The sequence below is a fragment of the Mycetomoellerius zeteki genome, unplaced genomic scaffold (assembly GCF_001594055.1).
Source record: "Mycetomoellerius zeteki isolate Tzet28-1 unplaced genomic scaffold, Tzet1.0 scaffold113, whole genome shotgun sequence".
NCBI lineage: Eukaryota > Metazoa > Arthropoda > Insecta > Hymenoptera > Formicidae > Mycetomoellerius > Mycetomoellerius zeteki.
Window position 1 is genome coordinate 1,529,308 of NW_017256051.1, and position 54,924 is coordinate 1,584,231.

The 54,924-nt window shown below is 38.2% G+C and overlaps 1 protein-coding gene and 1 long non-coding RNA gene across 8 annotated transcripts in view; both read right to left on the bottom strand.

The window, feature by feature from the left end:
- Positions 1–2,825: 2,825 nt before the first annotated feature.
- On the bottom strand, positions 2,826–27,920 carry LOC108728081 (uncharacterized). 2 transcript variants are annotated; one of them, XR_001936875.1, is made up of 3 exons: positions 27,908–27,920; positions 12,185–12,453; positions 2,826–3,485 (listed from the first exon to the last, which is right to left on the bottom strand). It is a non-coding gene; the product is annotated as an uncharacterized lncRNA (long non-coding RNA). The 2 variants fall into 2 exon arrangements; XR_001936874.1 differs by lacking the exon at positions 27,908–27,920 and having other exon boundaries at positions 12,185–13,100.
- Positions 27,921–47,502: 19,582 nt separating this feature from the next.
- Positions 47,503–54,924, bottom strand: part of LOC108727799 (putative aminopeptidase W07G4.4) — a 28,687-nt gene continuing 21,265 nt past the window's right edge. For 5 of the 6 annotated variants that reach the window (XM_018456054.1, XM_018456070.1, XM_018456048.1 and 2 more), the window contains exons 5-9: positions 53,453–53,594; positions 51,643–51,989; positions 50,252–50,530; positions 49,517–49,756; positions 47,503–48,126 (exon numbers count right to left, since the gene is read on the bottom strand). In XM_018456054.1, coding sequence (XP_018311556.1) covers positions 47,692–48,126; positions 49,517–49,756; positions 50,252–50,530; positions 51,643–51,989; positions 53,453–53,594 — 1,443 coding nt within the window. In that variant the 3' untranslated portion in view covers positions 47,503–47,691. Of the gene's footprint in view, positions 48,127–49,174; positions 49,414–49,516; positions 49,757–50,251; positions 50,531–51,642; positions 51,990–53,452; positions 53,595–54,924 lie in introns of those variants that run through there. The other variant, XM_018456081.1, reaches the window with a different exon arrangement.

Sequence of the window (54,924 nt, forward strand, 5' to 3'; positions counted from 1 at the left end):
AGCAACCCGAGAAGAGAATCCAGTAACCTAGTGCCTAGTCGCCTGGTGGTCTGTAAAAACAAAAGAGATGTACGTGCCACGTGCCTTAGGCGCCACCGATATCTCGCATCGGTACTCGCAACGATAATGCAAGTTTCTTCAAGTAGAGCTTCGAAGAGAAGGTGGGACTGTAAATTGCAACGCAAAGTTATTAATAATTGCCTACAATGAAATACAAAAATAATGAAACAATGAATCAAAAGATGCGAGAACATCAACAGTAAAAACATTATCTTTTAGGTTTATTACTTTTTGCTAAAAGGTCAAGACAACCGTGAATTAATAATTGCCTGAAACTAATAATTACGGATAAATCAAATCCTATAAATATATTCCCTTGACCTATGAAAATATCTTAGATTCCATAGATAGATGATTTGGTGCATCTTCGATGAAATAGAGTTATGACATAATCGTGACATATCTACGTACAGGAAATACGTATCTTATGTTTGACTCGATTTTGCTCTTCGTACATACATTTTTCATGTAAATATCAAAATCTCTTTATTAAATTACTTGTAAGTATAACCTATAATACATCAGATTTTAGAATAAAGGAATCGATAGTCTCTCGCTCTTAAAATGATCAAAAAGGCAGCAGAGCAAAAGAAAGAGGGCGGAAAAAGAGCATCGCATTTAGAAATGACTCAATCATAGAAAGTCAAGAAGTCGTTCACGGACAGCGAAATAATTCTATTGCATTGTCCTTGAAAGCAGACACAAAGGAAGTGAAGGAGGTGACGGAACAAAAAGGGCTACCGCCAACGCTTGACAGCTTATTTCATATTTTTTATTTTTCTCGCACTTATCTTTGTTGTACAAAGAAAAAAAAAGAAAAACAAACAGCTACGATCTACCTACGATTCGCACGGGAGCGGAAGGAAAAATTAATTTAAGAGACAGTTTTTGAAATTAAAATCTCGTTACTAATGCCGTGGATCTTAGTCGAGGTAACGTTCAGACATACGGCGACAATTGCGGCGATTCATGATTAATAATAGAAACTATTGACGCGCTCTAAAGTAACGAACTCTTATCGGCCTTACGGATCGTTGCGTTCCAATAGGGAAAGGTCACGGGGATCATGACGAGGAGAGAGAGATATATGATACGGTAAGCCCGCCGTCGGACGCTACGCGCGGCATCGATCGCAGTCGATCACGAGCGTCTCGGTTATCGAGGTGCCGATTTTCCTCGAGATAAAAGGAGGGTACAAAAATATATATATATATATTTATTTATATACTGTATGTATATATATCTCTTATCCCTTTCTTCGCTTCTCCTTCAGTCCCGCTTGTCTCTCGCACATGCATTTGTACTTAAAAAAAAAAAAAAAAGAAAAAGAAACACTCGCATCCTTCCCCGCGTGTGCACGCACGCATTCGCCTCTTTACTCGCTAAAGAAAACGCATCTCCGTCTACCTCCTCCCGCTCATCATTCTCGCTTTCATACTCGCCATCCCCATAGCGGAACTCGGCGTTTTAACGAAAAAGAATCGCGAGAGAAAGAGTTTCGAAATATTTAACAATGAAAAACAAGAATAATATTAATAATAATAATTGAATAAAGATGATGATAATAATAATAATAATAATAATACAATAGAATAATGATAAAAATAATAATGGTAAAAGATGATAATAAGAGTTAAAATAATAATTAAGGAATAAGAAATAAAGACAGAACGCGAACGTTTACCTATGTGCTACTCGATCGTTGTGGTAATTAAGAGAAATACGGTAACTCGTACACATATATGTTGGTGAAGAACAAGCACTCCAGCTCGTGCAGAAGCGCGGCTGAACGCTTCGGTCTATGTATCTGCGTGTGCGCTCGTACACGCTCGTACACGCTCGTACACGCTCGTACACGCTCGTACGTGCTCGTGTGCGAGAGCGAGTTGCAATGAGCTCGCGCACCAACCGAGTCGATGTATGCGAGGAATGCAAAGTACGTGGTCGTCGTGGTTCGAAACGCGTGAATCGTGCATTACGACATAGCCGATGGAAAGAAGTTATGTGTAACAATGCGCGACCGATGTGTATGCATCGCTTCCTGATAATAATTGTAAAGGTGCCTGATCGATTTCGCACGAAATCCCGAAGGACATATGTCGCATGAGCGCGAACGATCAGTTTATTAGACTTTCATCTCTCTTTTGTATAAACGGCGATTTCCGTACGTGGACGTTACTTTTTGGAATCTTCGATCTCAAAGAAAACCATCGCTTCCAAATTTATTATAAAACCACAAACAACGATGAGCTTTGTTAGAAAAATACATTAAAATTTTGAAAATTGATCCAGAAATGAATTTTTTGATAAAAGTGACACACTACATTTATCGCAGTTTTTTAATTTTTAGTTCTAAGTATGTTAATGGGATCTAATACTTGGGTGAAAGCCAAGTTAAAAATTTAATTGGAAATTCTCAGTGACTGTTATCGATCTTGTTTAAGTATTAAATCGATAAAATAATATACTTAAAAAGAGCAAATCTCAACATTTATTTGTTAATTTTTCTGAAATTTGCTAAAACTTGCTGTGTTTAATTTTTTATTTTTTAAGCGCAGTACATATAATATTAAAAATCACTGAACATAAAACTTTATATAAATAAAATCAAGATTGAGTTTATTTACAATAATAAAATGATTTTTAATACCTCGTCTAAATTTATCTGCACATTAACTGTATTATTCTCGGTAGTTTATGTAACGTGAATACTAAAGAGCCACGCCAAGAGAAGAAACTGGATTTTCCTAAACAGTCCGCTCTGTTTACTGTTTCTCTAATCCATATGTGCGACGCTCGACGATATCATCGACATTCGAAGCGACAGAAAAAAGATATAGTAACGGTGATCATATTAGTTGTGACAACGTTGATAGTGTAGCGATAACGGTAACAGCGCAATGTTGCGCGCGCAAGTGTCTCGATCAGTGGTAGACAGTTCAAGTAGCGATTAATAATAGCAACAGCAATGATAATGAAGATAAATCAGTATCGGACACTAACAAAAATTTTTTCGGCGATAATCGAAGTGTCGTTCTTCTCGTGACAGTCGCGTTTTACTGCGTTCCCGCGTAACTACCATGTTTTAACGTGCGATGTAAATTTAAAAAAAATAGCATCTTATCGGGGTCATTATATCGGCAGTGTACAGCGGATCACGGAACATTCGTGATATCACGAATATCAAAAGAAACGAACACAATCCCTTCCGGGTGTCCGCATTTTTCGCCCTCGAAAGTCGCGGCACGTGTCTCTGCGAGAGACAGAGATGAAGAAAGAGAGAGATGGAACGACTAGGTGGCGAATTTCCATGGCAGTGTAAAGTTTCTAATCCTTCCATTCTCGAGCAGACTCCGTTGTCCTCGTCGTCGGAGATGAGAACAATGAAATTACTCGACGGCAGTGGTGTCGTTGCTGGTTGATTCCTGAAACAGCAAATAAAATGTCTCTATTATTCAAGATTCATTAATAATGCAGGATTAGATTGTACGTAATGAGGTATATATATGTATATGTATATCATAAATAGAACGATATTAGCATAGCAATTTGTACGAGATTATGTCAATAATTTGCTTATCATCTTCTACCTATACTGTATATAAATAAGTCATAATAATAGTATCTCGCAGCAACAAAGTATCTCTAGTTTTAATTTTTATCTTTCAATGTATCCAGTCGATATAATGCAGGACATCGATGCAATAAATTATGATATATATTAGTTATCTTGCGTATCGATTTGTCAAGCAAGTAGAAGTAATTAAAAATGTGACAGAACTAGTGCGTTCGCGGAGGGCGCAGCGTAATACAAAAGGTGAAGTGGATGTATGCCGGAATGGCAGGGGGAGAAACGAGCGGCGGGATATCCTGATCTCAGCGAAGGCCGTCTAGTGCGTTTCTAGGTGGGCAAAAACTGCATAGAAAACCACGCCCTGACAAACCGATCGTGTATCCTCAGGGACAATTTGCCGGCGACGCGAGAGCATGCGTACACATATTCGCACAGCACCGATTGATCGAGATACACGTCCAACAATGCAATGAATCAGAAGCTTGCGCTTCCTACAGTCTCTCGTGTTCGAGAGCACGTCAGAGCACGCGCTCGAAACGGAGATAACACTATGAAGCGTGTGTAACAGCACGCGATTTAGCCGGTTCGCATGCGGCGCGATAAGTGGATTGAAATGCGCCGCTCTATGCACAGGTGTATGTGAAACAGCATGTGTACGAAGACGTAAAACAGACGGCCCGAGTGACCCGCTGGCTACCTATATCCTGTCTACTTGAGGCCGACCACCTTCCCACCATCAACCTACCTGTCTACGCCTGTGTGCGCTCGCTAGGTGGATAGGCGCGCTTTATCGCTAATCGATATAATATATCTTCCGGCTGGTAGAGTACAGCGAGTATAATATGCGCGCTCTCTCTCTCTCTCTCTCTCTCGCGCGTCCGACGGCCTTCGTGACGATTTCGCCGAGGTCATTTTATTCGCTCGAGCCTTCTTTTATTCTGCGCTTCGTTACGGAACTGGAGGAGTAAAAGAAAATTCGAGGAACGGAAAGGTAAAGTCGAGAACTATCGTTATTGCATTGTAGACGCGTATCACGACGTACAGTCGTTATAAGAATCGTGTAGCTATGGTAAGTCTAGGTATCAATACGGGACAAATTATACAAGGAATAATTTCAATCAATAATTCGTATCAATCCATGTACTATATAGTTTACGTAAGTTTTCATAAAAAATTAAGTTTTTTTGGAGAATACATATATGTATCAAGATATTGAGTTAAAATGATGAAATTTCATCTTCTCCTTCGAAGAGTTAAAAAAACTAATTTTATTGAAATTATCTGTGATCGCTTCTCAAATATTTTGTAATAAAATAGAAGGTGCGTTTCTCTTAGTGTCTTGCTTGTTCTCTTGTTGAAAGTCTCTAAAGAATACTTCTGGGACTTCAACCGAGTCACTACTCGGCTCCGGCTCAAAAGAGGAGTCAGTTGTCCAAAGTAGACACGTTGAACTATCGTCATAGTAAGAAACGGTTATTCGAGAGAGAAGGGTTTCACTTACACTTTCCAACTCAGTTATTTCTGGGCCAAGTTCGACCGAAAATGTGTCGTACAACGTCAGTTTGCTCAGGAGAAAGCACTCTCGAAGAAACGGCGGCGGCGGCCGCGGCGTTAGTGAGACCTAGGCCAAGATCAGCTAACGTGAAGAAAGAGAAAATAAGGGGAAGCGCAGGTACGATCACTCCCTCTCCCTTCTTGCACTCACACGCGCGCGTGCACGCGTGCGAGGGAGGGTCCAAGGCGGGCAAGAGAGGGACGGAACGAATGGCCAGGCTTGGATCCGTCGGAAAAATAAAACTAGGCAGACCAGAACGGAGTCCGTTAGACCGCCTCCTGTACTCTTTCTCTTTTTCCCTTTACGTTCTCTTCTCCCTGGGCGAGAGCGAGAGATAGACCACGGTCTATACACGCGTACACGCGTTCGCACGTGTATGCGTGTGCAACTGTGCACGTTAACGTGGGAAAGAAAGAGAGAAAAAAACTTAACCTAAGGCACGAGAGGAGTCCGTGGCTCCGGACATGGCGCTGTAGTTTGCCCCTGAACTTGGTTCTCGGACTCGCCCGACTCAATGTTGACCTACTTTCCTGGCTTTACTTCTACCCATGCACCCGCCGGCACTGAGTGCCGCACTGATTTTCTAGCTCGTATCGCGGTCTAGACTGTTCGATTGCATTTCGCTGCTCTAGATATGCGGTGCACCGACATCTAGATATCAGTTCACTGGTGTGACGCGAATATTCTGTGATTGTCGCAAGACGATTCTCTACTTCCAATTTTATCCTCTAGAAAGCATTTGTGGGCGAGCACCTCGTGAACAATGAATTTTTCGAAACGTGAGGATAATGCTTCCAGTTATCCTTGATTACCGCTCCTGCAGAATTTCTCGATCGAGTGGAATTAAGTCGAGCGCACGCATGATTGGCGCGTGTCGGTTTATGGGGGCGATATCCGTTATCTCACCGCGTTATTCTTGCAGCACAGTCGTGATAAATGCGATACGGACGAGAGACATGTCGTCTATCACAGGGCCGCCTAGACGGTCGTGTCAGACTCGTCGGATTAGACGTGGCAATGTACAAGTACCGAGATAATCGTTAGTTTATATAACAAGTCATTTCCCGCGGCCACGTGATTTTCTCGTCAAGGCGATCCGCTCACCATCACCAACGCCAACGGCGCTTCTATCACCATAGACCGTCGTGCGCTACCGCACGCCAGTACAATTGCTCACAGGACAGTCTATCTCAGTTAGAATTCCCACATGGGAATATCATCATGATTGGCCCATTTTCATCTGCAGATACGTAGTTATTGACCATAAATATATGTCAATTATCGCACCAAGGATCACTGTAATCGTCAAGGAAGTACGTCGTGATTGCTTATTTTCACAGCATTACTGCTCTTGGTCATTTATAATAAGATGTCACCAATAATTTTCTAAAGATATTAGTATAAATACCATAAATATTAATAACATATATAATATTGAAACAACCTAATTAAATTTGTGCATAAGAAACATAATGAAATTACTTTGCATCTACTTCGATATCGAATGAAATGATTCTATTTATACAACGTTTAAAACTTAATGTTTAAATAAATATTTATTGTGATGATAAAAGTATGTCATGTAAGTGTTCCAAGAGTTGTCGATAATGTTCAGCATAAGCGTTTCATAATATTAAAAATTCGTAATATTTCTAACAATAAATAAGATTAAAGGAAATTCATATCACATTTCAACAAAAACTAACATAAGACATACGTAATTACTAATTATGTCAGATAAGATTTTTAAAATAAAAAAATTAATTTATATCTAATGTCTGTCTATTTATGATATTTATTAATTTATATCAATAAATAAATTATTTAATCTTTAGTATTGTATATCTCGTATTCTGAAAATCTTACTGTTACCGAAATTTTTTATGATAGATTGGAACTTTAACAAGACCAACACATACGTCAATTAAAAAGGCATAAAATTCAACGATGCTCCGCTGTTTGTCTTGGAGGGTTTAAAGCCGATTTCGCGGACTTTGTCTTCGTAGGTGTTGTGAGAGACCGATGCATTCCATAGAACGCCGGTAATGGAACGCTAAAGAAGCTGCTGCTCGAGACCCATGCACCGCGAGAACGAGTTAAAGAGAGAGGAAGAGAAAAAGAGAGATGGAGAAAGAGGCAGGAGCAAAGAGAACGAAAGAGAGAGAGAGAGAGAGAGAGATAAAGGTGCGCGAGGGTGTGAAGGAAAGAACAGGACGAGAAGAAGAAAGAGACAGATGGACATGGAGAGAAAGAGTCGAGGCAAAGGTGGTCTTAACGCCGTAAATGCCACTGGTTGGCATTATGCCGCTTGCTTGGTCAGACCTTCGATGCATCGAACACATCCTAAGATGCCGCCCGATGATGAGTGCCTTATAGTATAATCGTGATATCGTTCTTTCATGCGACTATCGGATGCTTGGAGGGAATTTCGTGTTGCACGAGCCACAACGATGGCCCTGGCCCATTTACTCTTAGGCTTACAATTAGCTAGAGTCGCTCCACGATGCAGACGATATTGGCCTTTCGGAAATTTTTTTGCGCCCGCTCGCTCACTCGCGGATGGTTAAGTGCGACGCGTGAGTTGAGCTCGTGCGCTCGCTCGAGAAAGGTCGGCGGTTATCGAACGAGAAGATTCCTTTATCGCGTGAATAGCACACTTGGAGCCGAACGTGGATGGCGTGCTATCGCGAATATATACCGAGATCGCGACTCGATACAAACGATGATGCAACAGGATCGAACGAAGATAAATCCGACATCGTTGTGTCGTACTAGCGACACAATTTTCCTCCATCTCCGTCACGGATCGTCGATCCTTGCTAGATGGAGAATGTTATAATCGACTCAATGGCGAATACGATAGCGCAAGGTTGAGCATTATGCGCGATGTATGAGGTGATCGTTATGAGTGGGAAGGAAACGCAGGATTTTCGAGAGTCGACTAAACGCGGTGAACCGCGAAGAAAACCGGGGAGAATCCAAAGAATGTCGAATTAAAACCTCTGCCCCGGTTCGGTGTGGCTCATCGAGCGTAATCTTGGCTAGGACAGCCTGATCGCGTGTTATTCTAGCTAACTATATGACTATAAACGGCTACGCAGCAGTACCCCGGCAACAGTACTCCCATAGGAGTAGACAAGTCCGAGCAGTAGATACCTCGTAAGGTGAACGAACCTCCGAATCTCCTGGACATGAGAAAAAAGAAAGAGAACCGCCGAAAAAAGAGGCGACCACAGCGGGAGAGGATGGAGTAGGTAACAAGGAGAAGGAGGTAGAGATGACGGAGAAAGAGAAGGAGGAGGAGGTGTTGGAGGAGAAGGATGATCGTGGATGCTCGCTATAGAAAGAGATAGGGTGATTGGAAGGGGACGACCAGAGCAGTCGACGTCTACGATCGTAATGCCGCGCGATCTCCTCTCGAGCGTCGCGTCGCGTCGCGCCGCGCGTCGTAGTAACGCATCTTTATGTATTATCTGTGCTGTAGCCCGAGATGTTCCGCTAAATTGATATTATTGCGCACTCGTTCAGCACGCCAAACGAGAATATCGTGACTTAGCCCATCCCGACGTTAATTGCAATCGAGTCGATTTATCCTATTATCGCGGCAGTTTATGCCGCAACGCCGGCCGTTGAATGTTGACCATCCAGTATACAACGGCGTTTTTCATACGTGATAATGTTGCCGGGCAAGTCGACCACGTGTCAGACACGTGCGACGATGCTTATCGAATTATTCGAAGAAAGTATTGCTCTGAAGAGATCTGCCAGGTCCATCAGAGATTAATATTCAAAGGAATGTGATGAGATGCCGCATATTTTTATAAATGTAATATATATACATATATAATAAGGAATAAATAACGATATCTAAATATAAAGAACTTATAAAAGATATTAAAAATGAATAATTTTTTCATATTAAATCACACATTCTTCAAACGTGATTGACAAAGAATTAATTGATCCGATCGAAAGGACATAAGAAACGCACGCAAATAGAGAGCACGAATTGACTGTCTTGTTCATCAAATAAAGTCCGTTTTAATTTTTCATTTTGCTCATCGAGGAAAGTTCGTGCATACGTGGGCCGAGCCTGCCACCTTCGCGTATCTCTCTCTGACCACGTCCACCAATTCAAATTATACGATAGTGCCATTGTTATGCGTGATGTGTTGCTCGCGCAGAAGTCTGCCTGCCAAAATCCGCGAGCCTGTCTGGGTTCGATAGCATTACGGCGCGCGGCGCCTCGTTCTAAAATCACGATCGCGCGATGTGTCATGATCGCGGAACGAGGAGTACGATTCGGTACGCCTATTACTGCGGGAGGAGTGACGTAAGAGGGAGGAAGAAAGACGGCGGTGCGACACGGGAAGAGAAACCGCGCATTCGTGTAAGAGAGAAACGAAAGAATGTGCGAGTACGTGCGAGAGTAAGAGAGAGACGATTGGCATGCAGGTCGCGCGGTATGTTGTCCTAGGTCACGCGTGATCTCTCTCCTTCCATCTCTCCCTCTCTCCCCTGTCATTCTATCCCCATTCTTCCTCTTTTACTCTCCCATCTCGGTATTTCTATACAGCAACAGCAGCAGCAGCAGCAACAGCATTTGTACATTCTATCTCCGTAGTTTCTATTTGTCTATTATTCTGGTAATAAGATCGTACGGCGAGGCAAACATTATGATGGCGAATAAACGGAAGCGGTTCGAAATTACAACCGGCGACGGCGCCTCTGGTATACGCCGCATTAAGTAAAGGAATGAGGTTCTCTCTCTCTCTCCCTCCCCTCTCTCTCTTTCTAGTGATGCGCACGACACTATTATATTATGTAAGTTTACGCGAGTAACATAAATTATTTCAAGTTGGTACGCGTTTGAACATTCATGTCGATATTTGATCGTATATGATAGTACGAGACATGACTCTATCCGTCTACTACTGTCTGTAATGTGCACTTGTCAATTGATTGTTTGTACAATTGTATGCCACAATTGTAAATTCCTAATTAAAGGAAAGATAAAATATATCCATTCTATATTTTCGGAAATATAACGCTGTACATCTATCTCGTAATGTGCAAATATTCGTCGAGTAATCACGGCAAATTGCCGCACTGTACACACCTCGCGCGAGAGCTAACGAACGGTTTGGGACGTACCCGGAAGAGGTTCATGTATGCGGGTCGCACAACCGCGCAGAAGAAAACTTTGAAGAATCTGCCCACGTCCGCTCCCGTTCGAGATCGCTCTTTATATCCTCTACGAAAATTAACGCAATTCCCCCAAAATTCTTGTAGGGATCGCATTGATTCGTTCGCGAACGAATACGAAAAGAATGACGGATCGTGGCATATCGCGACTTGTTTCCGCGAAACCTAGGGGATCCCTCGAAACGGTCATCGAGGAGGAAGAGGTATGGTGGCTGACCGAGCGGACTTGACTTGAGCGAACGGACGAGCGAAGGAACGATCGCTTATTCCTGACGAGGAGAGCACGATCGACAGTGTGTGCGCGCGAGCGAGACGGTGAATGCCCAAAACTCAGGTGGTGTCAATGAACTCGGCCATGTGAGGAGTCGGCCGGGGCCTCCTCCTCGGCTATACTCACTATATCGGGGTCTTGTCTTTCCCATGGGACCGAGACTAATTTCGTGACTTTGCGAAAGCGACGCGACGCGTGTACACGCCCGCGAATCGATAATGCCAAACGCGACCGATTTCTAAACCAATTTTTTTGGAATTTCTCTATTTCGTTACGATTATATTCAGCGATATTCAGTGACACGTCATCATACGTATGACTGCATGCCGATACGCGAATATTTGCAATACACGATATCGCTTCGATCGTGATTAGATATCGCGCAAGCATTATTAAATAAGTTATGCGAGATTATATCAATAATATTGAAAACTTTGCTAATAGAATGTTTTATTGTAAAAATTTATTTTAAACTTTGTTTGGTGAAAAAAATTGCGTAAATATATATCGTTAAATATATCGATAAATGGAAAGGAAAAATGGAAGGGGAAAAATTCTAGCAGATTTCTTGGTTACGACTTGTCGAACTGAGATATATACATATATATATAGCTTGTTTTAAAATATTTTATTAGATCTATATATTTGTTATATAACAAAGAAGATACCCGATTGTAAGTTAGACAACTGCAATTAGGCTACAGCTCGTCTAATTACATCCCGGAACATATTCGGGTCTATGTGCTGGAGGTAATGGCGAGGTGAATGGTCTAGACTGACTCCCAGAGGGGCACCTGCTTATAACCGCGACAAGAAAACCGGGTAGAAAGGATAAAACACGTATCTACGTGAGATAGCCGCCTCGTACTCTTAATGTCAAATCTTACGTCTGTCAAAATTAGACAACCAGTAGTATTTTTTACGGGATTCTGTCGTAAGGATCTCCTACCTCAATCTCGATCAGATCGCGATAACCAATGGGTTGCAAGCAAAGCGTTAGGTGTCGATATATGATGATGTGACGTAATGTTAAAGAATCAAGCGGCCCCACGTCACGTGAATCTCATCCTGCCCTGTTCCCCCTGGCGTTTCTTTTAACTGGCTCCCTTCTCCTTTTGGATCGTTGGTTATCTTTGAAGCGCGGGTCATCTTTGAAGAAGTCTTTCTCCCTTCTTTTGCAACCTCGACGCGATCACGGTTACGTCGGAAATGGCAAGAAGAGAAGGTAAATAGGAGCGAGAAGGAACAAGGCTCGCGAAGGTGGGAGAGGGTTGACCACCGAAAGAGAACTTGGCGAGTAGTTGCGACTTGATCACAAGCTCGAGCGAATCATTACGGATTATGTAACTATGACGAACACGTGCGAGACTGGACAAATTATACTGTTGTAATTAAAGCAGAATAACGCTAATACAACCGAAACATATTGGTCGAACAATTGCAAGTAAAACAATCATCGTATAATGATTTATCTTCGTAGCTAATTAATAATTCTTATTAACCAAGCTAAGAAGCTTACCCTGTATGTAGGCAGATTCGGCATCTTCATTGACGTTCCACATTTACGAGAAACGTCCGATGTCGTCCCTTGCGAATATGGATGCTCCATCTCAGTCTCCTTAAGTTGGAAGACGAGACTTCCTCTCGTCCTCTCACTTCTTCCATCATTGATAACATCGATCTACAAAGATGTTTCCTCCAAGCTTCGGAGGTTTTGATATCTTAATATTGTCCAGTCGGATCGAGACCCCTGGTAGCAGCCATGTCGCGACCTTGAGTATATCTCTCCTTCCTACTTCCTCGATTCTTCTAGACCTTCCTTCACCTTCTCAATACTGACCGGTTGGATCGAGTCCAGCCATGTTGCACAATTTTAATTGAAAGTCAATCGAAAGCCTTCAGAAAGATATGGATATATGATATATATGGTCTCGAGAAACGCAGTTATTCGACGCACTTCAGTATAGACCGGTGGGGTCCAATCCTCCTGCTGCCATGTCGACGATAATGATCTTCAGCAATACTGAAAGCGGAAGTATGTAGTTGCTCGATCGTGGAGAAAAACGTCTTCAGTAGAGACCGGTGGGGTCCAACTGCCGAGCCATATCTTCTTACTCGGCTCCCTTGGAAAACTAGCAGAGCGTTGCAGACACTTCTGACACTTCAAGTATCGTGTGATCTCGTGAAAACGGTGACTCCTAAAATGTCCTCAATTATCGGAAATCTTCAAAACGATCCCGCCAAATGAAGTAACGGCACGCGAATAAAACGATTGTTGATCCACAAAATGATCCACAGTTCCAAGTGTGACAAATTGATCGGGACACGGTGAGTAATTCGCAAGGAATATCGCGCGATCCGAAGACGACGATCGACCAAGTGGACGCTACCGGAAAAACTGAAGGGACCAGCAGCTATGTGTGCGTAACCGTGCCCCACAGAGCTCTGACAGCTCCACGGCGAGTGGCCTCGCTTAAGTCTCGGCTGGCCCCCACCTGTTTGACTAGGAGCAACGGCGATTGGCCGTTGCTGCCGGCTACAGCGGCAATTGGCACTCCGACCGAGCTTTCGGAAAATTTCCCCCGATATATCGTTCGGTTCATAAGCCCAACCCCCACGTGTTTCGCACTGGGCCTCACTTGGGGAGAAAAGTGGGATCCGCCGGACCATAGGAAGGGAGAAACTCTTGAAAGAGAGGAGGTACCGCGAATGGATCCAGACGAATTTTTCAAGTCAAAATTAGTCATCAACGATAAATAAGGATCATTAGTTACGACATGAGGTTATCGGAATATTTAAAGATTTAATATGCCAACTATATATGAGATCTATCTGGAAGAGAAACCGTTTTCTTCGAGTTGCAAGTAAGTGGAATATATATGAAATGTACAGAGTAGATTTAAAATTTCTTATAAAAGAACGATGTATAATTTAAGTAATATAAGCCTGATGTTTATTCGTTCCCAATTTTTGTAATTAAGAAAAATTGGTTTATACTTGTTACTCAAATATTGCGTTAATATAATATTACATAAAAATGTTTTAAATTTTAAATACATTGCGTGCGTTGAAGCTGTTTCATTATCAAAAGCGTTGGCGGAACTGCTACATCATCCTCTAACACTATTTCTAGCGTGGCATTAGGTAGTGGGAGGGATTCATTGACCTTACGCAAAATCAAAATTGAGAAGTTATCATTTTAGAAACTATATATGTACTCAAGCTACGGGATAAAATTAACAATATTTCTATGCAATTTATATGATTGTACATACATATTATGCATTTTCTACGTTGATATTTCACGAAACAAGTAAAACTGACAATCTCGTAAAAATATGTCGTCACAGAATTATTAGTATCAGCATTATTACTGGCTATAGTTAAAATTCTGAATTATTATAAATAAATCTATGTTGTATTGACTCATGGCAAAAAGTGATAAATTGTATTTCTTGATAGAAACGCTCATGTTAATCTTAAAACGTTTTATGATAAAAAAATTTCTGCTCAACTGACAGATGTTGTCTTATCACATTGGTTTCACTTATAAAAAAAAATCGCATGGCAAGAAAATCGTTCGTATGTATAGAATCATGTATAGGAAAAATCACGGCAAATGCTAAAATGTCACATATTATTATTAAGCGGATTAAGAGCTTATAGAAGTTACACTTTTTAGGAGTCAACAATTGCAACGAATCCCCTTGTTTGTTGAAGGCATTGCCCAGTAAGCTGATTTGTCGTTATTGTTCATTCTTCAAATTCTGCTATTATATTCTAATGGTATAAATTTGAATCCAGTAAAATGAAAGTTTTAATAACTGTGAAAGTACCTAACTTATAAAATATCATTTAAGTAGAAAAACTTGATAGATCTCAATATGCCTTAAGTTATAGATGTTAGCATAATAAGAATAATTTTTCTATAAGAAATTATTTTATTTTAAAAAATAAATTACTTCAAAAATAATTTTATTAAATTTTGTCGCTTTAATATGGATAGCAAAATATCAAATTATTTATTTGAAAATTGCTAAAAGCAAAAAGCACTGTTAACATAATAAAACAATGTCAATATTGCGATAAAATTAATAAAATAATCACAGCTGAAAAATAAATATGCATTCATTAATATTAGAAAACGTAGATATATTTATATTTTGAAAATATAGATAGAAGATTGATCACAAAACTGTATTTTGATACATGTTCTTTGATAAGAGATTTTCGCGGAAGAAAAACACGAAAGAAGAGTAGCATCTTATGGGCGAAAGAATTCTGTTTTTCACTGATATCAGCATGATAATGTGCGCGTACTTTTTTATGCTTGACTTCAGTTTAATCTAAATATGATCGAAAGAGTTTATCCGCGATATTAGTTTAATACGCGTACTAACCGGTCTCGACGTCATTGCTCGCGCGCATCGCAAAATCGCTCGTTCGGGTGCCCGTTGCACTTAAAACGAGGGGGACAACTTTAACGGAATAAACACGCTCCACTCTCCAGCGTCTCATCCGCCGAAATTAATGTACGGTCCAGCTTATGGCCGTTTGGATACCTAGATATGCCGCGACGGTACTTGTGCAGATTGTAGTTTGTCGTCCGTCGTCGCTCGCGGCTACGACTTCGTGTTACTGGGATAAAAGGTGAATGACTCGTTGCTACTTGGTACTCATCCCACCAGCAGCATCCCGCTCTACGTTTGGAGGGGTAGCGCGTCCTTCTGCTATATACCCGTGCGCGGTAGAGATGAATAAAATGAGAGAGAAAGAGAGGCGAGAAAAGGTAGATAGAAGAAGATCGAGAAAGGAAGAGAGAAAGAGGACGATAAGACGATCATAAATTACTTGATCATCCTCAAGGTTCGATTTGCCGGCCGCCTGCATCTCCTTGTTACACCGCGACGTCATTAAGCCCACTTTTGAGAGGAAATATAGATCCAGCAGTATTCATACGTATAGTTCCTTCTTCGATTTTTTATATTGATCGCATGTGGCTCGCGCGGTCAAAGTTATAATATTAATTAGCGTATTGTATTGTATTGAGCATTAGTAAATAAAATACAAACGTACTTTCTTGCATCGTCAATGTGTGCCACGAGTAAGTCTGGATGTTTCATTCGTCATATACTTAATCAAAATTGACTTTCATCACTTTGATGATGCGATGAATTTTTACATAAAAATTATTAAGTTCAGTGGTGCATACTTAATATCTACGATTATAGACTTCACGTTGATAGACGTTTCAAAGTATCAATAAATTGTATGAACAAGATAATCATAACCTCCATATGTTGTTATCCCGTAATGTGCGTGCGTCTTGTAACATCAGGATGTTACCAAGAATCGTGTAAAGTTATCTATTAATAATCCGACATGTGATCAGATATATACTTGTATAATACATTATATTGTTTATGTATTATTTTATTAGTATTTTATAAATATCAAGATAGGAAAGCGTAGGTAGTTAAGATCCGGTAGCGTATAATAAAAGTTTAACGACAATTAATATCTAATATATTTCGAAAGATATATACAATTGAATAATGGTTAGTGTTATCTATTGTTTGTAATCTTGATATATTAATATATTATATATCTGATAATGTCGATAACGACTATTTGATTAATATTTGATTTTTTGATGAAATTATTAATATTTCAATTTGCATTTGAATATCAATAACTAATGAGACATTTTGAAAATAATGACTATCCGTTGAATTTACGACGAAGATGTCAGTAGCTAGCTCTTGCAGCAATTCAAACACCCTTTTTTTCTACTGCGTTGTGCTTCTATATGCCAACGGCGATTGTGCAAGATACGAACCTGCCTACGTACCTATCGAGGTTTGCGCAACAGGCAACTTCGAAACGCCGTCCTGATGTAGATCTTCTCTTATACGCGCGCAACATCCATGAATTCAGCGCAGTAAATTCAATCGATTTTATGTCCCTATAAAGACTTTCTTGGTCGTTTTTAATAAAATATAGTTTATCTGGCCTTTTGCGGATAGTAACTAAATATTTGTTTTCTGAAACATTATTTTTTGTCACACTGTCGTAGATCCTTTTTCTATGTATTACGGATCTTTGAATAATTGCTGTTGATTCGCGATAGTTGGTCACAATCTTTCGGATTATTGACTTTTTCAAGGTATAAAACAGACGCGGATAAACTACCTTGATTCTATTAGATTTTTTGGAATAGGTCGTGGGAACCATTAGAATTACTAAAAAGGACTATAATATTCAATTTTTTTTTAATGTTTGCATTGCTTTAAATTCGACAAATTTTATTACAGCATATTCATAGCATATAAATATTTTATTAGTTTTGTTTGCATATATTCTATAAAAAGCGTTCTTATCTTATTTGATTAGATGTATTATATATTTAATAATTACGATAATTTAATTCTTCAAAAAATATATATGCGATACATTGCCAAATTTGCAATGTAAATAGGAAGAAATAATTAATCCGGATTAATTTAAAATAATTTATTGTTTATTTCGTCGGCATCTTATTTATTTATTCTTTATCTGTTTTCACCAGTTAAAGAAATATTAAAATTAATAGATCTTTTGGTAATTAATTTAATGTCTACAAATATACTAATGCTTTCAAGGTAAAGTGCGATATGTTTTCAGTATCTGACAATTTCCTTTAGTAGAGAAAACCAGTCTTTCATAGACATAGGTCTAATCAGGAAATGCAGCACCTTATCAATGCGCAGCGGCAGAGCCATTTCAACCGTGGTTAAGAAACGACGATCTTAATCGTCAGCGCTGATCCTAGGTCGCTGAAGGACTTGGAAACGCGTAGTATCATCGTCACGCTAAGCTGTACCTCGAGTTGATCCACTAGCGGCTAGGAAAAAGTGAAAGATACTATGAGAGGAGGATGCGAAAGAAACAGAGCAAAGAATTGGAAGAGGGGAGGATACGACAATGCCAAGAAAGGAAAGGAGATAGAGCGAGAGGAAACGAGGAAAAGGAGACGACGTGAAGAGGGTGATGTTGGTGGAAAGGTGCGAAGGCGAGGGAGGACAGAATGAACTGAGAATAGAAGAGAAAAGTGGGGAATATATAAAGAGGGAGACATAGGAAGAGAGGTAGAGGAAAAAGAAAGGACAGAGAATGAACTAGAGTGCAAACGAGCAATTGAGACGGTGAGAGAGAAAGAGATAGAGAAAAAAGAGAAAGAGAAGCAAAGACGCTCACTCGAGTTGTCGAGGCGATTGTGCCAATGTGCGTGGCAAAGTTTTGTGTCGGGCTCTCCCTGACCTAACCACTCCGCCTCTCCCGTCTCGAGTCGACTTCGTCGTGGCGCGGTCTGACTAGTCGACTATTTCCTAAGGACTGTCTCGTACAATGGCATAATATTTGCATCGTAAATCATGGATGTCGTCGTGAACGGAGGTGCAAAGATTCTGGTTGAGTTCTTGGCCGAAAAGAACAATTCGGGCGAGACTCCCATGTTTATTTTGCATGCGCGTGTATAGGTACGTGCTTGATCGTGCGTAATCTTCGAATGAAGGCGTCGCAACATCGAGGTGGTACACTCGACGACAGTTGCGTGTTTACGTATCGCATGGCTCGCATTACCGGCGACGCGCCTTCTCATTGCTTTACTCCGCTTCATTCCCGTCTCGGTTGAAACTCCCGCGAGAGCTCGCAGCCGCTGTCAGCGCGACGCAATGCACAGCCTCTAGGTCGGGCGTTCAACCCTGTCCCGAGACGATCTCGTGTACGCGAATGCTGAATCTTGATCGCAAATTTTGTTTGCTCATAACAAGCGCGATTTAATTTTTTTTTATTACCAACTATGTAAATTCGTTAAATTTCAAGTGAAACTAGAACAAATTTTAAATAATAGGTAAAATATGGAAGAAGAAAAAATTATTAATATCGTTTCTGATATTGTATAAATAATACATGTAATATCAAAGGCGATATTAATACTTTTTTCTTCTTTCATACTTTACCTATTATTATAAATTTATTCTAGTTATAAAATATGTAACCATGTTTTTATAAAAGATAACGGTGGTATGTGTGTATGTGTATGTGCATGCACATGTGATAAATCTTTGCAGCTATAATCGAACTACTTGCAATGTCTAAATATAGTTGGTAGATATTGTAAATTTACGACAGTTTTTAAATATGTTCAAAAGTAAAATGTTAACATGATGAACATGATGAATGAATATACATTTCATTTATCAAACAAAACTTAAAATCTTTAATAACGGTTATTACGTGTCGCAAAATAACTCCATGGATTTTATGCTTCATATAGTACACTCTTAATTCGTACGAGTACTCATCTTCAGCGTCTTCTATACTAGTAATCTCTAGTTGCATAATTATTGAGAGTAGGACATAGAGCAAATTACAAAAGTCTTTATCAATTAAAAAGGAGTTAATTGCAAATTTATCTTATTCAAAATATGTCAGCAGCATTAACTAGTTTCAAAATTCACGATGTTCGATTAGTGATAACTGACGGCTGATTTATTCGGATTGATTGATAATAATGAATTCTTTTATCTTAGAGATAAAAAAAAGGCCGCTTGTATGATAGACCTCCCGTCTATCCACTTGAGAACTCCACTTCCCTTTCTCCGTTCTGCCCCTACCGCTTTCTTGCAAATCGCGATTCCAGCTGGATCACTGACCCGACAGTGCTCCACACCGCTCCTCCAATACGAATTATCGCAGGACCGTGTAGTCCAGGGGGGCCTTACCGTCATGGGTGGCACGTGAGAAGGTGTCTTACATGGCCCAAAACGAACGGCATCTATCCAGCAACGTATATAGAGGCAATCCACCAATCCGAGGTACTATCTAAGCACCTTGAGCGATGGTGAATAAGTAGGTAGATGGGTAGGTAGGTAGGCAGAATAGATAGGTTGGTCGACTGCTTGCTCGTTAGGTTAGGTGCGTTGACCCTCTCGGCGTGTCCAACGTTCAACGAGAGATAGAAGAGAAATAGAAGTGTAGAAAGAAAGAGAGAGATAACAAGCGGAAAAGAGATGTAGAGGGAAAAAGGGATGCAGAGAACGAGAGAGGGAATGATGCTCAGACAGAGAGGAAAAAAGGTCGCCGATGGGATGTAGAGTTCGCGATCCTTCCGTTAATTCTTAAATTACTTAAGTACAGCCGAAAACTGGCAGATCATTAAACTCGGTCTTTGAACGGATTTAGACATTGTAAGATTAGCACGTTCAAACCATTTATCGAAGGAATATGATCGAGTTATGACCGAGATGAAATCATTAATTTTTTTTTAGGTATATCCTATTCGTAAAATAAAAATCTAATTTAGATATATCTAAGTTAGATATTTTACAAATATATACTTGAAAAAATCCTTAAAAAACTTCATAAATGTATTTAAGTTAATAAGAAATAAATTTTTGTTTAATTTTTTGTGCAAAAATAATTTATGTTATTGAAAGTTAAAATATTCCGGTAAAAACGTTGATGCTTTTTTAAGACGAATCGTTACGTTTTTTCTTCGAGATGTGATTAAGAACACAGTTATTCATAGATTCTGAATCATCGTACATGAGCTTCGAAAGTAATCGATCACTAAACGAAAGTAATTCAATCGATTAGTTATAAATATAAATTTCGCGGGAGAAATCGCGCTTTCTAAGAATTTCCCCAACTATAAATTGTTCACAATATTAATTATGTTTTAATAACGTTGATTACAAAATTATTTCCTACATATTATTAAATTATTTATTTACACATGATAATACTTAATATTATTAAAAGATATAAATAGTCATATCGTTAATTATCATAATAAAATACCAACTCTCTAAAAATTTTAAAATTTTAATTCAAGTATATCTATTAATAAAAGAAATAACTGAGACAATTTTACATAATTCTGTACTTAAAACCTATGTGTGCTCCTGTTATTATTGAAATTATTTTCTCTTTTAAATTTCTCAAAAAGTTACGAAAAAGATTGAATTTTGCGCAAATGGCTAACGACATTTTCAAAGGAAGGTCTAACATTCGCAAAGGAGAAACTTGCGTTATCGCACGTCATGATAAAAGAAACTCGGTACATATCCGGAGCTCGGACCATTTTTAACAGCTTTAGTGCACTCTCACGGTTCTCTCTTACTTTCCCTGTAGAAAAAAAGGAGTAGAGGGAGAATTACCTTTCTCGTCGGGGAAAGTGAAATCAGTCACCTGCACGTCTGCACGCGTGCTCATCTTGTTCGCTACTCTTACTTGTCGCGTAAATCAGAGGGATGATCGCCTAATGCTACCATTAATAATGCAATGCGCTAATTTAGCTACGACGTACAGAGAAATAAAGAAGATGAAGAAAGCACATCGCATGTATAAAACCGAGAAATCATGTATCCATTTTGGGATTTTCCTTTCTTGACTTTTTGGTGGAAAAAATATTGATATTAATTATTCCTCCGTATACATTTATTTTAAACAGTTAATATGTAGAATGTTGACATGAAATATCATACATTTAATTATACAATTTGCAGGCTTTGAAATATTTTAAAATTTTAAATCTCTCATAACCCTTCTTCTCTCAAGAAAAATTTACAAATATTATATGCATTTACATTTAACAAATAGAATAAGTCGAACATGCTTTCACTGTTACCTTTAGTCGCGTGGATCGCTTTCACGTTGCATGTATCAGTGCACGTACATATCGTTCTAACGCGTGATTGATACGCGACTAGAATCTCGATCAAGAAATACACGTGCGATGTAGGGTATGTAAGCGTGCATAGCATCGACAAAAGGGGATCGCAATTCGCAACAATAAAGATACTGATTATGCGAGAGTGAAAGAAACGAAAGTCTATGATGCGACCTAGGTTAAACAAAATAGGAACGAGTAGCTTATGAAAAGTACAGTGATCGACGTGCAAAAGGCATTTGGATTATCTCTTCAAATCTGCTTTGAAGACAAAGAATTAAAGCGAATTTTGAACAGTACGTCAGAAAGATATGAAGAAAAAAGTAGTATTTTTGTCATTAAAGCAACACTTTCCAGACGAGAATATAGGTGAGTTAAAAGATCTTATCTTATATTCAGGAATTTGTTCTTTATTACCCTCATTTGCGTATATTGATTTTTATAATTTTATGATTAAGTATATGTTACTTTAAAAAGAAATAAACGGAGATATAGTAGCAATCGCCGGTTTTACGAAACTGGTACAGTGTCAATCGAGTAGGACATTAAATTAGAGTAGACATAAAAATTGGACATTTTACCTCTCAGTGTCAAAGTATCAGTCGTGGACTGATTTATGCCAAAATTCGAATATCGAAAAGCTACGAGCGAAGGATTCTCTCTCTCTCTCTCTTTCTCTCTCTCCCCTCTTTCTCTCTCTTTCTTTCTCTTTCTACTTTTCCTCATTTCTCCTTTTACCTTCACAAACGATAAGTTGAACAATTATTTCACACGATATACACTACCGGTTGACTTTCACGAGGCTTTCTTTTTTAGCGACCTGCAATGCAATTCTACAGATAACGTGCACGAATGTGCGGCCGCACACACATTGACTATCAGAGGAGAAACGCAACATGATTATCGCGACATTCGCAATTTCCTGTGGACAAATGAAAGTTGCACGCCATTTCTTTGATGTATTCTATATTCACGATTTCACGATAAGTCATATTGGCCAACTGATTACATATTTCTTTTTAGATTAAAACTATGATATGTGTTCAACATTAAACATCTTTATAACAAGAAACAATCTAGAGATTTTATTAAATTAAAACCTACCTGAAGTTAAACAAGTAATAAATCTTTCATTTTTCGACTTTTATAATTAAAAAAATTATACTGGCGTTTTAACACTTTAATTGAAGACAAACCATAATGTAATACGTGTTATCGTCCGAATTGCATACAATATCTCGAATATCACTCGACGATCAGTCGACATTGAGGTGGCTGGTTCTACACGTTTACTTCCTGTTTCTTCTCTCTTGTCACGAAGGACTGTCTGAATTCAGTGACAAGTTCATACCTCAATCGCGAAAAGAATTATACCGGCCGGTTACACAACATCTGCTTACGTTGTACGAGAGTGCGTGGGTGGTAGTAATATTCGTGAAATACTTCCTCATTCTTAAAACCAGCCAGTTTCCATTTTACGAGCAATGCGACGATCAGAGATGTCGTTGTTGCAAAATAACGAATCTGCATACAGGTGCATATCGCTATGCCAATTCTTCGATTCGCTGTGAACATTCGCGAGAAAGAAAAGGTGGGTGGAGAGAAGGTCAATTGTTTTGTTACGGTCAAAAGACAAGCTGAACAGGGAGCATTATCTCAAGAAGGAAGAGACGGTACTCTCGGTAACTCTCGAATCCGCGGAGTCACGAAATGATATTCAGCTGTACGTTTCGACAGACGGTGAGTGTCGTTAACCTCCCGCGCAGTTCGGTCGGAAGCGGCGAAACAATTGCCCGGTCTAGAAATAGCGAACGATGTCTCAGACGCCTACTCTCTAGGGACTATATCAATGCGTTCCGTAGGTTGCGAATTGGGCGTTGCCCTCCGCCTTTCCTTACTGTCCATCCGACTCACAATCAGATGGACGTGTGGAATGTCACGTGGGGGCCCTTGCGTGTTAGCGCAGCTTACGATTACCGAAAGCATCTTTCCTCCTACTTTGGTAAGCGGATTTTTCGTGCTGCGTGAGCAGAAAAACGGAGAAGAGAAGGATTTTTCGGTGCAGGACGTGATAACAACGGCGAAGTAAGGAGCGAGAACGAATGGGAGCCGGGAGGGACAACCGCGTGCCTGTACTCTCAAACTTTGAAGATCCACGTGGATGGCCCGTTTTGTCGGGTAGTGTTGCAATCTTGCAGTCAGACTTCTTTCTGCTTTTTCCGTTCTTGCCCTTTCTCCTTCTTCTCGGACCTTGCGCCGTTCTTTGTGGTATCGAAGACGCTTTTGTGTATTTCCTACGGAAGAAAAGATATGGCCGTAAGAAGTAAAGAATGCTCGCACTTTGATGTTTCTCAATTTGAAGTACTGATTGTGAGATGAATGTCAAAATGTCAGAATGTCAGCATCAAAATTATTAAATTATATACATGGTGCAAATTTTTAATATACTTTAATTATCAATTTAATTTTAAATATAAAATGTTTCAGATATATGCCAAGTATTCAGTAATATTATAGATTCAATATTTGAAAAAATTCGTTTGTATTATAGGTACGTTTGTATTATAGGTATAAATAATTTTTTTTAATATTTATTGTAAATCTATTCTAGATTCGAAAAATAATTATTTAACAGAATAATAGAGTTTACCAAAGTTTAGTATAAAGTCGCTGTGTCGAGTCATTATGCTATAGTAATGAACATATTATCCGATTGATTGGAAGAATAGAGAAATGGTAATAAATATGAAAATGAATTACTGTTAAATCACGTCATTTGTTCGTACATTTAATATATAAAATGCGAACATACAAGCTACTTCGAACGCACTCATGCGCATGTAACACCGGCACTGTATAGTAGAAACATCACGCGAAACGAGCTCGGCTGTCCGCGGTAACGTGCACTAACTCACAGTACTGATCTATGGTGTCAGGGTCCGCGGCTGCCGAGACTGATAACTCTATTAAAGCTCGCAGTGCCAACATTGAACTTCTTGGCCTAATTTCTTAGATAGGAATGCGAGGAATGGCAAAAAAGAAGGGGGAAAGTCAAAATCATATAATATTAATTCGCAATTTGAATATCCTAATGAGATTGCAATAACGAGATTGATACATTAACATATGCTGTTACACTTTGATGAAGAATACATATATGATTGAACAGTAATTGCGAATGCAATTATATACAACTGGCAGCTGTCGAATATCTATTGCATATTTTTCTGTAGATGAATATATATTTTATATAATTATATTAGATTGTGTGTGAGATGAAAAATACTTAGTAATTTAAATGCTTCAGAGAAAAATATATTAAACAAGTATTAAAGAAAAATAAGACACGATTATACGAATGTACAGTATACGCGCGCGCGTGTGTGTGCGTGTGTGTATTCAACTGATCGAATAATGAGTACTCTCTTTCATTTTTCAAATGTATACTTTCCGCTGCCCCGTTAGGCTGATGTAACGGATAAATTCGGATGCTTGAAAAAAAAAGAACGTTCTATTCGACCCGAGAATCACGTCCTAGAAAGAAAGTAGCTTGAAAGGCATGCTAGAAAGCCTCCGGGCAAGACCTAGATTTTTTCATGAGTAATATCGAAGAAACGGTATATTGGCAGAAATACCGTACACTTGATTACCCACTCATTTCTCACGCTTGGTCAATCAGTGAGTAATCCGGTACAGGCTCCGGTCAGTTTTGGCGTGCCATCTTCGAGTCATGCATAAGGATGTATTCCTATACATACAAGTAGGTTTGCCGGATGTTCATGCGCGACAGGAGGAGAACGTCTGATAACGACGACGGAGAACGACAACGAAGACGAGTAGCCGGATTTCTTTTTTCGCGCAGCCACACGGTACTCGCACGCAGCTACGGCTAACTGTATTTTGACTTTGTGGCCTGAATTGCGGTAACACGGTAACTGGCTCCAGTGTGCGACACCCCAGAGTAACGGGCCATATCTCGAAGGCACGGTTCAGGCCTTTACGCATGTACCTACATAAAAGGCACTCTCACGTATATATACGTCACGCGGCACACGGCTTACATGTCTACATGGCTAGTGGGCGTATGTGTGCATCGCCAAACAAACACGGTATAGGTAACGTACGTGTGCAGTGCGCAAGACGCGAGGAGAAAGAAATACGGATGGGAAAGAAAGAGAGGGGGGGAAAAAGAGAAATGGGAGAAAAGAGAGAAAGAGAAAGATATCGAGTCGATGGTGGCGGTTTATCGTATGCGTCCGGTGTACGTCCGCTCGTTCGCTCGTTCGCGTTGCAACCGTGAATGTACATAGGTACAGTTAGGTATAAAGTGCCCACTGACTCGAGTCTGTAGGTCGGAGGCACGGGACGCGCAGCTCGAGCGTGTATATCCTTCGCATCCGGGGGATCGCCTTCGAGACGACAGCAGGACCTTGGGCCTTAACCCACTCTTACTTGGAAAGGGACTAGCGACGGCATCGCGGCCTCTTCTCTTCCGCGTTTGCCGCGCATACAGAGGAAACGACAAGCGTTCCACAACAGCTCACGGGCATGCCAACGTTTTCATCCAACGTTGACGAGTTCTAATACAAATAAACGTAAACAAAGTTTCACTTAAATCTTAAATCTTAGCGTGAATATATTACGTATGCATATTACACATCATTAATCGCATACATATTTAGAGCAGGTACATGTTTAAAGCAATCACAAGAATTCATTCATATTTCAAGTTTTTGCATAATGGTTTCACAGTGTGCTACCACAATTATATCTGTAACGTAAATGTTTAGTTAGCTATGTTGAAAGAGCAAAACAAGTTTCTATACATTCGAGATCTATTTTTTCTATAATATATATCCTTTCTTTTAGAATTTAATTATTGTTTAGTTATGAAAAAATGTTATCATGAAATTTCTTTATGATGTCTTATGATTATATAATGTAATATATATGATCGTTGCATCAACTTATCAGCAAAATGTTAGCAATTTGGGGCCAAATTGGCAGCAGACTCCATCAGATTTTGACTACCAAACCATAGCCATCTGTGTCCGCGTTTGGCTATGGATTTGTCGACAAAGCCTGTTGATAGGCTATGTCAGTAGATTGGTGGCAGAAACCGATTCGAGCAAAGTCTGCTCGAATCAGATTCAGATTATGCAAGACTTTGCTCGGCTTTCTGCTACCCATCTGCTGGCATAGCATGTCTAGCAGGCTTTGTTATATTTTTAGCAGCAATTTGCTGACAATGTCAGATAATACAAATTCTGTATACAACTTGGTGCCTTTCTGCAATCAAAAATTGGTAGCAGGCTCTGTTCAAAATCTGTCTCCGCAGGCTTTGCTATCAGGGTTAGTATTATATCTTATACATCAACAAAAGATTGATATACATATATTTTCATGTGCAACGTGTGATTTTCAAACTCGTACGAAACGATTTACTACCTAAAAATTTAGTTAGATACAGATGTGAAAATAATTTTATTAAACCATAAAAATAATTACATAGGAAGCATGATGAATAATGCTGCAAAAAGTTTAGCATTCTAGTAACTAGTTTGAGTGTTGTACATAATTTGATGGTCCAACAAAATTATCTTTAGATCTGTATTTAGTTAAATTTTTAATTACTTCAATAAAAATTCTTTCCGTGCGTAAACAACAATTATAAGTGCGTATTCTATGCTTATGTGTGCTCATTCCGCGTGCGCTCAAAGCTTCTGTGATCTAGACACAGATAGAAACAAGACGTGAGATGCTTCGATGAAGTCTAACTGATGAATTCTGTCGTGCGCGTAATTATTTAATGCAAATCGCTCGCGGTCGTATGCTAGAAAATTATCGATTGAGAATTACGCGCTTCAGCTGATTCGAAAATGTCGACAGATGAGGAAATGAATTTGCATCAGCGGATTCGCGTCAGGAAGATTTACGACACAGCGGAATGTTGACCATTTCGTAATATATACGTGAAAGGGTGGATGATTTGTGATCGCTACGCGAAAGGTGTGATAAACGGTGAATTACGCGAAATCTTGAAAATTTGAAAAAAAAATTGCAAATCTCATTTGATAAATGGCGATTCACGGTACACAAGCGATGCGTTAAATTGCGATCATCGGAGAGAGCCAACTCTTTTCAAAATCCTTTTCTAAAGTTTCTTTCCTGCGTCGATCGATACGCAACGATGGTCGTCGCAACGTATGTATTATATATAAACTTATAAAACCCACGGAAGCGCCGCGGATCCAGCCGTTCGCGTGCCATGGCACGCGACACGTGACTCCGGATCCTCATGATTCTCCTGACACAAACAGGAGAGAATCAGGAAGTGTACACTAAGGAATGGTATCCCTTATACTGCCGAAGCGAAAGGTATCCCCTTTCGCCAGTCCGCCATTCACCCCTTTCTTTCTCAGGTCCGTCTTCTTTCTGCCGTGGAAAAGAGTGCAGCTGGTCCCACCAGTTTTGTTATTTCCCGAACCCTTTTTACGAAATTTCGGGCTTCTTGGCCGCAGCTTGTACGAGATCTCCTTCCGGGTGTTCGTATCTCGCATTGCATCTAGCCTCGAACTGGTTTTCCGGTAAAAAAAAAAATGAGAGTAGGAGGAGACGGGTAAAAGTGATGAGAAAAAAAGATGCGAACAGAAGGACGGCGATCTCGACAGGGGAGAGAAATTCTTCTCGGGCAGTTCGTTCCTCGGTTCCTTTTGTGCCCATATGCTGCGCCATCCACGCCTATCTGACCCGCCAATGACGATCGGATGGACTCGACAAGGACGACTACTGCACGCACTTCCACCAGAGCGAATCGATCGCTTCCTGGTAACCATCGAATTTCATCCACGAGATCGACGACTGAAATCGACCCGGAAGTTATCACGTAACTTACGGCCCACGCGATATAACGTGGATTGCAACGTATGTACTCGATTATTCTATCGAGAAGTAAAGACTCGCGTTGTTGCATCTCAAGACGGAATAAATATAAATGATTCGATCGAGAAAGACATTGAAATTCACATGACGACAATATACACTTCATCACTTTATTACTTCATACAATTACATATAAACTAAAGAAAAATAAAAATCGAATAAAAATTGAAGAAGAATTAAATACAGATTTGTCAAAAATATTTTGGAGTATATTGTGTTTTCATATAAAATAGAAAAAAATGTAATAGAATGTAAGGCTGTTAGATGTTTTCGGTTGTATATGTTCTTAAAAATATATACATATATATTGAATTGTAAATTTTGCTCTAATTATTACTATGAATGGATATTCATAGTAATTATATGTTGTTATATGTACACTGAGAAAAAAAATTTTACTAAATCTTAATAATATCATTTTCGATATATAGTACTATACCAAAACATTTATTTATAATAAATAAATATTTACGCAATAAAAAAATGATAGTTAAATCAATCTAATAGTTCTTGTAAATATATAAATATATGTTTACATTTAGCAAATATTTAGTTAATATTATTTAAACAAATATTTATTAAAATTTAGTACATTTTTTGACATAAATGCGTCATAATTTTATTATATATTAAAGAGGCATTGATAAAAATAACAAGAAAATTTTGTTTCTTTAATTCAATATAATATCGACACAATATCATTCGATTTGTTTTAACTTATGACCAATAATGAATCTTGTGTGTTTTTCGATTTTCCATCACAACCCAGTGAGCAAGTTCTATAACCACTGAGAGCGATGAATAAGAAACGTTTAGCTCCACGAATAGCGGTTTTATACTGACCAAAATGCAGATGTCCGAGTGTTGGTGATGGTCAGATATATAGTACCGGCCATTCAAGCGGTCAGCTTGCCTGCAGCGAAAAATGTCTTTTTAATTGGCAATTAGACGCGTCGTATGTCCTTTCCCAGCTGTCATGTAACCACGGATGAATCGCGCGAATCGTAGGCTGTGGTGGGCACGCTCGAGTGCCTGCGTGAATGGGTTCAAAAGACGGCAAACTAAAAAGGGCTTAAAAGTTCTACCAATGTCCGAGCATTCTTTCATAATCCTCTGGACACGCGTTTTGCGGGGCTGAGTGACCGGCATACACTCTCCATTGAGTAGCTACGCGCAGTAGTGACCCGTGGCGGCGTGAAGCCAAGAGCGACAAAAAGGATAAAGGATAAAGGATGTAGGTGACAGAAAAATAGAACGATGAAAGATGAAACATCCAGGTTTTATACATTTTTCATCTCTTAATTTGACGGATGGCCGTACGCGCGCCAAGAGAACTTCTCGTTTATCTGCAACACTTTCGAGGCGTGCATGCGCCTGATGTGCCTTTCGTCGCCAGTAGGATAAACTCTTGACTGTATATTTATGAAATACTATATTCGTGAAATGTTATTCATACACTGAAAAGATTGGCTATTGCAGCAAATTAGATGATAAAATATGGCATAGCATTTTTAATTGGTTGCAACAGCCAATTTTTGGTTGCGTTAGCCAATCGAAATTCTATACTGACATTGCGGATAGGCTAACACAACCAAAAATTGGCTGTTGCAACCAATTAAAAATGCTATGTCATATTTTACCATCTAATTTGTTGCAGCAGTCAATCTTTTCTTTCAGTGTAGAAAAATAAACAATGTATTTGTGCGTAACTAATACAATATTCAAAATAGTTATTAAGCGTTATAACGATGTCATTTTTGTTTTACGGGAAATTGTGTTTGTGTGATAAATTAGCTTATTCTTTCTCTCGTTTTACATTTTCGTCTCTCTCATGCACGACCTCACATTGAAAAAAGACACGACCGATTCCGGAAAAGTAATATCTCAATTGAACACGTACTTATAGATACGCGACCGAAGAAATATCGTCAAACAAACAATAGGAGTGGCTGTTATTTTAGGAAGTGATAAGAGAATCGCGACAGAGTATATTATGGACCTTGAATTGCCGTGGACACACCTTGGACGTACCATTAAACCGACCACTTGGCATTGAAACTCGAGTGGTTTAAGAGACACCTATTTTACACTTTTACAAGCATAAAATAGATGAGCTTCTTCTTTATGAATGAATTTTTCAATATATTATTCGACTGTATAGATCTTTATTAGATAATAAAATTAAAATTAAAATAAAAATAATTCATTCATTCATAGTATATGCCATTTTTTGCAGTATTTTATGTTTCTGGATTAGTCATTGAATAACATTAGCAAAACGTTTAGAGGATTATAAATCATTATTAAATAAAATCTAAAAATTATTATATATGTATACACACAAAAAAAGATGTACATCTGTCATATAAAGGGAATAAAGGTTTTTACTCTCATAAGATTACAATTCAATTTGCATAGTAACTTGTATGTGGTTCGATATCAAAATTTACCGTTGCGACATCTAACAGCGTACGGTAATATAAATTCCAGTCTATTCGTGTTCGCATTACACAATATCGAGATGTATATTATTGCAAATTCCGATATTTATGATAATAATATACGTTCAGGTACCGTACGATGATGATAGAATCCGTAATGTTAATTTCGTATCTTTATCATTGTATAATTACTACAGGTATATAGAGAAAGAAGAGGAGGGTGGGGGGGAGAGAGAGAGAGAGAGAGAACAGACGGCGTTATACGTGCACTTATCTCTTTTTCCATTCTATTTCTCTTACTACTGCAACGCTACGTTCTTCCTTTTGCGTTGCGTCGATTCATTCCGACTGCCGATGATGTTTTGGAACAGTTATGTGGGAGTCTGGGTCACGAGGCGTGGCTTCTATGGGGACACCATCCACTGTCCCATAGAACCACAGTCCTATTGGCCAAGAAACGCTTGTGAGGCACGGCCGGAATAATTATGTAACCTGCGCTTCGCGCGCTACAGGCTGGCACGAGCGTCCGTGACGACACGAAGAGTGCCAAGGGTTGGAAGAAAAAAAAAAGAAAAAGAAGAAGGAAAGGAAGAAAAGGAAGAGAGAGGACTGCCGGTTCTGATGACCCTTGCAATGGAGGTAGCCAACAGCAGCAGCGTGCGCGTGCGATCACGTATGCGAATTTATTTACTTTTCACTTGATACACACGCTCTCTTTCGATCTTTTCGAATCAATTATAGAATAGTATATCTAAAAATAAAATTAACATTTTTAAAAAATTATTTCTTTGCTTTTCCCGTGAAGATTTCTAAGAAAATTAAATTCAACAAAACGTTACTTACAATTCGTACAAATTTGATAATTTAAAAAAAAATTGTGCGTGTGAAAAGAATAACACCAAAATATGCGATTCAAACTAAGATACATATATAATAAATGAAACGTAATGAAAACAAAAATAATTTTGTTAATTCTAGCAAAAGATTTTCTTATAAAAATTTCGTTTCTGATAAAATAAAATAAAGAGGAGAAGTACATTGCTTCTAATTAAACATTACAAATTTCACGCTACAGCAAAGATTACATTTCGTGCCGAAGTTATATCGAATTGTATATATAAGAAGTCAGACAGGATATTATGTTCCAATCTTACGTCATACTGGGAAATTGATTTCATCTTTCCTCAGTGAAAGGCTTGAGAAGACGAAGGTTCTTCCGTAACAAAATAAAATATCTTTTGTTGAATTATTTATGATAATCTTTGTATCTAATATTGCAATTAAACAAAATTGAACAAAGATAAATATTTTTCTTTGCAAACAATACTTTTAATTATTTATTTTAAAATTTGATCTCTTTTTGTAAAGCTCTTATTAATAACATGAATTAAAAAACTATGATAATTATACATATATATTTGTATATATATGTAACTATAAAATCATACGCTAAGATATTTTTCGTATAAATTGTAGAATGTAATTTGAAAGTCTCAAATGTGTTTCATAGCTTACGATTCATCGATCGTATTTAATGAATAAGTAAGAACGTTCATATTTTAATAAACAAATTTTTTACTTACCTTCGATGAATAATATGATTAATGCCTATTTATAAATTATTAAACATTATATATTTTTTATCTTTATAAATCCTGATAGAAGATTCTTTGACTAATATTTTCCATAATAAAATATATAATAAAAAAAAATAGAATACTATGCTATTTCATTTGTATGATTACTACAGTATTTTATACAACATATAATTAAAAAAGCTACGATATAAAGATTAAATAAATTCAACAAGTTATAGCGATAATGTAACCCGTTATTTAACTAAATACATTCTTTGTACATTCTTTGATCAATAATAGGCCATCGGTCACAGCATCACATAAGCGTGTGTGACATAACATTTTTCTTTTTACAATCACGATCTCTCAAATACACTTTACAGTTAATATGTATATACGTATAATTTTCGAACCGTGGAGCCTAATGCCCCAGTAACGGGATGACGTTTCATTCTCGATGTCACGAATTTGCAATTCAAATAATTAGCAAGCCCAGCGAAAAGCGAACAACGATTCCAATGAGACTGCAGTAGCGGGATAATTTACGTTTACGTCATTTTACATCGTTGGAAGAGAGAATGGAAAGGCGTGCGCGATGCTCGCGCGTGTTGCCTTACGAAATCGGAGGCGTCGAGCTCTTGCATTACCGGTCGAACGAACAACAGTGACTTTTCGACCTAAATTCTTTAACCACTACCGTTAACATCATGAAATCCTTGACCTTAACCATCAATCACGCACAAATACCATTTACGATCTTGGACAACTTCCAGTGACCTTATCGAAAAAATTCGATACATATAATTTTCTTTTTCACGCTATTTTCGGAAAATATAATTATCCTAGACTTGACTTTTATTTATACAGACATTCCGAATACGTGGCAGTTTCATTTTAGACAGTGTTACGCAAAATTACACAGTTCTGTGTACAATATCATTCAATTGTATTATTCTACAGTGCAACGCACTGCATAGTGTATCGTAAGGATACTTATAGATATATATTTATAAGGCGCGATCGCTATTAACGATCTAACGACATAAAACCACAACGCATGCGATATCAATTAGTCACGCAACACATTGAATGATTTACTCACCAGTCAATAATAATCTGCTGTTGGCGTCCCGTGTCCTTTGTCGGTTGCTCCGCATAACACCAGCTCGTACAATCATTCATGTAGATTAATCATAATCACACGCACTAATTAACGCGGCTTACTCCCGATATTTGTAGCGTGATGTGATAATTGTACGTATGCGCATATGTATCTCTATATTCATAACCTGATTTTTTACACATTCAAACATACTTCACAATTGGCGAGTATTCCGAATCGAGCAACGGCAACCGAGCGACGAGGACATTAATGCACTTTCGAAATAATTAAAATATTCAATAGTATGTTATTAATAGTCTTACAATAGCGATTGAGTTGGAGATAACGCCACTTCGTGTTGCAGGGCGAGAAACGTGAAATTGCCGTCGGCACGGGCCTCGAGTTTTTCTGTTTCTCCCGTCGGAACGCGTCGGAATGCACACCTAACTTCGGGTCACTCCGGGAGTATTCCGCGAAAACCGATCGACGCGACGCGATGAAACGGCCGACGGGTTGTCTCGTGTTGATCACTCGTCGATCACTTTCCAAGTAATTAAAGATATTTAGTAGTAAATAGTCCCTTCAATAGTGGCCGAATTCACGGTAAACTCTAGCTTCGCGATGTACGAGATGTAGGACGAGAGACGTAGTGGCGTGAAATTGCCGTAAATTGTCGTTGTGCTCGAGTTTTTCCCCGTGGGGAACGCTCAACGCACAGCTAACTTCGGGAGTGTTCCGCGAAAACCGACCAACGGCCGATGGGCTGATGTCGCGTTTGGTCACTCGTCGATCACTTTCCAATATTTGATTAAGATATTCAGTAGTAAATAAACCTCCAACAGTGGCTGAATTCCCGGTAACGACTTCATGATGCGAGACGAGAGACGTAGCGGCGTGAAACTGCCGCAGCGCTTTCATGCAAGTTTTTCACCCGTCGGAACGCGTACCTAATTTCGGGAGTGTTTCACAATGTTTTGTGAAAACCAACGTGATTGTAGAATGACTTATGAAACGAGGGATAATCGTGTTAATTCACACGCGGGATCATGACCTGTCGATCGATTTGGAGCCACCCGATATTACGGAGTCGTCAATCGACAGTTGGATGGAAAAAACAAACGACGGCTGATCGTAGCGTCGATTGGTGAGTGAATTTCATTATTGCGTCTATATATTGACCGATTGTTTCATGCATAGCGATTATTATTTATATCGTAGGTTTGTTAAAAAATTTCATTATTGCGATAAATGCGCAGACTGTGTGAAAGAGATAATTAACTTGAAAGACAACGGTATTTTTGAAATTCGCTAGTTATAATTATAAAGCACGTTGTAGTTTTAGAATCTCTTGCCATGCAGAAGAAATTTTCAAGGTTATATAATCAGTTTTTTTAGACATTGAATCTATAAAGCTAATTCTACAATGAGTCGGTGGTAGTCGGTAGTCCTAAGTCTTATCGGTGAAGTTGGCCAACAGTCAAACTTGCACGACTAAGACTACCGATTTTCTTAAGACTGACCAAATTCAACTTTATTCTTTCCCATTAATCGAGCTAAATCGACTCGCACAATTAACAACTAGTAGATGCGAAAAATTATAGTCACCTATTTAGGTTAAAACTGAGGTTAAAACTTAGGTTAAGACTTAAGATTTCCGACTATCGACTCATTATAGAATCAGCATTAAAGTTAAATTTAAGGTTAAGTCTACTACATGTGACTGGGTGCTTTCTATTTATTGATGCAAATTAACACAAATGTCATTCTATCTTTTTCGACATTTAGAGAGTAACAAAAATAGAACGACGCTTATGTCGACTTGTGTCACCAACTGAAAAGCACCCAATAAAGCTTGGAAAGTCGAATGTAAGAGGAGAGTGAATAGGGAGACAGAAGCGTAAACAAAGCTTCTAGAAGGTGAAAATTGAATGAGACAACGAAATGTAAAAGAGAAGAATAAACGTCATTGTCTCAATTTTCAAACCCTAGGAGCTTCGCGTTTACGCTTTTGTCATTCTCCCTTTACATTCGACTTATTTTCGCCAGGGTTTTCGTCAGAGAGAGATTATAAACACATTTTGCACATACATATTATATGAGGAGAAAAGAAATGTGTGTGTATACAGTATTCATGTATTCGTTATGCGACGAGATAATGGAAAGAATGATTAACTCCAAACACACCGCATATCTTAATAACATCGTTAACCTAACCTAACCTCCTTGCATGCATGCCTTACTGTTGCAAATGCGTTACGTTCTATACGTATATGTTCGGAAAGGAGGTACTTAACAAGTCACTTCACTCTTCCAATCGAATTCTGTTAATTTTATGTTAACCGCAGAGGTACTGTATCTGCAGTTTATACGGAACCAGTCGAAAGGCAAATTGAATGTCTCATGACGTACTTGCGTTCCCTCATGGCGCATAAAAGAGATTATTCTTTGAAAATTATTGATATACACTTGAGAAATATTCGATGCGGTCAAGGCAGACATGGTAAAAAATTGATAATTCCATCGCACGTCAGATGTAATTGTATCGCGTATATGTTGGCTACGTTTACACCGTGCATTTAGGCCGCGGCCTATACGATAGAGGTCCTTGTTTATCCTGTAGGTTAAACAAAGACATCTATCGTTAGGTCGCGGACTAAACGCACGGTGTAAACGTAGCCATTAACGCTGAGATGGAACGCTGTTTCACTTGACCAAGGCGTAATCCTACGGAAATCGCAAAGATTCTACCAAAACCGGTTCCGATTATGTAGCTATTTTCGGCGGTTCGCAAACACATAAAAGTCTTTTACGAGGACCGATGCCCGAACGTGTTTGCAAAGAAGATACTCGATGTGCAAATACACGCGTGCCTATAGACTCATACTCCTACTTGCGAATTTATCGTGAGATTTTTCTATAAATTATTACTATACAAATTATTAAGGATTATATATCAGTCCTTGCTGTATCGAATTGAGCGAAATTTTTTATATCTTCGGAGCACGATAATCGCTAGCGGAATATCTGAAAATATTTATTTAATATGTAATATGAAGACAAATATGTCGATATTACTCCTGAGAAATACGAATAAATTCATAAAGTGTGGTTACGTTGCGATGTTTTAATTACAAGCGATTATTTTTTCCATCGTGACATTATTAAGATTTTTATGTAGGATAGATATATTGAGTCTGACCGAAAAAATAAAATAAAAAATAGATTAAATTTATATGTTTTGTACGGCTCGTTTGAATGTGAACACATATTTAAAATAAATCGTATGGATGTGTTCCAATCTTGCTTCAAATTCTTCTCGTATAAAATTGTGAATTATTTTATCCGCATAATTCCGATTCATTCAACAATCTTATTCATCGCATTAAGGCGTGTGCATTAGTGTCTTTTGAATTAAAATGTGTGAAACGTGATACGCTACGCAGGCGATGCATCGAAGAAGTTGTCGATGTTCGGTCCGGAGCGGAGGTGCAGTCGCAGACGTGAACGTTGCACGCGCCCAACGCCGTAATACGAGACACCCGTAATCGAATACGCGAGCAAACGAGATAGAGCATGTGATACACGCACACGACGAACGCGCAAAAAGAGATGCTTAAAAAAAAAAGCGATCAAGAGCCGCTGGATAGAACGTTTACCAGTATTCTCGTAGCTCGACCGACCGTTCGACCGTTCGACCGGACGGTACCACGTTACTCGAAAGGAACCGCGAGGGGTCAGAGCACAGGATGCATCGATTTTTTGCCACGCGTATGTCGACGTTTCTTTCTCTTGATCTTCTCTCCTTCATCCCACCCCCGTTTTTTGTCCTTTCCGCCTTTTTGACCGAAAATGCATAACGGTATGTGCCGTGGCACGAACGCGGACGCGGAACGAACTCCAGGGGGACGTGTGTGGCACTGGAGCTCGGGATTCACTGCGCGTCTAAGCTCTGCATTTTAACGAAAATAAATTTTTCGTTGAGAAGAAGAAGATCGGTTTGGAACTAAATTCTCTTCGTAAACTTGCAGTAAAGTGGAGAAAACGATAAGCGGAGGATAACGTCGCGACGTCGCGTCGTCGCGTCGTCCCCAATCCCCCAAGAATTCACAATTCGGCGGATCCTGCGCGAGAACGGCGGTATCGCTGTGTGCGTTACGAGTTCACGTCGCCGCGTCGTTGCACGAGGATGGAGAAACGTGACGCGAAAACCGAGACCTTTCCCGTGCATCTCATTAGGACACTCCAGCCAGGACGCAAAGGCTTCCTGTTGGCGAGTACCTAATTGGACACTTCGCTTCCTAGTATGATTCAACCGAACCACCGATTTCCTTCGAACGAGTTAGGCTAGGCAGAAAGCAGTTACGCTAGATTGAATCTAAGCCGGCTATGTTTCACTGACAGATTTTGATAAGATGATTCAATTATTGTGATCTTTAGAATTTATTCACACTCTTATAAATAAGATTATTTGATTAGGAAAGAATTTTTATATTTTTTCCAAAAATGTCTGCAGTACACGTTATAAAGAAACAATATTATTTGACAGAGATTTGTACATATATTATACCTTGATTCCTAAATATACATATTTTAGTAATCTCCCTGGCAAATTAATGCAGTGAGATCATGTTTTTAGATGCTCCAAAAACTATATCTTTACGAAATAGAAATTTTTTGTCGACAATCGACAAAAAATACGACATGAGTAGCACCTTTTTTCATCTTTCTTTTTTTATCTTTTCTTTCCCATCTTTTTCGCATTGATTTACTAGACTATAGACGGGATTCTCATCAGCGCAGAGCAACAAAGCTATTCGTGCTACTCTTTGTTTCTCTCTTCCCTTTCTCGACCTTCCCTCTCGTCTTCCTTCATCCGACACACCGATGAGGAAGTTTAACGCCTGCTCGGCGTGGCCTGCGTTTGCCGCGCATCCGTGAAAGTGAAACGGAGAAAATCAGGTTTCGAAGACGAGCCTTCGAATCTCCCTTTGAACGAAGGTAGAGGTGAAGGTGAGGATAAATCATTGTCTTTCGCGCGTAAAATAAGTGTTTATTTGTAGATGCATTGTCTATTGATGCGAAATGATTCGGATAAAGACCTGTAATTTGCGTTGAATTTATCAACGATATAATATAATAGAAAGTTTCATCTTACTTTTAGAACATGTGCTTACTATAAAATGCCATCATAGAAGATGCGCTCATTATCTTTGCAGAATTATTAAAAATGTTATTTTAATGTGTGAAAGAACTGTTTGGTAAAAAAAAGTTTTTAATTAATATATAAATAAATAAATCAACGAAATTTTTCACATTTTTCTTCACTTAAAATATGTTTCTATACTATCTCTCTCCATTCTTTTTATTTCTTAAATTACAAATGTGCGTTATAAGATATGTAAATTTTTTAACATATGTACTTTATCTCTCTTGTTATTATCTTTTTTAATGAATACTTATTATGTATCACGTAAATCTGTAGTAGTCTAACACTTTGAAATATCAAATACTGCCCGGTTATGGTAATGTCCAATGTCAGGGACTTGTCGCTCGAACATTAGTTATCGGTCAATGACAGGGATATTTCGGTATAGTCGTCATCGCGATCAGACGCGCTGTTATGCTGTTACGCCAGAGCCCGATAAATATCTCACGGAAGGCCTCGATACGCTGCCTCAGCTGAGAGATTGCTCGAGTCAGCTGACTGCGAGTCGTACTCGACGCTCGACGCGGGGGTCAATCCCTCCTCCTTGCCCCCTCCCATCTCTTCCGCTTCTCGACTCGTGCCTCGACTTCTGGATTGCCGAACCGCATAGCCGCGAACATCTTGAGAAAATTTCAACTTTTACCGACTTAAGCTTTACGAAACTTTACGAACAAAACGAATAGATTCGTCATAAACGACCGAGAGAAACACAGCTGGGAAACGTTTTACGATGGTTACTAACTATCGTTACTAACTATCGTCCCTATAAGCAATTAGGAACAGAGTACTGAGGACTTAACAACTCGATGAGATGTGAAATAATAACTTGTCGCATTTATGAATTAAATACCTTTCCGCAGTGACAGAAATTTTTATTCAATTTATAGAATTGTGACCTCTATAAAAAAAAATTTTTAAATCTCCCTTTTTGCAATAGCTTTTCGATTTTTTTTTTTTTTTTAAGAAATGGACAAACAGCTATATTTAAGCTTAGCTTAAATTAATATATAATTTTTTAATTTGGACATTATATGTATATGGTATATAACTTATATAGATATATAATAACATTATATATATAAATATTACTTTTCTACTAAAATTTTATCAAAATTAATATATACCTATGTATAAAATATTTTTTTGAGGCAAGATAATTTTCTGTGATATTTTTCTTTGAAATATTGACAGAATTAAATTTACACGAATAAAAAAATATCAAGACTGATAACTAAAATTCACATCGATATGAAATGATTCTCTTGCCATGGTTTTTATGAGATTTACGGCGTCACCTGCTCATCCAAGTACCGTAACCATGAACCGACCCCATCGGCGAACCTTTGGCCATAAATAGAGCCCAATTTACACGGGGGACTGCTCGACGCGGTCCTGTGGCCCGGCAATATACACGCGGAACTTGTATGCGGATGCACACGTGATTGTCGCAGGCGCGCATGCAGTCCGATGCAGCCGGCATGCCACGCTACCACCGTGCACCGGCGCGGCGCGGCGTCCCGCTTCTTTCAACTGGGAATCGTGCGAATCGATCGTGGTGGTGTCCTGGTATGGGACAGCAAAGAAGGAAGCGAATGAATAAAAAGAGCAAAAAGAACAGCAGAAGAGGAGACGGAGAAGAAGATGGAGGTGGAAGAGAAAGAGAAAGAGAAGGAGGAGGATCACTGAAGGGAGGAAGAGGGTGCGAGTTGTCGATGTAAACCGAACGAGGCATAGAGGAATCGGTAGGCGATACGGGAGCGGGGGAGGTCGAGTAGCGGGGGAGGGAGGGAGGTGGAGGTGGAGGTGGTGGCATGTCGGTGGGGACAGGAGGAAGAGAGGAGGAGGAGGAGGAGGAGGAAAAGACGACGGGGAACAGGGACGGGGAAGTTGGGTATCGCGGATGGCGATGGCGATGGCGATGGCAGAGTCAATGTCCTAGCGCTCGCACTGGGTCACGGCGAGTTGCGGCCAACGACCCAAGGCAGTTCTTTACTTTGCACAGAGCGAGCAGGAGAGCGAAACGCGCAGGGGAAGCAGCGGGGCAAGAGGTAGAAAGCCCACGAGGGAAGAAGCGCGAGGAAGAGAGGGCAGTAGGTGGAAAGCAGACGAACGGAGGAGGTACGGAAAGGGAGAAAACGAGATGAAGAGCGTGTTCTCCGGTTCCTCCTCGCGAATACGTGCGCGCGTGCACGACGTACACTAGGTGCTCCGAGTGAGAAGCTTGTCCTTTCGCGACTTGCTCGCATCCTCACGAGACCTTCGTCTCCCGCGACTTTTCTATTTCCTCTGTCTATCTGTTAACCTTCTTTCTCGACATCGGGATGACAGAGCTCCGCTCTGTACTATGCGAAGCATCGCCGTACTCCATGCAATCATTACGAGAAGATAACTGCAGACATTCTCCTACGAATTAAGTAAGAATCTGATTCGCAGATGGCGATAATTTACAAAACCATCACCTATTCGCTTGGCTTGTTCTGATGATAAAAAAATCGCGCAATTGTGATTTGTATTTTACCTCAATTCAACGATCTGATTGATAATATCCACTACGAGTCGTGACTTTTATCAATATCGAGATTGAGCGAATGTTTCTTTTATTTTTTCATTAATCTTGGCCCTGAGAGCCGGTTTGGCGATATTCCACGGATTACTGTGACTGCTTTGTGCGGAGGCCCTTGGACCGAGACTAATAGATTACACTCTCTCGTCTTATCCTCTTCCGCAGCACGAGCGTTTGTTGTGTTCCTCTACTCTCTTTTTTCTTTACTTTGTACAATTCTGTTTTATAATAATAACATCCATTTCTATGTGATAAAACGATTTATTCGAAAGAAGTTAGCAATACATAATAAAATAGCAAACATTTATCGCGGAATAGACAAATGCGAGTAATTGATAACAGAAGAAATTCCTGAAATCCACATTTGCATTGAAAGAAGACAAGTCAGAATAAATCCAACAATGTTAACAATTTACAACTCAAGAAAATATTCTTTTTTTCTCGGCGCAACGCATAAAATTCTAGAATTCAATTTTAATCATCTCCTGCATCATATAAAAACAATTATTAATATAATTTAATCTTAATATCTACCGTATATTCGGTATATATTGTATATTAGAACTTTATCACCGTAATATAGCATTCGGGATGATGCGGTCTTTTCGATATTCAGACTTTATCTCGATGAATCAGGGAAGGATATATTGCGTCTGCGCATTTCCAGTTGGTGCATATATAAAGATTCTACCATATGCTGAATCGTTTTATGCAACTGTGACGTATGACCTGATGCAATTTCTTTACATAAAAATTTTTTCCTTACACAATAACAAATATGATTTGCATGTCATCGCTCGATTTTCATATATGTATTTATAATCTTATCTACATTTCAATTTCGTTTAGTTTTTATTTATAAAAGTTTCTTACATGTTTTTCCGTTTTTTCCGCTTATCCCTACATGCTTTTTGTCATATACAGGATATATCTAAAATAACGTACACTAATCACACAGTGCTATTCCTAATAAAAAACTGAGTCGAAAAATCCTTTACCATTTTGCAATTTTCGCAATAGTTAACAAGATATTAATTACAAAAATCGCTGAATATTGGTTTTTAATAATTTTTTACTCAGATACTATCAACTTTACAGAAAAACTGCTAGAGATAAATATTGTTTATTTTCTTCTCATAAAGTTATACGAATTTTTTCAGAATTTTTTAATACCCTATTTTCTCATGTTGGTAAAAATAAGAAAATGCAATACTAAAAAGTTGATAAAAAATTCTGAAAAAATTCTTAGAGTTTTATGAGAAGAAAATAAATGATTTTTGTCTGTTGCAGTTTTTCTGTAAAGTTGATAGTATCTGAGTAAAAAATTATTAAAAACCAATATTCAGCGATTTTTAGTAATTAATATCTTGTTAACTATTGCGAAAATTGCAAAATGGTAAAGGATTTTTCGACTCAGTTTTTTATTAGGAATAGCACTGTATGATTAGTGTACGTTATTTCAGATACACCCTGTATAGTAGTATTAGGATAATTTATTCGTATTGTCAAGTCGAACAAACTATTAATTTCTTTGTTGACGCGCTTTCTAATTTGAATCAATTAAATGTCCAAATAAAAAAATAATGATATTTTATCTGAGATAATTTCAATAAAATAAGCGCGCGAAACATGATTAGATGACCAGCAGTACAAGTAATACAAATAATTCCGCAATACTATCATGAATCACAATAATTTTTTCAGTCAATTACTTTACAACCGTTGTTAGTCTGTGGCAAATCATTGAGTGTAAAGGTCAATAGCACGCACGCGCGCGCGCGCGCGCGCGCGAGAGAGAGAGAGAGAGAGAGAGAGAGAAAGAGAAGAGTTTTAACAATAAATCTAATTGTAAGTCAGACATAAGTCACCTAAGCATGTGTATTACGTGTGATGGATATGAACTTTTTGCAAATTTTTGTCTTGTAAGATTTCATATTTTCAAAGAAGTTTCTATTAATATTTAACGAGTTTCTGCGATATATTATTTAAAATATATCAAGTATGTTTGAAACGTTTAGGATTATAAGTCCAATGAAGTGGTGCTAAATGAACGAAAAGATCATTGAATACGCAGATCCCAAACATTCATTATGGTATATGATCATGATTGGCTTCGTGTAGCTTTGAAGGAACATTGATAAATAGATTTCTATATCGATTCCAATGAGACTTCATATAAGATCAATAATATCCGTGTTGATCTCTGTTATTGGCCTGCACGTATCCCTGTATGGCGATATTCCATTAACAACAAGCAAATTTCCGCAAACGCCAACGCAACATACATATACTTGTCACAAGACGCGTACCATTCGCGTCACGTTTCATTTGGCTCAAGAATATTTGAGAAGTCTCGTGACTATCCTAAAAAGCAGCCCAATTCGCTACATGTTAACTTTACGAAGGGAAAAAAGAAAACGAGAGGGGAAACAGAAGGCAAAAGTATGAGCCAACAGCCCATATCAGAAGTATAAGCTTCAACGAATCGCTGGATGGAGCTGTTGGGAGACAACCGGACAAGGGCCGCGTGCCTAAAGTATATTCGTGAGTTGGGTCTCATCGGATATACCGTTACGAAGTCGCCCAAGAATAGTTTGGCGCGAATGACCACGGCCCATTTTTTTCTTTTTTTCGGTCTCTCCTCCTCACCTACATCTCACTCGGGTCCTCTTCCCGTTTCGTCGCTTTGTCCTTCGTCCTCCGGTCTCTTCCAACGGATTTTCGACATCCTCCTTCTAACGGACGCCCTCCTTTACGGAACCGCGTTGCTCGCACTCGTTGATTACCTTTTTCATTCGAGGAAGCAGGCCAAAGGAACGGGATCGGAAGCCGCGCCATGGCCGATACACGATGGCAAAAAGACGACCGATATGCCAGTAGTATTATCTATCGCAATTAATCATAAACGACGACGTACCTTAGACAGCAGAGTTAGCATTAAATAACGTGTACGAGCCACGTAGGCTTCATATTTGTATCAATAGCAGATGAATGTTATTCAATTAAATGTCTTAAAATGATTTAAAGTAAAATAGGGAATACTTTTTAGTTTTATTAATACCACAATTTATTTTTTTTTTAATATAAGTTTAGGAGCTTTCTCTTAATCAATACAAGTTTGTTTGTGCAAGATCTAAAAGGTATCATGAAATGAGCATTTCTTTTCTAAACTTTTTTCTGTTATCTTGAAATTTTATAGCTTTTTTTAGTTTTTGTTGCTTGCATTATTTTGTATAAGGAAATGCAGAGTCGTGTAATACAGCGCATGAATAATTGAATAGAAATCAATCTAAATTGTGTTTAGAGGAAAAAATTAGAATAGTCTCATAGGTGGAGGTCAGTGCGCCCTTGGGAAAATCACTTTCCTTCCGCGAACGTAATAGCTAGTTATCTCCGTTCCACGTTGCGTCCTTCCGTATCTTACGTACGGGTGCGCTCGTTATGTGCGAACCTACAAACTATCGGCGAGTCCTCGTAAACCGTAGGTGTGAACTCAAACAGGGAAAGAAGCGACGACGACAGCAACAGGAGGAAGGGGGGAGGGAGAGAAAGAAGAGGAAGACGGAAGAAAGGCGGTAGCACGAAATCTCGGATGCGCTGGTAACTAACACAGGCCTTCGTCGTACTTTCACTTCCTTCCCTTCCCGACCTCTCCTCTTCCTTCGTTCCTTCCTCTTTCCCATTCTCTCTGCTTCTCTTTCTTCTGCATAGAACTACTTTTCCTTTCAAGTCCTTGACTGAGGTGTTCGAGACCAGGCCCATCCTGAATTTAAAGATCCCCCTGTGATGTCGCGACGTATGATACACTACGACTCCCATTCGAAACCGGCATTCGTTCGTTTATCTTCGGGTCCCGTCCTTCCTATCTGCGGACTGCCCACGTCGTGTGGGATAAATAATTGCATATCCACCCGTATTGCCAGCTCGATCACTGAACGAACTACGAGATACAAAGAAAATGAAGAGAACGAAACGACGAAACGACGGCGAGGTAGCCAGGAGAAAGAGGACAGGGAGGAGGAAGAATGAAGAAGCGAATACGCGGCATGACCTCTGCTTCGCGAGGTGAGAAAGAGAGAAAGAGAGGATGAGATGGACGCTGTTGAGCGCGAGTGGCAAAATGGTGCAAGCGAGAGAAAAGCATCGCATCGGCATCACGGAGAGAATCAACGAAGAACGAAGAAGGCGGTGGGCTGTTTCGCGCGTGTGGCAACTCTTTCGTGCGAAAGACGAGAGGAGACGGGATATATGACGATGAAGAGAGAGAAACGGTCGACCGGCCGGTCGGTCGAATGAACAAGAGGAGACGAGAGAGGCACAAGTACGGAGGCGCGCATCGAGTTGGATCGAGAAGGAGGTGAGCGGAGGGTTGGCACTGTTGGCAGACGGTGAAGAAAGACAGAGAAAGGGTGAGATAGAGTGCGAGAGGAGAGAGGGAGGGAGAGAGAGAAAGAGAAGAACAGCAGGCTAGGGATGTTGAGGGGGACGGTGACGGAGACGAAGCGAGGTGAGTCGAGATGATGCAGTTGTGCGTTTGCAAGGAAGGCGGAAGGAGGAACCGCGGAGGGAACCGGTCCCGGTCACTGGGCCACCAGCCGGCCGTCGAACCCGCCACACTGCCCCCTACCGCCCCCTCCTCTCTCACTCTCTTCCTCCACCCCTCTACGCCCTTCGTCCCTCCCGTCCGGTATGTTACCTCCTTGCGAACCTCGCATCGCGCTTCTTGCAACCGACCACTCGCGGTGTGTGTGTGCCTTCAGGTTCTCCAAACAATGTCAACTCACATGTACCACCGCACTGATAATGTTGCCTTCTCTTGTCACTATGTTACTGCTTGTGAATTATATATTATCCGCTTTACCCTGTATCTCCGAAACTGTCACTCGCGATCGTCGCATTTTCGTCGATTTTCTATGCGATAAATGTCCGTATTTGAGTATTTCATATATACGAAATGATTGATATTTAATATTAGACATAAAATATAAATAATCAGATGATAAAATAATTGAAATGATATTTTCTTAATCGTGCATAAACGCAATATTTCGGATTAATAACAAAGTTGATATTAAATTTATTTATAAATTATAAAAACTAATAATAATCTGTTTTTTAAGTGTTTCGTCAAATAAATTTTACTTTAATGTTTAAATTGTTGCATACATCGTTCATCGTAGTTTGTATCTCTATATAAATACTTGAAAAGATTGGAATTAATAATTTAATAAGAATTATATAGATAAGCATTTGTACTCTGTCAATCCATTCTAGCATCAATGTTCTAGCAAAAAATTCCAAGATTAGTTTTAGATCAGGCTTTCGATCGTGAGAAAGCAAACGTGATGGTAACGCAAACGGAAGTTTACTTCGTTCGCAGTAATCTCTACGAGATACGCCAAACATTTTTTTCTTAATTAAGAAAGGACGTAGCAGTTAATTAAGTTTTCCTTCCACGGCATTCTTTTGCTAGCGTTAAGCTTGTAAAGTAACTTAGTGATTGTCAAATATGGTTTTAACTATCGATAGACACGCAATATGATAAAACATGATTTAAAAAAACACACACATATGCTTTAATATATGCTTCTTGAAATTATTTTATATTTATGTTCTCCAACTCTCCCCCCCTAACTGTAGTACAATTAATTTAACATAAATTTACTGTAATTGATAATGTGAATATACACAATTATTTTGATATTGATTGTTCAATATATTATCATCAAATAATATGATTAGATGATTCGTATTCAGAATAGTCGATAATAAAATCAAAACATAAAAATTAGGAATCGTTTTTAATCGTTCATGCGCTATTATTAAATTAAAATTCATCGTAATACACAAAAATAATATCAAGCAATTACATATAATTATGTAACTCTAATTTGAAAAATGATTAACATTAAAGGTACTGTAAAATATATTTCTATTCAAGAATCGATAAAAAAAATTATGAAAATTAGTGTAAATGTTAAATTAATTTATATGTTTATTAATATATAAATATATTTCATAATATATTATATAACACATTACGTTTTAAAATGTAACCATACTTTGATAACAGAGATTACCGTAAGATGTACCAACTGAAGGTACATCATTTATCCCTGCGATTTCAGATGTACCAAATATACATGAGAACTTATTGACTGCAGATATTTTATATACATTTACCCGATCATTACCCGATTATTCGGTATATAATTGCAATTTTAAAACTACTTTATATTTTTTCAATTAAACAAAATGGTCTCTGCAAAGAAAAATGGGAAAGTGATTTTTATGCGCAATATATTTTTTATTCTCACAAATGTATACATTGTGTCCAATAAACATAGAACTATAAAGTAAATTGAATAAAACAGTAGTAAAAACAGACTTCAATCGATGGCAAGATTAACGATCTTCGCCATACAAGAATGGTCCTCATAAATCTTCATATCACATGAATATCTCGTAACTTGACGTATTGTCAGACACGCGGATTCAATTCGTTTCTTTGGACATTTGGTTGACACATTGCTCCCTGGTACATCGTTTCTGAATTAGGTTGACATAGCGACGCAGGTTGGGCAGGTGGATAGGATTGCGCTTGACGCTCACAGGACTTCGTATTTGAATAAGTGGGACATCCGGTGATCGGTGGACAAGGGGTACCATGGGGATCACAGGAAACTTTGCAGGGTGGGCAAGGCGATATACAGATGGGCTTGCAGTCGAGTTCGCAAACGTATTGCATTTCGTAAGGAAGATCATTTCGCAGTGTCAGACATTTTCCTTGGATCAGATAGCAATAGGACATAGCTAAAACGGGATTGCCGCTGTACAGGATGCAATGAGGTTGAGGTAGATGTCCGTATAAATCGATGTGCGTATACTTTAAAGGGGTACAGCTACAAACTCCATGCTGTAATCAATACGAAATTGGTCAGGAAGAGAAAGAGAGGAAATGAGAGAGGGAGGGGAGAGACAATCAGAGGGAGAGAGAGAGGGGGAGGGAGAGAGAGGGGGAGAGAGAGAGAGAGAATAAATGAATTTTTAAACGTCATTGTAATGAAAAAGCTTCTTAATCCACAATTAATGTCTGCTCACGATGCCTGTATTAACTCGATCATCTAAAGAATTCATTGTACATACTTAATCGAGGCGAATGAAGTGAATAATGGATAATCTTGATTGATAGATACAAAATAATTGAAAATTCAAAAAATTTGAAAATATCTGCAAATAATTCATCATGTATTTATTCGCTACATGATTTAAGAGAATGACTATTAATTATTAAATTAGAATCAAATTAATAACTATGATTTTACCTATACCATATAGCCATTATTCATTATTCATATTTAATATCACAATATTACAAGAAGTAAGAATTAAAAACAGGCCATAGGAATCAACACGCAAGTTGTTAGTACTGCGGAGTTATTCAATGAAGGTTTAATCTAGAACGTTTCGACCCTCTGTTTGAGTGATCTTCAGCTAATATTCGGAATTAAAATTACAAGAAGTTTTAAATTATACAAAGAAAGGGATTATTATAAATAAATCTGGAGACACGGTAGTGGCTCGGCGTTAAGACAAGTGAAGCGTCATGGCGCGAGACATAGTGCTCCTTTATGCGAGCCGGCGAGTTGCGGCAAATTTGGAGTAACAAATTTACCCTTTATTGATAAAATATGATATAATAAAAAATAAATTTATCTTTACTTTAATATTTTATATTAAAAAGATATCTAAAAATTTGCACACACAGTTTCTAAAATTTTGCCGTCTTAGATAAATGCTTATTGGCAAATCCGCTACTTTACCTACATAGTGACTCTAATGTAGTTTATTGTGTTTCAAGTAAATCCATGTTGTACAGCTCATGGGAACTCTGAGGTTCAAGGATTTATAGGAGATTTATAGGAGATGATTAATTATTATTTGCATTTCTGGTTAATCCAAAGTTCTTTGCACCAGTCATGAATATTAATTGCTTCAGGTATACAGCATAAGGATGTGTATGATACATAAAATATCGCAGTTTGTATCAGCATTATGGATTGTTGGTCTCAATTTTATCAAAAAGAAACATTTTGGCTAATGTTAAAATTGGTGATGCGGTTGGTTGTGCGGGAGGATCACCGGCACTGCCGGCTATGTCCAGATGACAATATTTTAATGGCTTCTCTGATTCATTACCATGCTAAAAGTCAAATTATTAAACAACATTATAATATCTAGAAATACGTTAAATTTAAATAAAAATTTAAACTTAAATAGTACGAGTACAATAATAAGCATAACACCTTGTCTAATCCGGAAGCCTTAATTAGAAAAGCAGCTGGTCCCTGATGACCTCGCGGAACTTTGGAACTAAGTTTATTTAGTGCTTGAAGAATATCATCACCTTCCGCACGCCCTTGATGGGTAAGAAAGTCCTCTCTACGTATTCGCGATATTTCGAATGGATCGCCAACAGCTTCGCCGGAAGCTTGAAGTTTTTCTGCATTACTAGCTAGTCGTGCCACAGCATTATCCATAGCAATCTATAGCAATGAATATAAATGTAAGTTCTGCATTTTCGAAAATATGAATACATGATAAAATGGATCTTTTATCGGAGAATCTTTTACCAACAAAGTATCCTCAGAGGATGAATTATAGCTAACGTCTACAAGCAATTTTGATAACAAAATCATATCATATGTCACGCTCGGCATTCAATATAACACGTAGGGAAACTGCACGTTGCATCTAAATCGTTTCAATATAACACAGGAAAACCGCATGCCGTATTTAGATCGTTTATAACCCTGTCCAATTATGCTTTCGTCAATGAATCAACAAACAACTGTCTATATACATTTCTGCCATTTTGTTATTGTTACGCGGCATATAGCACATATAGAGATTATTCGTTCTTTTCATTTAAGATAATGTTCGTCATCCGAGTAATAGGAATTCGAATAGCTACATGTGTTATCTTATTCGCTAAAATGCAATTAAAAGTATAACCAAAAATATGACTTTACAGTACTTACGGAATATCCTAAGCCTGCAGTTAATACTGCATGGCCTGTTAACGTAGCTATTGTGAAGAGATGCGGATTCACAGAACATAGGGCCATTTCTTTGAGATAATAGAGAGCATCGGCCATAGCCATTCTACCCTCGGCGTCCGTGTTGCCCACGCGTACCCTCGCACCGGATTTTGCCGTGATTACCTCATCAGCGACGTAAGAGTTCTCGCCTATGCTATTTCTTACAACGCACAAAGCGACGACGACCTTTACTGTTGTTGGTTGCAATAAATTTACTACCTACGATATATAACAGATCTTACTTAGACACATGAAATAATTTGTGTACAATTAAATTAAAAAACGCATTATTTGTTTAATTTTAATTTTAACTCTTGATTTAGCAAAAATAAATATGTAAAAAATCATAATTCCTGATCTTTTACACAACGGTGATTAGTTCAAAATTTTTATCTCGATCATAAGTGCATATAATAATAGGCTCGGTGTGCTGTATATACAGGGTAAGCCATTTTAATCAATATACGCGAATATCTCGTCAGATAAGGAAGATAGCGAAAAATGTTTCAGACCAAAGTTGTATGAAGCTTTAAGGAGAACATTAGATGGTGTCATTAGTTTGACCTTGAATAGTTGCTTGAAGGTCATGCGAAGGTTACCTTCAATTTCTTAAATGGAAACTCTTATTTTTCATTGCATATTCTTGTAGCTTATCTTGAGAGCTTTCTAAAACATATATAAGATGTACAATTTCCAATGGCCTTGATTTTGATAAATGTTATTCATTTCATGGTCCTAAACAACATTTAAAAGGTTTTAGCTGTCGGTGAGACATCTTGGATAATGCTAAATGCCGGAGATACTGTAACTTGATATTGATGAAAAAATATTTTATTATAGTGTTTTGGAAAGCTTTTAAGGCAAGTTACAAGAATATCCAATGAAAAATAGGGGTGTCTATTTAAGAAATTGAAGGTAACTTTTTTACGTGACCTTCAAGCAACTATTTAAGGTCAAACTAATGACACCACCTTATGTCCCCCTCAAAACCATACAACTTTGGTTTAAAACGCTTGGTTTTTTCGCTATCTTGCTTACCTGACGAGATAATTGCGTGTATTGATTAAAATGGCCTACCCTGTATATATATATATATATATTAGAGAGAGAGAGAGAGAGAGAAGGAAAATCCGCATTGAGATCATTAATATACTATACTGTAATATTATAAGAAATAGAATTACGATTCGCATATGATGATCATTCAAGAATCTACTAGCTTGTATAGCCAAGCAGAAAGCTAATTAAAACGACATATTATTAATAGAAGCGAGGTGAAACGTGATCGTTTCAGTATGACGTATAATGCTCGACGATATATTACACGGCACCTGCATGAATCCGGCACAAGCGGCCGCGCCACATTTGTCCCTCGACATGCCAGCCATGATGCCCTGGCACTTGATGTCGGCGCCACCGGTATCATAAGTGACACCTTTCCCCACGATCAAGATCGTCTCCAAGACGCAAGCGGGCGGCTCATAAGTCAAAAATATAATTCTACCGGCGTGACGCGGTATTACTGAGGCAGCACGATTTACACAAGCGAATAGTGGATATTCCTGAAGTAGTGTATCCTGATCGGATATCACTTGCATCGTGACATTCGATCCGCAAAACAGCTCCGCCAGGTATTCCTCCACTCTCAAGGGAGCCATTCTTTCGGGATCTGCACCACCTAGTTTAACACAAAATAAAAGCGCCACTGACTATTAATAGGATATGAATAGATATAGATTAAATAAATACGTGTAAATTAATTGATAGATTTCGTTTTTTATAATTTTTTTATAATTAAATAATTGGATACAAGATATTCTTTTTTTATTTCTCGATTATATTTTACTATATCTTATATAAAATTCATTCGATAAAGACAAAAATTTGCGATATGTTCTTGTAATTGCTATTTTTATTTTAATAATGCAATTTTTTATAAAAATTAATTATTTATCTTTTGCATTTAAGTTTTATTTATTAATAATTTATTTTAATCAGTCCAAACTCGTGCATGCATGCACACACATGCATACACACAATTCTCAGTTGTGAATAAGCTTTGCATTTGTTCGTTTAATATATTGAAATATAAAACTGAAATATTAAATTGAATAGATTGAACTCTTCCCTTTTATATAAAGATCATGTTTCAGCCAATTATTTTCAAACAAATATGATATTTTTCATCAGCATTTATTTCCACCATTTGATAAGCTTAGTGTAAGATTATGTTACTTAATTATTTGCATCTTTTTTTTATTATCCTTGTTTGATTGAGGTGTATAATGAATAAATTTTAATACTCATAAAACACTGTCGATATTGCAATTATATTGTACTTTATTATTGTAATGTTTAGTTGAAATTAATATATCTTGGAATAAATCATAAAAAATACGTTATAAATCTCAAGTTGCTAATTGCAAATATCTTTTCTATTTATATTGATTAGTTATACTGAAAAATGTGCGCTTACTATTTATCTTTCGCTCTGGCACATGCAAATAATTCAGTCTCAACTGAGCTTGCGGCAATGGCTAGGTCATCAAAATTTACTTTACAAAATTGCATTATCCACTTTTCTCATTTTGCTCTACGAGCAAGCGAATAGTATACGTTCTATCCAAGCTAGCTAAGCAGAAATGGAAGTTTATGTATAAAAGCCATATACTTAATAAAGCATATAAATGCTAAGACGATAAAGGATAAATCCTTGAAACGCTAATGGTAAATATTGTAGAAATGCCAATTGTTGTTAACTGCCACAGGGAATGAGCTCCATACTTTCTTTCTACGTTGTTCACGAAACGTAACATTAAAAATGAACAACACTTAAACTCTCTAAATCGCTGGCTACTTAAACTTTAAATTCGATAATTCCCGAGGGCTATTCCAACTGAACTTGAACACCGGAACGGATTGTGCTCGATTAACCGGGATCCAAAAGACCTTTCTCGGACAAGTAGGGAGCCGCGGGCGATTTTCCCCACCAAAGCTTATTTCTTCCGCGAAAAGAGAAAACTGCGACGGAAGTTCTCTTCCTCTCTCTTCTCTTCTTCTCTCACACAGATAGGAAAACCTGCTTTGCTCACTCGATAAACTACCACGAGTCGTGTACGCTTGGGATAGAACAGGACTTACCGATGTCCCTTGCGACGTATCTGCCACTCTCGAGCGCTGAGGCGAGTTTCACGATACCCTGAAGCTTCTTACTGCAAATCGAACTCCACACTCCGAGTTGACACGCTTTGTAGCATCGACCTATCTCACGCACTTCCAAAGGCTATGAAAATATAAAATCGTTGATCGAAGATTATAAATTTTTAATATTTTTACGACAAACAAATAAGAAAAATAAGTAAAATTTTATCCTTTTAATAAAATTTATTTTTGCTGAAATAGTATTCTATAATATTATTTCTATTTTAAATCTGTTATATCAAATCATATACCATTTATTTTTTTTACATAATAAGACCTAATAAAAAAAGAGAAGTTTATTCATCTGCACAAAAAATGTTGATGCACGAAAAATATGATAATCTTCTTATTGAATGAGAACTTCATAGATGATAGAACTGGAGCTTATTATAACTTTTATGAACTCACATATAAATCAATTGAAAGATTTTTTAGTTGATTTATATATCCGGCAGACTAACTTTAATTTTCTTTGCTTTAAAAATGCCAATATTCTGAGATATATATATATATAGGTAGGATATATATACCTATATATATCTCTCTCAGAATATCGGCATTATATACAATATACAGGTTATATCTGAAATAACATACACTAATCATACAGTACTATCACGCAAAAAATTATTTTGCTGCTCCAGCTAGAATTATAGCTGTTTTTTGTATCTGATAGAAAATTATGTATCATACGCATAGAATTTATGGCACAAATCTAAATTCTATCTCTGTCACCTATATGATTAGACATGATATGTAATACATATCCAATATCGTAGTACTTGCTAGAAATTTATCTATTTTAGCTATTTTTCGTACTTACAAGGGAACCTCTCGAGGTGTCAAATTCTGATTTTAATGAAACTTTGTGAACTTGTAGCTTACATAAAGAGATGAATTTAGAAAATATCAGTTGTTGCTAGAAAACTGTTTGAAAGGGTGAAATCACCCCTTACGTGTACAGCGGTTTTCAGCTTTTTCCGTTATATCTCGAAAACTATTTGAGATATAAAAACATGTTTTATACAAAAGTTTTACAACAAAATTAGCTATATTCAATCGCGTTTTTAGAATAATTATTTACCAATTCTTTTTCAAAATTTTCGAAAAAAAATTGTTAAATATTTATTCTAAAAAAATATCATTGACGTGAATAAATAGAGGTAATTTTATTGTAAAACTTTTGTATAAAACATTTTTTTATATCTCGAATAGTTTTCGAGATATAACGGGGTAAGCAGAAAATCGCTTCACACATGAGGCCTGATTTCACTCTTCAAACTCCATGTTGGCAACAATTTTCAGAACTTTTTAAAAAAATTATTATTTTAAAAAATATTTATGATAGATAGATGTAATTTTATTATAAAGCTACTTGTAAGTAAATGTCTATCCCAAGAAAATGATAAAAT